Raw genomic sequence first — 72,089 nt, 5'->3', positions numbered from 1 at the left:
TTCATATTACAGTTCAGATTCGATTATCCCAAGCCTCTATTATCCAGTGTTTCAATTATTTGAAGTTCAATTTGTATGAGACTTCGGATATTGTTTTCAATTCTTAATTTTCACATCAAACTTGAGTTCTGTCACCTTAGAATGGTTGACCAGCTATAAATTATCAAATGCATTACCAAAATTATAAGACATTGGCTCTTTGGTCCAGAGTCATGCATGAGACTTACAGTTTCATGCAGCCATTCAAATATTTCTCTGAAACAGGGTTGCAAATGAGTGATAGAAAAGCTATCAATAGATTATCTCTGCAGCAAAAATATCCGAGAGTATAGCGGCCATCACTATTGCTTGTGAGATCTTTTTTTGTTTCTCGTGATTCCCAGCGATGTCATTCTCTCTCTCTCTATCACTCCTGCCCTTTTCCTCGACTATGCGCTCTCACCCGAGAGTCTCTCAATCTCTCCGAAAACTGCAATGAGAGAACGCAAGATGGCGATTAGAAGCCGACCACGCATGACGTCCCGTGGCGGCTTTTATAGTTAAACGCTGTTGGGCGTCATCCATAAAGTATGTCACGCTCTATTGGGGGAGGGGGGGTCTCAGCAAGTGTGACATTGCGTGTTGTAAGTATAGGAAAAGCGTGACAATGGGGGGGAGGGGGGTAAATTTTAGCTGATTTTAGCGTGACGTACTTTATGGATGAAGCCTTGCGGTAGGATGATCATGGAAGCAGGAATGAGAGAGAAAAGGAAAATGTCAATCGCGAGTGGGTAAACACGAAAACGTGTTCGGCTGTGTTCGGCGCTGAGAGTTTCAATGATGAGAGAAGAGCCGTTGTATTTGAGGCATGATTATTCAGGTGGGATAATTGTAGTTGCTGAGAGTTGATATTTTGATATTTGAACAACCCTGCTCTAAACTATTTTCCTTAAAAGCCTATCTAATCACCTTTCATTTGCGTCTAAGGCAGCTTTAATCTGTTGAAACGACGAGAAGTTATGATTTCTTGAAAAGTATGTGTTTTTTTTGTGAAAATCGATTACATTTAGGCTTCTCAAAATATCAAATGACGCGAAAATTAGAACAGATTTAACTACATTAGAGGTATTTTTCAGTCATTTACAAAATAACACTACCTTTAAATGTATACAAAATTCCTCATCGTTTGATATTCATACTGCAAATAAAGGAAATACACAGTTCAACAAAAAATCAAATGTTTCTTGTCTCTGAGACGAGGATATGTGTTCCTAGTAGATTTTTGCCTGCTGAATCCGAATCCGGATCCAGAATTGCTCCAAATGGTCCCAATTTTGAGATACACCCGTTTGAAATGTTAGTTTAGGCCAAAATTAGCTACTTTGTCGACTATTTTACAAAAGAACTATTAAATAAACAACTGAACCAATACATGTATCTTAAAGTTCACGTTTTACCCTTTCTGAAACACCCCTGGTTTTGAAAATTTGATTGTTTCTACCCATATTTATAGCCATTTTAAAATTAGAATTTGACTTGCATGCAAGTTGGAAAAACTTGAATGAGAACCAACTGAAAATATAATTTTAAAATGGCTATAAATATGCGTAGAAGCAATCAAATTTCAAAAACCATTTCAAACGGGTGTATCTCAAAATTGGGACCATTTGGAGCAATTCTGGACCCGGATTCGGATTCAGCAGGCAAAATTCTACTAGGAACACATATACTCGTCTTAGTCATGGTCAAAACATTTGTAACAATTCACCGCATTTGTCCCGATTCACCCCAGACGACGTTACGGAACGTTGCCCAAATTTGAGTATATTACAGTTAAGGGTGCTTAGCAACCAAGGAATTTGTTATCTTTTTATTCCAAAATTGTCAAACTTACGGACCTAATCCGTTAAAATAGTCAAATTTTTGAAAATTACTTTAAAGACAACTTTGAGAGATAAATAGAAAATTATTGCCAAAATTCCCCTAGTTATGAAGATAATTAAATATCTGTAACAAACATCTTGGAGCAATAAGCTTGGGTTGATTCGTTCCTAAAAATACTATTTGTACTATGATGCAAAATTATACAATATATTGCGTAGGTTGAAATTTAAATTGCAAATTAAAGAAAACTCAAATATTTAAAATATTCGATCATTAGCTAAAATTCCCAAATTTTCAACTAAAACCCGAATATAGAATGTATTTTCAATTTTTTAAGATAGAGTTTTCTAAAAACAACGGTATTACCGTAAAAACTCTAATAAAATAAAAATCTTTTCAAAATATCTCGTCATTTAGGGACAATCAAAAAAATCAAATATGGAACTTTTTTTCAAACATTTTAAGCAAAAAGTTTCACAAAATGGTTTCTACATTGTTATTATTATTTCCAAAATATCAATATACACATGAAATTTTAATTATTTTCAAAGCTTACTTCTAATCTGTAGTCCAATAATTTAAAATATTTGAAGGCCATTTCTTTTTTCTTTTAATAAAAACGTAGCATTATTTTTTTCCCTCTGATTTTTGACTTGAACTTGAAACTTGAAGCCCTCTGATTTTTAAGGCAAATTTTGATTGCTGGTTGAAACAACTTGAAGTTAAATTTGCATAAGCCTAACTCATCACAGATAACCTTACTGCATTTCGATAATAATATGGATTGAAGTTATTTAAAAACAAAAAGAAAAATATTACCAGTTGAGCTGAAATGAGTTTTTTTCCAGTCATCAAAATCGAACCCTGGTGACGAAAACGCTTGTAAACGCGGTTTGCTTTTGAACCTTCATTCGTGTTTGACCTTGAACACTGTTATTTTTGAAACAGTCGGGTTTGCCGAACAATTGTTAGAACCCGTGTTTGAACATTTTCCTTAAATAAAAAGTTTTAGCAAAACATGAGACTGGATTTAGCTTTTACAAGTTATTTTATTGAAATTCATGTAATTTTTAAGACAAAACATTCGTTTTTAGTTGAGAGAATCTTGCACACCAAACAATTGTTGTCACCAGAGTTCAAACCTAAGTTTGAAAATCAGCGTGAACTTGGGTTTGTGTTCGAACATCCGCACACAACGGAATCAGAAAAGAATTGCTGTTTGGACGCGGGTGAGAATATTTTGACAGACGGCAAATGACTGTTTTTTTTCTAAGTTGTGTTATTTAGAATACTAAAAATAAAAAATGTATATTTTAAAGTTACCAAAATCTGCATTTACCTCGAATACAGTTTTAATACTTAAATTTGAAGGTGTACGAACAAATAAAAAAAAGTTGTTTTATTATTCATACACTTGAGATCCAGAGTTTTACACAAAAAAAAGTAGTTAAAAAAATAATTTTAGGATTGTTTAATCGGATTGTTCACTTTTTATTTCAAACTCAAAGTGTATTTCACCTCATTTTAACATTGTCAAAAACCTGTTCAAAATCTGCTCCCAGTGTTGATTGATATTTTTTCAAAAGACTAACTAATTGTTTTAGTTCTCGATTTACGAAATTTATGTAGTGGGAGAAGAAATATAATCATTAAATTGAATTAAGCTTTATTCGAATTTGTTTAAAAACTATCAAATAAATGTCTGTCTAAATTTTAAATACATAATAATAATAACAACATTCTCTAATCTGCCCAAAATGTAAAGTTCAGCTTACAAAAAAATTAAAAAACTATTTTAGAAATTTTGTGGCGGGAAGTTTTTCTTTTTTACTATTCATAGAATAATAATGAAAATTAAATAGAGAAACTTGTAATATTTTTTTTTTAAACTGATTTAAATTACCTAATAACAAAAAAAATGTTCACTTTTTTTCGTTTTGTTTGATGAAATATTCAAAAATCTAAATTAAACATTGGTAGCTATATTTATTTGGATTTAGGCTAACTAATGTACGGATTATAAACTGTAACCATGAAGATATATCAAATACATGTAAGTTTTTTATTTGATTGTTTTTTTACATATACACAGCAAAAAATCCGATAGTAAAATCGTATGCAAAAGCATGCAGATCACCTTCGTCAAAAAAGACATTTAATATTACACACTGCATGTACATTTTTTTACACACAAAAAAAAGTTGCAACCGACGGGATTCAAACCCAGCACCAACAGTGAGGATTGGCGCCTAAGCCCGCTCGGCCACCAGACCGAAGATGAAGAATTGAAAAGATAAACGCATATATGAGCTTGACTTTTCGGTCCCATACTGATGGGCTACTTATTTCAGGGTGTAATATTACATAGAATTTCATAAAATAAATTAAAATAAATTTATTTTTCAACCAGGCCTTTTACAGGCAGCTGAATGACTAACCTATTTGTTATGTACCTTTTCTTAAAAATTGAAGTGTATAAGATTTCAGCATTAATTATTTTTATAGAAATTCAGTTCAATTCGAAAAAAATCATAAAATTTTTAGCATTTTTTATGTTTTGTTTTGTAATAGTGGGGGTAATTTGAAAATGTGAAAATATAATGAAAGTTTCCCTAAAATCATAATGACTTAAAATTCACTTTAACAAGAAAATAACTGTTGACCTTAGATGGCAAAATATTAATTTTAAATCCTTTGTTTCAAATAAATTCAGCAAAAAATCTGAATCACGTAAAAAAACATCAAAAATTAACAGCTTGAACCACGACCAGAATCTCGCAACTTCAACCCTGTTTGCTCCACGAACTATTAAACTTTTATGCCTTCTTACAGAATAAAATGTGTGTATACATAACACATTCCATTAATTCGCTGCTTCTAGCACATCCCACTGATGACAACATCGACGATTTACTGTCGTCGTCTTGATGATTCTTGGCTGTTCTAACCAGCAGCAAATTACCACCAATTCCAGCTCCGGTTGGCGTTGTGAATCATAAAAATTTTATGAACTCCCGCCGGCGACAACCCCTTTGGCAATCACTTGTATTAAGGACGAGGGGGGGGGGTAAAGAAGTCCTAATCACTAATCATAGAACATTCAGTCAAAGCCGCGGGGCTAATGACAGAAAACAACAAAATCGCTGGTGTATAGTGTCATTAAAGTTACGCGATTTTTTTTTCTCTCCCTGTAATCCGAAGACTTTTGATGGGGACTCAGCTCTTTATGGGATGTTTTCTCCCTCCCCGCGGAAGTGGGTCATTAATGGGGGTTTGGTGAGTGGTTGGAGTTGGGAAGGGGTTCCTGAATGTTCGGGTATTTTTGACAAAGAACTTTGTCCTAAGGTTTCTATACGGGGTGTCAATCCAAAATTTTCGCGAAGCGAAAACGTTACGTGACGAATTCCCCTCTCGGCAAATTTCCCCTCTTTTTGGTGCACGCTGGTTGGATGAACGAACGTTTCCCAATCAGTCAATTGAGAGACGTGAGATTGATGTATCTAAAATCACCCCCACTCTACCTCATAACTTTCGGATCGTCAACGCGGCAAAAAGCGAATAAGGAGATGTAGGAGAATGGGTGCAAAGAGGCGGGGCATACGTCCCCGATCTAAATTAACAAAACGCGGCTCGGTCGGTCCCGAAAATTCATTCTGTTGCTGGACGTCGACGAGAACACATCAGGAGCAGATGGCCTGGTGGCCAGATTGCAGACGGCCTGGAGGCCGGGGAGCAGATAGCCTGGAGGCATGGACACGCCAAGACATGCCAGCCGGCATGAGCGGGAATTGGAATTGGCCACCACTTGGAGTGGCCGGAGGCCCCGGAGATGTTCCGATGGGGGGACATTTGCCAAACCATAAGAGTTGGGACAATATGGGTATCAAACTTTAGGGTTTTTGATACTGGACATGAAATTTGACATTTCGGCAGTAGTGGCCACCACCTGGAGTGGCCGGAGGCCCCGGGGATGTTCCGATGGGGGGACATTTGCCGAACCATAAGAGTTGGGACAATATGGGTATCAAACTTTAGGGTTTTTGATACTGGATATGAAATTTGACATTTCGGCAGTAGTGGCCACAATCCGGAGTGGCCGGAGGCCCCGGGGATGTTCCGATGGGGGGACATTTGCCAAACCATAAGAATTGGGACAATATGGGTATCAAACTTTAGGGTTTTTGATACTGGACATGAAATTTGACATTTCGGCAGTAGTGGCCACAATCCGGAGTGGCCGAAGGCCCCGCGGATGTTCCGATGGGGGGACATTTGCCGAACCATAAGAGTTGGGGCAATATGGGTATCAAACTTTAGGGTTTTTGATACTGGACATGAAATTTGACATTTCGGCAGTAGTGGCCACCACCTGGAGTGGCCGGAGGCCCCGGGGATGTTCCGATGGGGGGACATTTGCCGAATCATAAGAGTTGGGGCAATATGGGTATCAAACTTTAGGGTTTTTGACATTTCGGCAATAGTGGCCACAATCCGGAGTGGCCGGAGGCCCCACGGATGTTCCGATGGGGGGACATTTGCCGAACCATAAGAGTTGGGGCAATATGGGTATCAAACTGTAGGGTTTTTGATACTGGACATGAAATTTGACATTTCGGCAGTAGTGGCCACCACCTGGAGTGGCCGGAGGCCCCGGGGATGTTCCGATGGGGGGACATTTGCCGAACCATAAGAGTTGGGGAAAAATGACTGTTAAACTTCTGAAATCTGTTTCTGGAAATTTAGAATAACTATTTCGTAATCAATTAGAGCCCTGAATAGGGCAGTTCAGCTCCACTTGCAATTTTCATTCCCTTAGTTCGATAGGACGTTGATATTATGTCTTAAAACTTTACAAATCAAACAGCCTGTTTCAGAGCCACGAAATAGACCACAAAAGAGTTGAGCAATTCTCTACCAAAACCGGAAATGGATTTTATTTGTATTTTTTGATTTGGCTCAAAATTTGTGGGGGCCTTCCCTATGACCAAAGAAGCCATTTTGCATCATTAGTTTGTCCATATAAATTTCCATACAAATTTGGCAGCTGTTCATACAAAAATGGTACGTATATATTCGAAAATCTGTAACTTTTGAAGGAATTTTTTGATCAATTTGGTGTCTTCGGCAAAGTTGTAGGTATTGTTAAGGACTATTTAGAAAAAAAAAGGTACACGGAAAAAAAATTTCCCGGTTTTTTTATTAACTTTTTTTTCACAAAAACTCAAATTCCCAAAATACGTATTTTTTGATTTTCGAGATTTTTTGATATGTTTTAGGGGACAAAAATCCGCAACTTTTGAGCTATAGAGAAACATGGTCAAAAAATCTGCCGCCGAGTTATGATTTTTTGAAAAACTGGTGATTTTTGGAAAAAATCGAAATTTCATACATAAAATTTTTTTGACCTCATTTTTTTATGCAAAATTGAATTTGCAATCGAAAAGTACTTTACAGATTTTTTGATAAAGGGCTCCGTTTTCAAGATATAGCCACCGAAAGTTTGATTTTAGCGAAATATTTGCAGTTTTTCGATTTTTAAAAATAGTGACCATGAGTGACCATTTCTAAAAATATTTTTTTTGAAAAGTTCAGAAAATTTGCTATAAAATTGTCTAAGAGACATTGAAGATTGTACCTCTGGTTGCTGAGATACAGCGGCTTAAAGAAAAAGAAACACGAAAATTGAAGTTTTCTAAGTCTCACCCAAACAGCCCACCATTTTCTAATGACGATATCTCAGCAATTAATCGTCCGATTTTCAATGTTAATACATGAAACATTCGTGAAATTTTCCGATCTTTTCGAAAAAAATATTTTGAAAAAAATTAAATCAAGACTAACATTTTAAAAGGGCCAAACTTTGAATATTATGCCCATTAAAAATGCTAGTTTTGATTTATTTTTTTTCAAAATATTTTTTTCGAAAAGATCGGAAAATTTCACGAATGTTTCATGTATTAACATTGAAAATCGGACCATTAATTGCTGAGATATCGTCATTGGAAGTGGTGGGCTGTTTGGGTGAGACTTAGAAAACTTCAATTTTCGTGTTTCTTTTTCTTTAAGCCGCTGTATCTCAGCAACCAGAGGTCCAATCTTCAATGTCTCTTAGACAATTTTATAGCAAATTTTTTGAACTTTTCAAAAAAAAAACTTTTAGAAATGGTCACTCATGGTCACTATTTTTAAAAATCGAAAAACTGCAAATATTTCGCTAAAATCAAACTTTCGGTGGCTATATCTTGAAAACGGAGCCCTTTATCAAAAAATCTGTAAAGTACTTTTCGATTGCAAATTCAATTTTGCATAAAAAAATGAGGTCAAAAAAAATTTTATGTATGAAATTTCGATTTTTTCCAAAAATCACCAGTTTTTCAAAAAATCATAACTCGGCGGCAGATTTTTTGACCATGTTTCTCTATAGCTCAAAAGTTGCGGATTTTTGTCCCCTAAAACATATCAAAAAATCTCGAAAATCAAAAAATACGTATTTTGGGAATTTGAGTTTTTGTGAAAAAAAAGTTAATAAAAAAATCGGGAATTTTTTTTTTTCCGTGTACCTTTTTTTTCTAAATAGTCCTTAACAATACCTACAACTTTGCCCAAGACACCAAATTGATCAAAAAATTCCTTCAAAAGTTACAGATTTTCGAATATTTACGTACCATTTTTGTATGAACAGCTGCCAAATTTGTATGGAAATTTATATGGACAAACTAATGATGCAAAATGGCTTCTTTGGTCATAGGGAAGGCCCCCACAAAGTTTGAGCCAAATCAAAAAATACAAAAAATAAAAATGGTCGAAATCGGCCGGTATTATAGAGAATTGCTCAGTTGTCTTGTGTAATTATAAGGGAATCATGGGGAAATTTGGATCGGACGTTCTAATCGAAAATTTCAACAATCATCTAGCAAAGTTCTTTGTCATACTGGTCATGTGTAACATAACCACCTGCACCTTTTTTATAGAAGGGACAAACATTAAGTTGAGTTCAATAATCCATATGTTTAATTTGTTTTCAGAAATTAAATCAATTTTAAATATTTCAAGATTAAAACCCATTAAAAATATCAAATCAATCACTTTTTAAAATTGAAGCTATTTAAACTTTTTCCATTTATTATATATTTTTGAAATTAATGACGCTTCTTGCTAAAAACTAAACTACCCATTTGATCACGTATCCCTACGAACAAATAATTACACGTAAAGTTAACCGGAAAACGATTTCCCCAACTTTTCTCGGGAAATGCAACATGAAACGAAACTATTTCTTCAAAAGACCTCAACGCGTTTCTTCACCACAACACAATTTCGCACCGTAAATTTTACATGAAATCGAGCAGGGAACAGCTATTCAATCTCCCATCAACGTCCTCACGTAATTCGTCCTCCACGGGCTTGCCCAGTTCTGGGAACAAAACAAAACAATTTTCCGTGTGAAAGCCCCAGCCTTCTTTGAAGCAACAAATTTCCCCAGAACGTTGCACTCCTCTTTTCAGTGCACTTGTTGGTTCCTTCTGAGAAATCAATCAAAGTGTCCTCGAACACGGCTCGGCCATTTGCAATTGATTTTCCCGCCTCAATTAGCTGGCATTTCTTTTCCCCCCAAGTCTGATCCTCGGTCGGGAAATGCACATCGATTAGGTTAATATTGCATGGACGGTTTCCACGCGAAATCGACCATAAAAATACGATTTTGAACCGGACCATTTCCGATCTTAATAAAACTTGCTGGATCGTTTGTCCTACTCAAATCAACAACTCCTGTGCACTCAGTTTAGTAATTTACAATGGCATTTGAATTTTAGGAATTCTTTTAGTTTTAAATTATTGATAATTACATTTAAATTGAAAAAATCATATCTTTCGAAGCAGATGTTCAAAAAATCGATCGAAAGTGTGTTTTAACGAAAATCGTGCGCTCTTTTCAATGAAAATATTTCCAAAAGCCGAAACTTTCATTTTCGATCAAAAAACAGCCAAAAATCCAATTTTCTTCGAAAATCAGGCTGAATACACCCTTTGATTCAAATTCTGCCATTACCATTCGACAGAGCGGACAATTTCCCACTTTTCTTCCATAGACACCAAGTTGGAGCGAAAGCGTTTTCAAGTGGTTTTTAAATAAAAACCTTTTTTCGTTTTTTTTTATTTTTTTTCCAAAAAACTAAATTACATGTTTTATGGCAAATTTTGTAACAGATCCCATTTTTAAACATAAAATAAAGTTCTGTTTCCGTGTTTTTGAGTTATTCCTTGACGTACCAGTTTCAAATACATATAAAAGGATCGAAATAATGATAATGACTAAAGATAACCAAAAAAGGTGCACCTTAAAGTAACACTTTTATTATGGAAAAATGTTTATCTCACTTGTCAGTGTTGTTAATACCTGCAAAATATTTTTTTTCCTATTTTTTATGGGTCTTAGGGTGATTCCTGTCACGTCAGGGCGGTTCAAAGATGACAATTTAGAGTATTTTTTAATAATCATTGTCAAACGCCGATTAAACTGAACTCATGGTATTTTTCCTTGATAGCCAAATTAGTAACTTTCCATGTACAAACCGGATAACTTAAGTTGGTTTAAACAATGTCAAGTTGTTTTTGGAAATATGTGTTTTTTTTTTTTGCAAAATCGCCATAATTGTCATTTTAAAGCACACCCTGACGTGCTAGGAACCAGACATGCATCGGCACTATGAGCTCTTTTTAACGGCACTCAGCTTGTTATAGATGGCATTTTCGTTTAAAGCAATGTTATGCTTGTCGCTAGGTGAAAATCTCTTGATTTTGGCTTGAATAATGTGTAGAAAACATTGGTTCATTGGAAAACCCGATTTTAGCTATATGTTCATGTAAATGTTCTCTTAAGCTCTCAAGAAGAACTTCTTAAAAGCTCTTTGAGTGCAATTAAGAGTTCTTAACCTATATCTCGGTTGGGTTTTAAAATCATCTCTCAGGGTCTTCGGGAGCCTAAAAGACAAGCGTAATTAGCGTATTCTAATCACTGGCACAACATGCTGGGTATCTTCTACGTGAAATGCCAAACAAGTTCTTCTAAAAGAGGAGTTAGAGCGGATGCATGTCTGCTAGGAACCACCCTAAATACCTAACAAAAATTATTTATAAAACCCGAGAATCCCGAAGATTTGAAGCCGATCCGAGCACCTTAGAGATTGGCCATGCCGTTTGCCTGGAAAATTGTTGTAAGTCACTTAGCAGAATTTTGTAAGATGATCAATAATTAGTCAACGTGTTTTTTTTCCTACAATTAAAATAAAATAAAATCCAACACAGGATTTTTGATTTGTCATCCTGAGAATAATTTAAGTAATAGTAGGATGAAAAGGGAATAAATATCACAGAATTTTACTTTAAGGTGCACCTTTTTTGGTTATCTTTAGTCATTATCATTATTTCGATCCTTTTATATGTATTTACTGGTACGTCAAGGAATAACTCAAAAACACGGAAACAGAACTTTATTTTATGTTTAAAAATGGGATCTGTTACAAAATTTGCCATAAAATATGTAATTTAGTTTTTTTGAAAAAAAATAAAAAAACCGAAAAAAGGTTTTTATTTACAAACCACTCGAAAACGCTTTCGCTCCAACTTGGTGTCTATGGAAGAAAAGTGGGAAATTGTCCGCTCTGTCGAATGGTAATGGCAGAATTTGAATCAAAGGGTGTATTCAGCCTGATTTTCGAAGAAAATTGGATTTTTGGCTGTTTTTTGATCGAAAATGAAAGTTTCGGCTTTTGGAAATATTTTCATTGAAAAGAGCGCACGATTTTCGTTAAAACACACTTTCGATCGATTTTTTGAACATCTGCTTCGAAAGATATGATTTTTTCAATTTAAATGTAATTACCAATAATTTAAAACTAAAAGAATTCCTAAAATTCAAATGCCATTGTAAATTACTAAACTGAGTGCACAGGAGTTGTTGATTTGAATAGGACAAACGATCCAGCAAGTTTTATTAAGATCGGAGATGGTCCGGATTTTGAGTGGTCGATTTCGCGTGGAAACCGTCCATGATGTTTTGTGTTCAACGGCGTGATTTCTTAGCGCTAGGAAATTTTAACACAATCAATAGGTTGTTGCTTTAGCTGAAATTTCAGAAACTTCAAAAAAAAAAAATCAAGCTGCCTCAAATTTCAAAACATTTCAACTAGTAATGAATATTTCATGCTAAACTAGCAAGAGACATTTTCGAAGCTGCACTTCCCCCGTTCCAATTAGCGTACATGTGTGTATGTGTGTTTCGTATTGCAATTGTGTGATTGAAAATGGTTATGGATTTAGTGGGCAGTAACAAGGCAAAATGGCCCCCGGGCACGCTCGCGTGCAAATTCCGTGATTGTGGTGCATTTAAGCGTTAATCGACCGCAGCAGCTCTCACTGCCAGTTGCAGTAATTAATTTCATTGATCCATTAGCAATCAATAATTGCGGCTGGAAATGGGGTCTGGACTTTTTATTTGAATGCCTTCTAGAAAGCGGAAATGGAAATTGATACCGATCGAATGGGGGGAAGAGGGATTGGGAGCTAAGTGAGCAGGCGAAGGTAATTAACGTGGGTTTCAGTTTTTTCCATGCTTTTCTAATGAAACAAATTTGATACAGGTATCTTTAGCAGCTTTTAAAGCTAAACTATATTGCCTCGATAAAATTGGAGAGCAAGATTTCTTTTGGTACCTATCGAGCAGCGATGGAATAATCATCATCAAAAGGAAATCTCTGAACGTTCATCAAGAGAAAAAATCCGAAGGGAGCATGGCTCTCCTCTCTCCCACACGAAAGATCGGTAAAAAGAATCTAAAAAAAATCATCATCATGTAACGTCGAAAAATTACCCGTCACATTTTGTAGATGGGCAATTTGACAATTTGATGGAAATTGACATAAAATCATCAGCAGATTGATTTTCTTGGAGAATTTCGGGAGCGATTTTTCTGCGTGATTTGTCTCCTCTCTCTTTCGCGGGTGAAGAAAGTTCGCAAGCGAATGGAACATATGGGGCATTCTCCTCGAATCTTCTTCGATTTCAGTGAAACATAATGCTGGATGAGTAATTTCGGTCTTTTATAGCGAATCCAAGGACCATGTTTCGATATATCTTGATTTTGCTACACTCAAATTTTTGATTATTTCACGAAAGGAATTCGGTAAAAAGGCTTTATAGTCCAGATACCGTTAAAATAATATGTTCACCCTCTAACGGCCAAGTTAATTGCAGGGCGAAGATGTGAATTTTTGATTATAGTTTTTGACTAAATAAACAAATAAAAACTTCAGGTTTCGTGGGGAATTGCTGTTGAAGTATGATGTACAAGTATCACAACCTTTAACTTACTAAGGAAAGTAGTAAACAATAATAATAAAAATTTAAAAAAAATAATCTTAAACCGCTGCAAATGTTTTTTACATTTACAATTTTACAAAATATCCAAATATTTTCAAATTACCGTAAACTGGGGTGACTTTGATAGCTTGGGGTGACTTTGATAGGTTTTTTAAATGCCCGTCAAATTAATATCTAAACATTTTTGAGAATTTTGAGCATGTAAGCATTAAGGGATAGCTTATTATCGAACATATATGCAAATATGAATGTTACATTGGATGTATCAAAATTAGTGGCCAAATCAAATTTCTATCAATGTCACCCCGGGCTATCAAAGTCACCCCAGTTTACGGTAGCTCAAACTAGGCACTCTTGGGATTTCCAATAAAAAAAAGTTTCCCGTAATTCAAGTGGAAGCATATTTTTTTAATTTTCGACTCCAATTTTTTGAAATGCGTTGGAAAATAAATATGTTTGAACATAAGTTGATCTTGTTAAATCCAATTTTCTGTTCTTAATGAACTTATCAGCTCTTCTGAAAATTTCAAGTCAAGGTTAATTTTAGACAAACTCAATGTTTGGAATAATTCAGAAATCAATATTATCTAAAATAAACCTTACATAAAATAGTGAAAATAAATTGAAAATAAACTGTTACATGCCGTTTTTTTTAACTGTTAAATTTTTAGAAAGCTTTTAAAAAAATTATGTCTATTTCCGAAAAACAGCCAAATCGATTTTTGTTAACGTTGTTTTTGCCACGACCAAATTGGATAAAAATTGAAAATGGAAGAAAAAAGTTCATTTAATCATTAAAGAGATAACATTTTGTAGAAAAAATATAAGAAGCACTTGTGCTATAACAATGCACAGTGCACAGTGGTCCGAAACCAAAATCTAGCGTGACAAAATTGATAGCGGCCACACGTTAAGATTTAGAGCTTTGGTGTCTTCGGGACAAATGGTCAGGGTCAATAGGGGCATCTTTTGGTATGGGTGGTCGAAATTTTAGGGCGGTTAAGATTTTTTTATTTTGGCGGGATGACGAGATAGCGCTTTGGTGTCTTCAGAAAAGTTGTAGGGAACACCATTTTGAGCAACTGTGCTGAAGAGCACAAAGCTCTATCTTCAAACGGGAAGTTTCTTGAGCCATTTTTGTAATTTAGGTTGAGGTGTTTATGAAAAAATGAGTTTTTTGAATTTATCAACTCAGGCTTAAGTCGTAGCGAGTTGTTGTCTTCTAGACATTTGTAGAACTTATCAAAACATACATTTATCTTCCAAGAGAGCGAAAATCGGACCTTTCAAACGAAAGTTATAACCAAAATACGACGAAAAAGACGCCATTTTGAAATGTGAATAACTCGAAAAGGTGGTGGAGTTTGACCTCGCTCTTAGAAGCACCTGAAAGTACACATTCTAGAGTACATTTGCTGAAAATATCTCGGAGGTCTTTTTTGTTTAACTTATTTAATCTCAATTTGAAAATGAGCATTTTTAAACCGTTTTTTGCCCATAACTTTTGATAGAATTGACCAAACTTCGTTTTTCAAGGACAAAAATGTTCATTTTGACAAGCTTTACAATTGTCTAGAAAGGCCCAAAAATGTACAAAATGATCAAGTGGTTGTAAAAGAAGAAACAAGTTTTTACTGAAATATTTCAGGAATCAACAAAATAATTAAATATATTCCTGAAATATTTCAGTAAAAACTTGTTTTGTTCTTTTACAACCACTAGATCATTTTGTTTATTTTTGGGCCTTTCTAGACAATTGTAAAGCTTGTCAAAATAGACATTTTTGTCCTTGAAAAACGAAGTTTGGTCAATTCTATCAAAAGTTATGAGCAAAAAACGATTTCAAATGCTTATTTTCAAATCAAGATTAAATGAGTTACACAAAAACAACCTCCGAGATATTTTCAGCAAATGTACTCTAGAATGTGTACTTTCAGGTGCTTCTAAGAGCGAGGTCAAACTCCACCACCTTTTCGAGTTATTCACATTTCAAAATGGCGTCTTTTTCGTCGTATTTTGGTTATAACTTTCGTTTGAAAGGTCCGATTTTCGCTCTCTTGGAAGATAAATGTATGTTTTGATAAGTTCTACAAATGTCTAGAAGACAACAACTCGCTACGACTTAAGCCTGAGTTGATAAATTCAAAAAACTCATTTTTTCATAAACACCTCAACCTAAATTACAAAAATGGCTCAAGGAAGCTCTAAATCTTAACGTGTGGCCGCTATCAATTTTGTCACGCTAGATTTCGGTTTCGGACCACTGTGCAATGGGCGTTTAAAATCAAATGTGATAAATTTAAGTCTGATATTTATAACTACTTTTTGTCCTATGTAAATACTTTTCAACTTAGTTTTTTATGAAGCTAACAGCCATTTAACATAAACAAAACTGAAAAATAAATGAAACAAAAAAATATATTGAAAGACTACTTCGTAATATAAAAAAAAATGCCCAAAGAACGCAATATGTTTTTTTCAAAAACTCGCTCCAAACATTCGAGCTACAATTTCTTTAATAAAAATGTGTTCCGACTAAAAATGCATCAAAAGTTCAATTTCAAAGGAAAAAGTGAAACACTCACGCTTTTTTCAAGAGCTGAAACCTTTTAGACTTGTGTTTGACGAGTTATTGGTCTCGAAAAAACAAAATTTTTGAATGTTTTTCTTTGATTCCAATTAATAAACATGGACTCTCTACCCACTGTTCAAACACAATAAGAATGTTTTCCCACCAATCAAAAATAGCAACGATCGATATTTTTTTTATTTAGGGTGCAATGAGAAATGTGAGAAAAAAAAATCTTGGCGTTTTTGGTAGCCCTGAAAAATTGGAAACTCTACATAAACATATGTATAAAAAAACAAAATAATTAATAAAATGGCTCATAGATGAGAAGTAAACTCCAATACCAGTCAAAAACATTTTAATAAAAATAAAAAAACAAATCTGTCAGTTTCACAAATTTCAAGCATTAAAAATACGACTTTTTGTACATTTTAATCCAAAATACTCAAACTTTAACAACTTGTAACTTGTCTCGGCGAGATCTTTCGAATAAAGTTTCTGCCGTTCGTGTACATCCTTGGACCAGCTCCCATACAAATTTGCCCATTCTCCTTTATATTTTATCAGACACAGTGCATTTTTGTCCCACCCACTTAAGGTAAATTGCATAAAAAAACAACCTTGAATATAATTCGCACTATCGGTTATAAACTTTTAAGTATACATTAAATAACGATTATTTCTGCATTTTAAATCAAATAGAGCATTTTATACCTTTTACATTTTTATATGTTATGTTTATATGTTATTATTTTTCAAATTTGGGACACAGCTACAACTGTTATGATGTTAAAAGCATTTTGTTAAAAAATATTTTTAAATTTGGGTTTTTTAATAAGGCGGAAGCCATAACCAGCAATCTAGCTGGATTAGTTTTGATCCATAAAAGTTTCAATAAATAAATATTTACGTCAAAGCTTGCTGATATCAAACAGAAAAAACCTGTAATAGAAGTTTGGTATTTGCTTGAAAACTGATTACAAGAAGGAGATAAAAACAAAGCACTGATGAAAGCACACCATAGGTCAAACTTAAGGTTATAAATTAAACCATAACATCTCATACAATTATGCGTTGCCATGTAGCAATAGCCTGTCCCATTTTGAGGTCATGTCGAGGAATTTCAGGTGCTCACTTCTTAAATGATAGATTATGATGTTAGGAACAATGTTTTCTTAGACAAGAAAAAATAATAAAATACTTTCTCGCACCCCCTAGTCAATTTACTGAAAAAAGTCACTTTTTTGAACAAATTTTCTAAAATCGCTTGGAATCAATACAAAAACTGTTTCGATCAGGTGTGTATTATCTTCAAACGATAGGTTTTTGTCCATAGATTAAGATGCACTATCAATATTGGACCAAAATTTAAGTTTTTGGACTCTCCCAGGCGGATTTGTGTCGAAAAAATCGCATTTTTTCGAAACTTTTTTCAGAAATGTTCATTTAATTTAGGGTAGCCTATTTTTCCCAGTGAAACCAATGCATGCAGCTTGTAGGAAATTTCATGGCGAACATTTTTCCTTCTGAGAAAATCCAATTTCGACACTCCAGAGCCGAGATATTTGAGTTTTGGTGAGGAAAAAAGTGCCAATTTTCAAAATTTTCCAGAATTCAGAAGCAAGGCCTACTAATTACACGATGTAGCAAGCATATGTCTCAAAGGTCAGGGTATATTTTTTATATTAATTTTGGCCGTTGAATTCGAATCTGAAATCAAATTTCGTGTAAACAGTGATGTTTTGGAGCTACACCCTTTTGGAATGTTATTTGCGTGTTTAAGAGGCAGTTTTTGTAAATATTGCTCGGTTCGTTCTAGAGGTCGTATCGAGGTGCTCCGATTTGGATGAAACTTTCAGCGTCTATACATGAGATGAACTCATGCCAAATATGAGCCCTCTACGACAAAAATAAGTGGGGTAAAACGGGCATTGAAGTTTGAATTTTCCGAGGATTTCGAATATGACGAAGTGAGACTAAAAAGTGCCGCTATGGTTTCTACAGGACAATAACTAACGTTGTAAAATGTTTGTTATAGAAAAATCGAAAAACTATGAGAAAAACTGCGATTGGCCAAAAAGTTATTACCGTAGGCTTATAGTCCATGAAATTCCCTAACGTTTGAACTAAAAGAGTATGGGTGTTGCTGGCTGTTGCAAAAAGATATTGAGGTTTTAAAAAAACCATTTTTAACAGTAATTTGCAAAAGCTATGAGAAAATGTTAAACCAATGATGGATGTCTATGGCTCATTTTGAAGTGCTTCAAAAGACCTTTCGAATGTATTTAAGAGAGTTGGAATGCATGAAGTTTTACTAAAATGCGAGCAATTTTAAGATTTTTATGTTTTTTGGACCTCAAACTTCAATGCCCATTTACCCCACTTCCCTTTGTCGTAGAAGGCTCATATTTGGCATGAGTTCATCTCATGTATAGACGCTAAAAGTTTCATCCAAATCGGAGCACCTCGATACGACCTCTAGAACGAACCGAGCAATATTTACAAAAACTGCCTCTTAAACACGCAAATAACATTCCAAAAGGGTGTAGCTCCAAAACATCACTGTTTACACGAAATTTGATTTCAGATTCGAATTCAAGGGCCAAAATTAATATAAAAAATATACCCTGACCTTTGAGACATATGCTTGCTACATCGTGTAATTAGTAGGCCTTGCTTCTGAATTCTGAGAAATTTTGAAAATTGGCACTTTTTTCCTCACCAAAACTCAAATATCTCGGCTCTGGAGTGTCGAAATTGGATTTTCTCAGAAGGAAAAATGTTCGCCATGAAATTTCCTACAAGCTGCATGCATTGGTTTCACTGGGAAAAATAGGCTACCCTAAATTAAATGAACATTTCTGAAAAAAGTTTCGAAAAAATGCGATTTTTTCGACACAAATCCGCCTGGGAGAGTCCAAAAACTTAAATTTTGGTCCAATATTGATAGTGCATCTTAATCTATGGACAAAAACCTATCGTTTGAAGATAATACACACCTGATCGAAACAGTTTTTGTATTGATTCCAAGCGATTTTAGAAAATTTGTTCAAAAAAGTGACTTTTTTCAGTAAATTGACTAGGGGGTGCGAGAAAGTATTTTTTTATTTTTTCTTGTCTAAGAAAACATTGTTCCTAACATCATAATCTATCATTTAAGAAGTGAGCACCTGAAATTCCTCGACATGACCTCAAAATGGGACAGGCTAATGTAGCAACCAAAACTAAAGTCTCGAAGCTATGTAATCAACCAATCTCAACTGACGATCATTATCTCTCCCTCTCGCTCTCTCGAAGGGCGTCTCCCCGGGGGCGTCGAAAATGAAAACACATGAACAAAAATGTCGAAGTATCGAAAAGCAATAAAACTTAGCACGTAAGGCAACGAAGGGCGGGGTACTTGCCCCCCCGCCCGGAAATCGCAATCGAATCTAAAAGGCAAATAAAACAACATTAGGAAACGTTAAGGATTTTAGTAGCGCAATTGTTATGAGGAAGCGAAAACAATGACACAAGCAATAGTGCGTGAGTGTGTGTGTGTGTGCGTAAGTGTACACTGAGCAAAAATCCCACGGTTTATCGAAGTGTTCTACACATGATCTGACCCTGCTGTACAGAGCACTCAAATATCAATCGCAAAACACTTGAATTTTGGGCACCAAAATATACTGTCAATTCAATAGCAAAACACTTGAATTTGACGTGTTGCGTCACATGAAATACAATATTATATTTATTGGTTTTAAATAGCTTTTCTTTCTATAATCAATGCATGTTTGCATGTAAAAGAAATGGATTTCGATTTTTTTTTAAATAAAGAAGATGTTGCGCAATTAAATTTTTTGGCTGCTTTTATTTTCTAACTTCAAGAACAACTTGGTGTGTAAAAATTTTGTAATTTTTTTCATCCGGTTGTCCCGACACCACCACTGCTTCCTGGGAGGTTCCTCAGCGTCGGCGAGTGAAGCACCGGTGCCGGCGGAGATGGAGGCCACTGGAGAATCTTCTTGTTGATGCGGAATTCTCTTTGGTGGAACCGCGGTGGTTCCATCGACTCAAACTGTGCCTTGACCATCCGAATGACGCATAGCTTGGCCCCTGCATCCGAATCTTGCTTCTCACTGGAACCGCTTCCTGGTACGGCATCTGCAGCTCTTTTGCATCCTTCCTGTGAATCATACAAAATAAATCCAAAAATCAAAACAAAACCCCACAACAAAAATTCTCTCTCCACTCACCAAATAGTTCGGAAAGGAACTTTATCACAAAAGTTGGCTTCTATCCGGGAATCCGGGAGACCAAGCCCTTCCGCTGGCCATACGGAGCCCGAGCCCGAGGACGCAGTCTTGTGGCGATGCTCATCTTCACGGTCACAATCCGGGCAGGCAATTTACTGGACTGGAACATGGCGGCAGCGAACTCACGCGGTCTGCGAAAAACGAACACACCGGACGGCCAAAACTTTCAAATGAGGAAACAAAGCAAAGTCTCATGAAGCTGTCGCGAACCTGCATTTCAAATCAAAACAAGATCAATTTCAAGTGTTTTCCTCATCACTTTGAATTGTTCAACACAGTGGGGCAAATTCATGAGCAAAACACTTGTAATTTTTGAGCCACCCGAATGAAAATAAGGTGTCAAAAAATACCAAAAAGTCAATCGCCAAAACACTTGAATTTAATAATGGATTGGATTGAAATTGATACACAAACAAATTAGATCTAAGATGCGGCTTAATTGAATCATTCAAGTGTTTGGGCACTTGGAAAAAAAGGGTGGCGTATTTTCAGTGTAGGTAATAAGTAAAGTGAGACAACGAAGATGAGCGCAAATTTGTGGGGGCACTCACGACCCAAACACATTGAGAGGAAGAAGAAAAAGATAAGAAGCTGTAAATAATAATCGAATTGGGTGATATTGTTGCGAGGATTCGTGTGGTTGTGTGCGTGTTAGTTTGATGGAAAGCGCCGTAAATTGGCGATTTTCCACGAGGCGTGGTGGAAAAATTTCCCGATTTCGATTTAGGCCCCACCAAGATTTATAAAGCAAAAATAAGTAGCATTAAGAGTGTGTGTGAGAGAGTAATGAGATTTTTTTATGCGTGAAACTGTCGAAGCCCACAATAGCGTTAAGTGGAAATCAGTACTTTTGGGTGGCACGAGGAAAAAGAAGAAGAGGAAAAATGTGAACGTATGAACCATGAAATGTGAAACGCGATTTTCGTGACGACGAATTATGATTCAACCACCTCAGCAACTGCGACTAGGAGGTGGAGAAAAAAGGAGGAATGATGGAGTGGAGGGGGCAAGAGGAAAGTGCTTACAAAACAGTTTATCCAGTGGTTGATAGAGGGGTGATCAGAAAAAAAAACAAGGTAACGATAACTAGCGAAAATACGTAATTTTTATCGAAACACTTCAGCTGCTCTTGTTTTGTTTAATCATTACATTCATCATTTGATTCTTTTTCAAAATTATAAAAATATTCAACCTTCTGCTGGTCAATCTTTTGTTTTTCTTTTTTTAGACTTTTTCCATATTTTTGCTGGTTTTTACATTTTTTTGGTCGCAAAAAAGTGATGTAACATAACAAAAGTCAAACTATGAACCAATTATTTATTCTTTTATTTATCAAAATATTAAAAAAAACTAACTTAATCCACCTATATGGTTGGAATCTTCCTCACTCATTACCAACAATTGCTGATATGATGGGGTTGTACACAAATTTCATCTATTTTTTAGATCCGGAACAAAAAAGTACATAACTATCACTTAAGTGGCCTTTTATCGAGACAGGGTTGCCAAATCTTCAATGTTATGGACTCATTGGAAAGGCCTCTTGATAACCTAACCAACGATGGATTGGATGGTGGATCCGGACACAGTCTACATACATTTAAGCGAGATCAGGCTTAAAAAAAGTACATAAATATCACTTAAGTGGTGATAACTCGAGACAGGGTTGCCAGATATTCAATGTTGTGAACTCGTTTGAAAAGTCTTTCAATTACCTAACCAAAGATGGGTCGGATGATGGATCCGGACATCGATTACATGCATATAAATGAGATCCGGATATATGTGGAAACACATTTTTAAACATAACTTTTGAACTAGTTATCGAAACTTCAAACAATTCAATAGCAATGTATGGGACCCTAAACCAAGTTGAATGCAATTGGTTTGGTCAAAATCGGTTCAGCCAGTGCTGAGAAAACTCAGTGAGAATTTTGGTCACATACATACATACACACACATACACACACACAGACATTTGTTCAGTTTTCGATTCTGAGTCGATATGTATACATGAAGGAAGATCTTTGAGCTTTTAATAAAAAGTTCATTTTTAGAGCAGAATTATAGCCTTACCTCAGTGAGGAAGGCAAAATGGTTGAGTTATTTCCATCTGCTCGGGAAATGAACTTTAATGAGTGACTCAACCAGCCAAGAAGTTTGAATTGTTTACAGTTTTGTTTCAAACTTTTTTTTTTCATAGAATAAATACATACGGGAATAAATAAAACCCTCTAGATTTTTTGCAGATTTGTTTTCAATAAAGGAGAAAAGCTCGGAACTTAACCTCAAAGGTTAACAACCGAATGAATTTTTTTGGCAGGTGTCAGTTCCGGGACTTAAAATTTAAAATTATAATTTTGTTCCGGTTGTTCCGTTTCGCATGGACACAAACACGGCAAAGAACACGGCATGGACACGGCCACGGGAATGGCCAGGAACAGGCACCTACACGGCCAGGGACACGAAACGGCCAGAAGCACGGGCACGAACACGGGCAGGAGTCCGGAAAAGGACACAGCCTAGAGCACGGCCACTGGAACGACCAGGAACAGGCACCTACGTGGTCAGGTGCACGTATACGAACACGGCCAGAAGCACGGACAAGCACACGGGCACTAATACGGAAAAAAAACTCGGGTTATGACATTTCGCGCAATCGGAAGCAAATTCAAATTCAAAAAAATGCTAAGTCCCGATTTGACACCTGTCAAACCACTCAAATGGCACTCACAAAATGAATACTGAGTTCTTTGAGTTCATTAGCTACGTCACGGTTTTCTTGCCTATAGAGGAGAAAATCGTGACGTCAGAAATGAACTCAAATCACTCAAAGTTCATTTTGTGAGTGACTTTAACATTTTGGCCTAGTTTGACAGCTACCTCGTTCCCAGGTTTTCTGTGGGTGAGAAAAGGAGGCGAATACTTTTTGAAAATCATACCTGTCAAAATTCCTAGCCTCAAAATTTTGTCGCGAGTTGCTTTTCTCCTCTATAGTGGAAAAAATCGTAACGTCAGGAATGAACTCAAATCACTCAAAGTTCATTTCGTGAGTGACTTTAAACAGTTTGGCCTAGTTTGACAGTAACATTGTCCCCAGTTTTCTGTGGGAGAGAAAATGAGGCGAATACTTTATAAAAATCATACCTGTCAAAATTCCTAGCCTCCAAATTTTGTCGTGAGTTGATTTTCTCTTCTATTTCAGAAGAGATGTCACACATTATGAAAATATTTGCAAACAAAAACTCAGTATTTTAAAAGTTGTTCATTTATATACTTATACTATACTTTTTTTATTTATACTCTAAACTAATGAATATCAATATCAATATCAAAAATAAATCCAATGTAAAAGAAAGTTAAATGAACCTTTTTCAAGTCATAGCCATTAAAAGCTAAAGTGCAGGGAAAAATAAGATACCGTAAAACGGGGTGACTTTGATAGCCGGGGTGACTTTGATAGGTTTGCGATTTTTCCGCAAAGTGAAGAGTACAATTAAAATACGTAAGGAATGGTTCAGAAACATACTGACCGTGGTAGAGAAGTGTTTAAAGTACCTCATGAAGAACTTTTCATAAATTTTTGAAAAGTTTATAAAGTTAGTAAACTATAGTTAAGAAAATGTGGATGAAAGTCATTATTTTAAACTTCTCAAAGTGTCATGATTTTCTCAATGAACATGATTTTTAATCGGAAAACGGAATGCATTTTCGGATTCTTTGGACAATTTTCCACTAGGAGAAGGTTAAATAAGTTTGTAAATAATAAATAATATGTGTTTTTGAAACACAATTAAAAAATATCTCCAAATTTATAGGCAAATTCAGTTGAACAAATTTCATGTAAAATGTGAAAACTTGTGATTCGTGCTTCGAATTCAGTTTAAAATGCAATATAAATCGATAATTTTATAAACAAAACTATTTTTAACAAATTTCAGGCAAAATTCCGACTTTTTAACAATTTTACATAAAATTTATATGTAATTTGTTAAAAAGCTTATAAACTTAGTTAACTTAACATAAACATTGATTTTTTTCTTACAAACTATATCAGCTACTTTAGTGATGGTACATTTAACGTACAAATAAAGTTTGAACATCTTAAATATGATTTTAACAAGAAAATCTATGACTATCAAAGTCACCCCGGAATTAAAACCAAGAATTTTTAACGTAACTATTTTTCTAAACACTATTGAAAAAACTTTTTTTTCCAAAATAGTGCATGGACTTTGTGTGGCCTACCCCAGTACATGTTTTAAAAATAATAATCTTGAGAAAAACCTCACCTGTTGGAAAATATTCTAAAAACAAATTGAAATCCTATCAAAGTCACCCCGGTTTACGGTACCGTGGACTCTCTCGTTGTCGATATTGAAGGGACCGTCGAGAGCGGGTGTTATCAAATCTAGATTAATTTTTCAATAGGTCCTATCGGCATAGGAAACTCATGACTCATATCTTGTTTTGAAAATTTACTCAAGAAATTAAAGGACAAAAAATCAAGGCAATCTATTTATAGGGACTGCCATTTTTTGACAGCTAGAGCAGTATTGATATCGAGAAGATCAACAGCCAGAGAATCCACTGTAGTTTCAAATATTTTCAAAGATTATGTCCCTTGACTTTGGCTGAGACGAATATTTAAAAAATTCTTGAACCGACCTTGACGTTCTTCAAACCTTGGAAAATTTATTATAATTACTTTCAGTTAACTGCATCTTTTTTAAATTGTAAAATCAAAAGTTTTCTGATGTATTTATTGACTTGACTGACTGAGGGGGGGCTTTCAAAAAAGTATATTTAATATTTTAACAGTGATATTTTTTTTTCAGATAGCTGAGAAAATTCACTAATGCTTTCATTTTTGGACTAAGAGGTGTTTTCCTACAAGTTTTTTTTTTTATTCGGAATGACGGAATCTGATCAAAAAATATTATTGTCAAAAAATGTTTACTGAAAAAAATGTTGCGAAATTTTCCAATTTGCGAAATTTTCCAATTTGTGAAATTTAACAACATTGAAATAAAATCAAAAATATGCCTAACATTTTAAAAGAGATAAGTACATACATTTTGGCCCTTGAAACCTTAGGTTATATTTCAATTTTTTTTAAATTTTTTTTATACGGAAATTTCACGAAGATTTCCGTGGAATCGTCAGTGGAAAATTTGACAGGAATATTTTCCTTAAAATTTTAAATGGAGACTTATTGCACAAACCAATTTTGCAAAATACTTTCTTTTGTCATATAGACAGCCTTCGAAAAGTTTTAACCAGATAAATAATATGAATATTTAAATTCCATGAAATCAGCCGATTTCGATATTTTTCATTCATGTCCTAGGAATTTAATGTGTCATTTCAGGCAAAAGTTTAAGTTTTGTTTGTTTCCTATTTATTCATTTAATTTGATGAGTTGTAACAGCGCGCATCGGCCCACACAAAAACCAGAACATCCCAATTCCTTGCATGCGATTTTTTTCCTCTCCACCGCGCAATAGCTAATAGAATTATACAAATTTTTGATGATTAGCACTAAATATTAGAAAAGCCATAAAGCAGTGGATTAAATTATTCCGCGCGGCAATCAACGACATTATGGCGTTCTGCGACAGAATCCTCAGGAATTATGACCTTCCCCTCCGCCCAAGAACCCCCTTCGTCTTGATCCCCGAAAGAAAACGACGAATTGGCACGCCAAAACGGCTGGAAAAGCCTAAAATGGGGGTAAAGCTTGAGAGAGAAGGGGGGTTAGTAAAAGGATGCGGTTTCGGCTTTCGCTTCCCTGCCGAATTTAGTCGTTCTGTTTAATTTTATCGTTTTTGCTTGTGCTTGTTGGTGGTGTGTAAGTGCGTACATTGCGAAAATTGTCCCAATATTCGTATTTTTATATGTGTCGCAAAACGAGAGAGAGCGAAAAAAACATCGCTGCCTCTGTCGCATAAAACTCTTCAATCATTGTAATAAGAGCACACCACTCACACACACGCACCGATACAAAAACATTGCCTAAATTAATACATTTAAGGGCGCGTGCGGTGGAAAATCGCGACAATGAACCGCAGACCGCGGGAAAATGAATGATGTCATCTTCTTGCTCTTCTGCTTATCCTGCTGACATTGGTTCTTCTTTTGGTTGGGTTTTGTGTGTGTTGTAATAAACATGTTCATTTCCATAATTTATACCACGGAGACGAAGAAACCAGTACCCAGAAAAGTACTGCCACTCTCAGAGTGGCTGGCGACACGCAGGGAAAAAATGAAGCAAAAAAATGGAAAAAATGACGACACTCAAAGCCGCGAGCGGAAAGCCAAATCGGGAAAGCAGATCTCGAAGGATTGATGCACAGTGGATGAAATGAGATAACATTTTGGTGAGATGTCTGAGCAGATTGAAATGCTCGTGTAGTTTCCATGTTTCCATGATATTTATTTTCTAATTTTGGATGATTGTGTATATCTTCCAGCTGCCTTTACAGCTAAAAAATAAACAAAAAAAATCCGCTTACTATGATGGATTTTGACATAAGGTGTGAAAGGGATACACTCAATGTTTACATTTGTTCATAGGACCTAATCAAACAAATCGATGCCTCTGTGCTCTCTTGTTCTTAGCTTGCTGCTTTTCCTATTTAGTTTTTTTGCAATCCTGAAAATTTTCAAAAATCAAAAGAATTTTAATAAACCCAAACCTGCAAAAAGTGATTCTAAACCCAATTGAATGCATTTTAAGTTGATTTTAGCTGATGGCACTTGTAATTCCATTCAAATTTTGAAGTATTTTTGGGCCCTGATTTTCCGGGCCGATTTTGAATACTTTTGAGGGGAGGGAAGCAATTTGTCTTTGGGTAATTCTCTACCAACTCACACGAAATCGGGAAAAGTTGCCACGATCCCTCTTCGATTTGCGTGAAACTTTGTCCGAAAGGGTAACTTTTGTTGTTGTTTTTTCATCCATTTTAGCCCTTTAAAAAACAAAAGTTACTAAAATCTTCGATTCACACTTATTGAAAATCAAGTTCGTTTCCAAGGATAATAGATGACACCAGAAAAAGCAGCTTCCAAATTTTTTTTAACTTTCATTTTTTAAAGGGTTAAAATGCATGAAAATAAACATTTTATGCATGTTTCTATTGTGAAATTGTCTCAGGAACACGAATATGATAAAATTATCACCAGAAAATGGGATCTAAAGAGTCCCCTGAGCAAAAATATACTACCAAAAAATTCACTGAAAAAACTTTTTCGTTTTGATGATAAAAATGCATGTTTTTATCAGCAAATGTGAACAAATCATTGTTTATGATTCAGTTAACTATTGAACTTAATGATATTCAAAAACTGACATCAAAATAACTATTTTTTTCAATTGATTTGTATATTATTATTTAAATATCAGGAGGCAAACACCAAGCATTGGTCAGGACCGAGAAACATTTTTGTATATGTATTTGGACATCTTTTCAGACATGTTGGAAGAGCAAACAATTTTTGGCCAAGCTTTGATTTGAAAAAATCTGTAATAAAAAAAAATAAAAAAAAATCTAAAAAATAATTTATGCTTTAAATCTAGATTATATTTGCATTAAAAAGTTTACCAGTGAAATTTTGATAAAATGCACAATTTTCAAGTAATAGAAGTTTTAAAATTTATTTTTTGTAAATTAATCACAGTTTTTCAAAAACATTTTCGGAGAGTTGAGAAAATTACCTACACTCAAAGTCAGAAGTATCCCTCAAAAGGGTACTTTCAATCCTCAAAAAGGATACTTTCTATCCTTTTTTAAAGTTCACCCGGCGTCACCATTCCAAAAGGGTATGTCAAATTCAGTACATTTTCGATACCCTTTTAAAGGGTGACGACGGGTGAACTTGAAAAAAGGATACTTTTTACTTTGAGTACATTTTACTTTTTTCCGATGCAAAAATAACAAAAAAAGGAGACATTAGATTTTATCAGTGTTGCCCAATTAGCTGTCGTTTTTTGATCAATGATATCTCGGGAGTTAATTGTCTCGTTTTCAATGTTTTAAAAACAAGTATTTTGTATTTTTTGCTATTTTCATAAAAATTGTTTTTTGAAATTTCAAAATTAGCGCCAACGTATTAAAACCTCAAAAACAATTGATTTTACCAATTCTTAAAGTAAGAATTGATTATAAAATTTGGAAATATTATTTAATTTAAAAAATGCTAGAAATTTCACAAAATGTTCAAAAATGGCTTTCATTTAAAAACGGCGCAATTAAACAAGATTTTGGTCATCTTTTTTTAATTTTACGTATAGATGATTTCTATCACCTATTTTAGTTCATTTTTTATTTATTTATTTATTTATTTTAGATGTTTTTGCTTTTTCTCAAAGTTTCATATAAGGCGACATTTTGTTTTCCCTAAAACATTTATAACAAATAAAATTGAAGTAGGGATTTTTTGAGAAAAAAAGATTTCCAAAATCAGCTCAAAATTTGTTTTAAAATATCCTTTTTTCGGTTTTGTCCTCATTCATACCTACAACATTGCTGACGACACCAAATCGATAATTTTTTTTAAGAAAGATATAGATTATAGTTTAAAGACACAAAAGGGCGGTGTTTTTCTATGTTTCGTCAATTTGACTCATTATTCATACCACTAGATTGGGTAGTCAGATCTTCATATTGAAGGGCATTTATGTGCTTACAACTTTTGATAGGGTTGTCAGATCTTCAACCTGTTGTACGCATTGGAAAGTTGTTTTTAATACCTTTCTAAAAATGTTCAACATATTTTCTTCCAAAACCACCCTTTTTACAATCTTCCGGACTTTGTTAGAATCGTTTTATTGGCATAATTTTTGAAGTAAGTCGCTTATACCTTAAGACGGATCGAATGAGGCCAAAAAGGACAAGATCATTTCAGCCAATGCCATGTCGAGATAATCGAGTGACAATATTATGGTCAACATCCCACGACACACACAGACATTTTCTTGCTTCGATAGGTATTTATGAATGTGGGTCTAGGTGGTCTAATTGAGAAGTTCATTTTTCGAGTGATTTCATATTTTATTCCCTCAGTAAGGTGAGGAAGGCACTAAGTTTCAAAAATGGCTTTCGTTTGAAATCGGCGCAATTGAACAAGATTTTGAACATCTTTTTCATACATTTTTGTTGCAAATTTAATTTAACGTTCAAGCTGATTTTTTCACCTTTTTAAGTTTTTTCTTAATTTCTGCATTTTTTGAAAGATTTATAAAAAAAATAATTGAAGTAGGGTTTTTATTCGGAAATCAATTTTAAGTGAGACAAAATGATTTTAAGAATCATCCAAAAATTTGTTTCAATGTATTAATTTTTTTCGGTGTAGTCCTCATTCATATCTACAACATTGCCGAAGACACCAAATCGATCATTTTTTTGAAGAGAAAGTTTTTATTTAAAAAAACGCTTTCGTATCAAGGAGATGATGCAAGGTAGAAGATTCACAATTTCGCATATTTTATTTCAAGAAGCTTCAACTGAACACTAGGGTGACAAGAAAAATTGAAAATTTCGGAAAATCGCAAGAGATACCCCCTGGATCGATTCTTTAGGCAAACACAAGTAACTGTGCCAATTTTGAGCCAAATCGGTTAAGGCTAAGGGGTCGCTTTTCATCGTTAAAGTTTATATGGGGAAAATCGCAAAAATGTATGCGGAAAAACATCGCTTCAGGATTTTTGCAGCAGGTGGCGCAGGTCTCGCCCAAAATTGTCCAAGTGTGAGATTCTTGTAGGAAATTTAATTATCTACAATTTTGTAGAAGGGTGCAAAACGATCCGAGTTGATCCTGATGAGTTATTAGCAATGCGATGAAAAGAAATCGGCTTATATACTTGAAAGTATACAAGGGGTATATAAGAAGTATCCAAGAAAATATTTTTTTCTAGAAAAATCACCAAAAATCAGGATCAACTCGGATCGTTTTGCACCCTTCGACAAAGTTGTAGGGAATTAAATTTCCTGCAAGAATCTCACACTTGGACAATTTTGGGCGAGACCTTCGCCACCTAGCAGAAAATTACTGAAACGATGTTTTTCCCCATACATTTTCGTGATTTTCCCCATATAAACTTCAACGATGAAAAGCGACCCCTTAGCCTTAACCGATTTGGCTCAAAATTGGCACAGATACTTATTTTTGCATTAGGAATCGAGTCAGAGGGTATCTCTGATGTCGATTTTTTTTCATTATCACCCTAGTGAACACCAATAATTCGGTTAAATTTTGAAGTAAACAAAAAAGCTACGAATCTACTTGTTTTATCTGTTTTCGAAAAGAAGCGGATAAATTGAACACTTATAAGCAATCGATTATTTTTCGTAAAGAGTAGAAATGGATATAAATAAACATTTGAATACATGTTTCTATGATGAAATTGGCTCAGAAACAAAAATTTGATAAAATTATCACAATTAAAAGAGATCTAAGGTGCTTCCGAGCAAACATTTACACCTGAAAAATTAACTTAAAAAAGTATCTAATTTGAATGCTATACTGTCTTACCTAAATTGTTATCTTTAATGGTAGTCCCAGTTGTCCTCTATAAGCTCCATGACGAATCGAACTTGTTCTTAATTTTGTTGCATTTTGAGCCCTTTTAAATGCATTTTGAATTTAAATAGATTTTTTTGTAAGTTACAGACATTTAATGATCTATGAAGTTTTTAACGGTGCACATCAATCGGAGCGCTTAAACCGAGATTTGGGTTATACACATTTTAGTATTTCGAGAACTACGGAAACTTTCTGTACATTTTGGAATTCACCGCCTAAAGTACTTTAAACCAAACTATTCACAATCAAATTTGATTTATTAAACAATCAGATTGCTGCAGCATTGGGTTAGTAAGTTGTTCAATTTTGGAATAAGAAGACAACAACTTCCTTGGTTGGTGTGCACCCTTAGGCCTGTTAATTACAGGGTGATGTTCAAATGACGTCCCAAACAAAAAGGTATATGATATATTAAATTAGGCTAAATTTTAAAATTAATTTACCAAAACAAAATTCCCACTATGCTCACTGAAACCCACGACAAAGCTGACATTATACATCTCCTTGGAAAACCTTGGGTGTGGTGTGGTGGCTTCAAGAAGCGATGGCTTCATACCATTTTGTCATCGAACCACAACCAGTCAGCCAACCAGTGTTGCCGGAGGGCAACAATCAGTTTATGTTGCGTTATCCAGCAGGAATACCAATTGCGGCGACAGTGGTGACACTGGTGGCTGCGGAGATTTTCCTGATTTTCTGAAGAAGCATTGCTGATAGTGGAAAGTTATGCGGGGGAAAGGGGGACATATTGTTGAATATTTTTTTGAGGGGAGGCCAATTTGGATTAAAGAGGCTCTGGCGATAAATTTGGAACATGCGGATTGGCAGTGTGTGTGCTGGGAATGCAAATAGATACAATCATACTTTACTGAGTTTTTTGAATGAATTTGAATTTTGAAGCTGAACTTAATCAATTGTTTTCGAATAAGTAAAATTCAGTGTACATCAAGAAACATAAACCGTAATCTGCTATAAAACTGTAAGCTTCTAAAGCAAATTTAAAGACAGATTCATCTCCACAATTACGAAACTTCCTCCAGCAAGCCTAATTAAGAGACAAAGTAATTTCCATCCGGTCCTTTCACCACGCCACCACTCACTTTTCCCCCCAACCCAGTAAATCCATTAAATTCCAAACAATCCCTTCCGGCGGTCGATGGCACCATCATCCGGATCCGCAAATCCTTCAATCCCTGCCTGGGTTTGCTGTGCTGGACGTTTCGTCGGAAAATCTTCTTCAAAAGTGAAAAGAAGAGAAAAACAGACAAACAGCATTTCATCAATCTTCCCCTCATTTTCGTCATGTTCCGCCACCAAGCAACGAAGTGCAGGAGACAAAGTTGTAAGGAAAAAGCGCCTGCCACTATGCAACAGCTTCTCACTTTCTGTCAAATTAGCGCCTATAATGCTGTGCGTTTCGCTGGCAGGTCGTCCTCTTGATTTTTTCTTCTTTTAAAAAAACCCCACCCATCCACAATTTTCTGGAGTTTTTCGCTTCGTTTTGTGGTGCAGGGCCATCTGGTGGTGGAATTATCCTCGCTGCTGCACAGAAAAAGGACGACGACGATGAGCCTCGAGGTTTGCACAAATGACGCTATTTATCACACTCCTCGCCCAATGAACCGAGGATTCTCTTGTTTGAAAGTAATCTTATTTACACCCCTGCGGTGCGGGTGCGGTGGGTGCTTAACGCGAGAGCCATAGGGAAGGATTTTTCTTGAGAGTGAAGCTAAGAGAGAAAAAAAAGAAACCTGTAAAAGTGGTATTTGAAGAAAAATAAATTTTCCCCCGGAAAAAGTGCAACTTAAGCCGCACTGAAAGCACTTTGCGCTGTAATGTGGTAACGAGAAGTGGATTAGCGAAGGAGGGAGGCCACTTCAGTGTGGTGGTGATGAAGTGTTTTGCTGAGAATTAGATTTCGTTTTAAGATATTTTTTTTCCATTTTGAATTTCAGAACTCTCGAAAATTAAATGTATAATCATAAAAACTTAAAAACCTTTAAAAAAAACCTTCATTTCAAATTTCAAGTTAGAATTTCAAAATTTCGAAAAAAATGGTATCACAGAAGGCTTTATACATCATTGCAGCAGTAATGCAGCTATAATAATGTAGCAAAATATCAATGAATTTATATCGAAAAATTTAAAAATTTCAATTAATAAGGTTATTAACGATAAAATATGATTACTCATTTCTAAAATTTTTCTAAAATTGATTTATTCTATTAATATCTTGTTCAAATTGCAATGTTTTCACAAAAAACATTTTTTCATAATTTAGTATTTCAAAGCAAATATACCTACTCAAAAAAATTCACAGAATACCGTAATTGTTTGAATACACTCAAACTTTCATAATTTTCAATGTGTTTATTAAACGAAGCAAAATTGTGTATGCTTCTCCACTTTCAGTAGCGTTTTCTGTTTTTGTAAAATCCTAAAATTTCCACAAAATTTGAAGGTGGAAGGAGCAGCCATCTTGGCTTCGGTTGTGATCTTTGTCGCCGCGAATATTTTAGACAATTTAGTGTGATTTTCGTGTTTTTTGCGCAGGAAAACTGGTGTATCTTAAGGATTTCGTGATGGGCTTTTGGGAGATAGTGGAGTTTTCATGAAATTATGGGGTTCATCGTTTTTTGGAGTGATTTAGTTTTGTTGGGAAAACAACCGATTTTACAACGCGACCCCAATGTGAAGAGTGTGTGTGAGAAAGAAAGAGATAGAGATGTCGTGGTTGTGTGTGTTGCTTGGAATCGTCTTTGGCCGGAAGATGACCTTGCACGAGCCAAAAAGGAGTTGAGTTAGAGTGGGTCGGTAAAGGGCGCCTAATGTTGGGGAGAGCAAGAATGGCTCACAGTCCTGGCGGCGGAGATTTCAATCGGGTGAGTGCGTTCCTTGATGGAATAAAGCGAGACGGCGAGACGCTCGTCGTGAGAGGTGTCATTTGAGAAACTTCTCTTTCTCCCTGAATTGTGACAGATGTAACGTCTGGCATCTGTCGTCTGACATGGTCTGACAGATTCAAGTCAGTGTTGCTAAAATACCGAGCATAACTAGAAAGTCTGCAAGCTTACAGACTTATGATAGACTTTTTTTTTGTCTTTTAGACAGAATAATGATACTTTGTAAATCCAGCAGTATCGTGTGAACAGCAGTACCGGGTAGATGGATTTTTGTGGTGTTCTTTTTAAGCTCTATTCGCGTTCATGTCGAATTCTGTGGAAGGTGCGAAGCCGCGTGTTTGAATTCTTGTGTCTCTATTGTTTTATTTGTGGTTCCATCTGGAGTGTTAGTTTTCAAATTATTGTTATTTTTTACAGCTTCCTGGAATTATTATAAATTAAATGTCTACATGTACTCACTATATGATTTATTTAAATCTTCATATTATTCCTTATTCTATTCCTTTCCTGTAACATACCATCTCCTCATACCATGTATGATTAAATTGCTTAAATTAACGTAACTTTCTAAAACAGCATGGGAAACATCCGGAGCATTTGTATTTTAAATTACTGTTTTTTTACAGCTTCCTGGAATCATCTAGATTATATCTATTATATTTATCATATTCATTCTATTTACTATATTTATTATATTTATTTTTTATTATTAATACAAAACTATATGTTTATTATATAATACAATACAGACTCACATTTACACTTACAAACATCCAAATCATTTAATACATTACGCATTCAACCATTTTCATCGGCCCGATGAAATTCCCCTAACCCTCATTCCGAACTTCCCAAAAATATTCCGTCCACTTTTAAAAGTCGCATGGGTTCCCTGCACTTTTGCCACTAGTGAACAACAAAAACATCCCCTCCCAAATCCCCACGGGACTGTATGGGCGTAGCCTTGGAGCACAGTGTGGAAATTTACGTTCTTAGATATTTTTGGATGTACCGGGCAGCATTCAAATTGTCTAAGAATATTGAATTGACCATTGTGGCACCCCCTACAGCGTGGTGCAGACCCGTTATGCTATGCTATGCTATGCTATGCTATGCTATGCTAATCCTAAAATTTCCACAAAATTTCGTATTTTTTCGAAAATATCTAAATTTTTATAATTTGCTATGGGTATTAGAAAAAGTTAAATTTGATAGGCATTTTCACTTTAAGTAGTTTTTTAATATTAAAATCCTCACAAAACACCGTACTTTCAAAAAAAACTCAAATTTACTCAAACGAAGCGAAATTTTTATGCTTTTTCGCTAAAACTAGAGTTTATTTTTGTAAAAAACTCAAATTTTCACAAAATACCATATTTTTCGGAACTACTACAAATTTCATTGTTTCAATATGGCTATCAAACGAAACATGCTTTTTTTCTCTTTCATTAAGGATTTTTTGAAAGAAATACTAAAATTTTCACAGAATAACGTACTTTTTGAAAATATTAAAATTTGCAATATGGGTATCAAAAGATTAGAAATTTTTCATGCATGTTATGTTTAGGGATTTTTTTAAATGAAATCATGATTTCAAAAAATATTTTGTGAAATTTTCAAAATTTCACTTATCAAATCGCTTTGAAAAAACCCCATTACAAACTCTCGAAATTTGGGTTTTTTCAAAAAAATACGGATTTTTTTTTAAATTTTAGTACTAGTGAAAAAGCATAAAAAATTTTTTTTCATTTGATTCCCATATTGCTAATTATGATTATTTGAGTATTTAAAAAAAAAAGTTATTTTGTTGATATTTCTATATTTCTTAAAAATCTCAAAAACACTGAAAATGCATGCAAAGTTTCAAATCGTTGATACCCATATTTAAAATTATGGCAATAGAATACCTAAAAAAATTACGGTATTTTGAATGCACGGTGAAAATTTTAGGTGAACTTTATCAAAAAAATGTGAAGCTGTAATTGCAAATTTAATTTAAGGTTAAAAATGGATTTGAATTCTGTTTAGAAATATGTCATTTTATTCCATACATAAAAAAAAAATCAAGTTGAATTTATAACCGTTTTATCATTGGAATGAAAAAAGTGTTATTATTTTATTCAGACCAAAAAAATTTTTTTTTCATTATTTTACAACGGAATTTCATGAAAATCCAAAATATTTTTCTACGATATGCTAAATATGGTTTTAAACGCAGGAAATTTCAGTTGTTGAAGTTTTTTTTCAAAATTTCAAAATTTTACTTTATGGGTGATTCTCCGCCAACTCACACAGCAGTTGCCCCGACCCCTCTTCGATTTGCGTGAAACTTTGTCCTAAGGGGTAACTTTTGTCCCTGATCACGAATCCGAGGTCCATTTTTTGATGTCTGGTGACGGAGGGGCGGTACGACCCCTTCTATTTTTGAACATGCGAAAAAAGAGGTGTTTTTCAATAATTTGCAGCCTGAAACGGTGATGAGATAGAAATTTGGTGTCAAAGGGACTTTTATGTGAAATTAGACGCCCAATTTGATGGCGTACTCAGAATTCCGAATAAACGTATTTTTCATCGAAAAAAACACTAAAAAAGTTTTAAAAATTCTCCCATTTTCCGTTACCCGACTGCAAAAAAATTTGGAACATGTTATTTTATGGGAAATTTAATGTACTTTTCGAATCTACATTGACCCAGAAGGGTCATTTTTTCATTTAGAACAAAAATTTTCATTTTAAAATTTCGTGTTTTTTCTAACTTTGCAGGGTTATTTTTAAGAGTGTAACAATGTTCTACAAAGTTGTAGAGCAGACAATTACAAAAATTTGATATATAGACATAAGGAGTTTGCTTATAAACATCACGAGTTATCGCGATTTTACGAAAAAAAAGTTTTGAAAAAGTTGGTCGTCATCGATCATGGCCGTTCATGGTCACCCGCGACAGACACGGACGACGAAACAAAGAGAAACGCAAAAAGTAACAAAAAGGAGAATTTTTAAAACTTTTTTAGTGTTTTTTTCGATGAAAAATACGTTTTTTTCGGAATTCTTAGTATGCCATCAAATCGGGCGTCTAATTTTACATAAAAGTCCCTTTGACACCAAATTTCTATCTCATCACCGTTTCAGACTGCAAATTATTGAAAAACACATGTTCAAAAATGGAAGGGGTCGTACCGCCCCTCCGTCACGAGATATCATAAAACGGACCTCGGAATCGTGATCAGGGACAAAAGTTATCCCTTAGGACAAAGTTTCTCGCAAATCTAAAAGGGGTCGGGGCAACTTTTCCCGATTTCGTGTGAGTTGGTAGAGAATAACCCTTATAAAAATCTGCCATAAGCAAAAATGCAACAGCGACGGATGGAAGAAAAGTTGAAGATTACAAATTTGTTTAATTTTTTTTCGAATTTGTCAAGTTAATTCAGTGTTGCGATTTTGAGCGCTCATCCGCTCATGAGCGAGCATTTTTCGCTCATTCGTGACGAGGAGCGCTACGCGAGCTGGCTCACATTTGCTCCTGCTCACGTTTGCTCAAAAAATTTATGAGCGAAAATGCTCATTGCTCGCGCTCGCGCTCACGCTCATTTTTGCTCATTGAGCAAAATGAGCGAACTTTTTGTTACTTGGTTTTTTAATTGGGTACTAAAGCCCTATGTAAATTTTTATGTACAACTGTAAAAACACGGTTGAAAACTACTTCTCATCACTCTTTTTAATTTTAATGCAAAAAAATATTGGCAAGACAACATTTTTCCATGGATCAACTATGGTCTCCTTGGAACGAGCTGTCATGCTAGCTATTTTTCATTGATCGGGAATTTAATGAAAACTAGTATTTTTAATTATAAAACTCAAAAAAATACTATTCTGACACCATTAGATGAGTACATGCCCCTTTTTCGTGATGAAATTATCTCAGAAATATGAAATGAGCTTCAAAAGTGGCAATCCAATTGGCCTGTGCGAGATTCTACCTACTTTGCTGATGAGCGCTCATTGAGCGCGAGCGCATGCGATGAGCATGAGCGAGCATGAGCTACCTGATAAGTCCTCATGCTCATGAATGAGCGAGCACGGATTTTAGCTCGCACGCTCATTCGCAACCCTGAGTTAATTCTATTCCTTTCTTTTCTTTTTGATTTGAGTGGCTTACTTTGCACTTTAAAGTACACCGAAAAAAAAGTTGAATTTTGGAATGTTGAAAATTTAGTAGGTTGAATATTACATTTTTTTGTAATATTACATAAAAATGTGTAAAAATGTGAACATGATGGATATTCATCAAAAACTGATGAAAATTTATCATTTTCTGGGGTTAAATTAAACATTTTTGCCACAAAATCTGTCACCATGTCCTGATGAATTTTACCATCATTTTTTTCTGAGTACCGAAGCTTAGCATGCTGATTTAGGTAAAAAAATAATTTAAGATCGATTGAAAGCTCAAAATATGGCAAAATCTGGTGAAATCTAGAGTGGAACATGGGTTATCTCTATTTCTAGCAAGCTTAGTACAAGAGAGCACATAGGTATCGAAATGCTGCAATAAAAAAACTTATTAGATAAAAAAATTCAACTAAACAAAAATCCTAGAAACACAAACAGTCCTTCACTCCAAGTGCCAGTTCAAAAGGTGACATCCATCAGCGCCAATGTAATCCTCACCCAAACTTTCACAATCCTGCCACAAAAAAAGAACCAGTAATAAACATAACCATTCCAGAGCAGAAGTCAAACGATGGCTAATTACGCGTAATGAGCTTGACGTCCTGGTTGACAATAAAAAATAAGTGAACCCCTTTGTGAACTCTTCCCCCCTCAGGAAGTTTATCAGTGCCACCCGAAAAGTCACCCCGCCAAATTAAAGTCGCACGCGCTTCCATTTTAACGGATAAATTGAATACTAATTACTTGTAATCGCACCCAATGACCCCGTTTTGCGTTTTCCTTGGCAAACATTAGAGCGACAATATGGCCCACTCCGCCCCCGCTAATGCTGTTGACTTTTCCGCGGAAAACCCACCACTTCCATTCAGGTGGAAGATTACCACTTCACCGTACTGCGACCATTAACATAATTAATTGGATTAACTATTGAGAGAGAGAAGAGCTGCGGGTTTGTGGCAGCTGCCGCGGTGGTGATTTTTGAAGCCACCAAAACGTTGGCCAGAAAGTAGCTTCATTAAAATCCTTAAGCTCCTCTCTGGTGACGGCTTAGTTTGGGTTGACAGCTCAGTCTTGGCTTCCCAGATGCAATTGGAAGTCATTTTCAACGCTTCAAATATTAAGAAATTTTTCACTGTTGATGAGTTTTGAAGGAAGTGGTTAGGGTGACCAGAGAAGGATTATGCAAAACTAGATTAATCAAAATTTCAAAAGATTACACATTGTGTAGAATTTCTCAAATCGACTTTTCTGTATACATTTTGCTTTTTATTGCATTTCTTAAAAGTAATTTTGCATAAATTGTTTGTTTATACAAGTCTTCATACAATATTGAGGGCTGGTCATACTAAATGTTCTTATGAGAGATTTTCTGATCAATTTGGAGCAAAGTTGTTAGTTAGGATAAGGACTTTTCAGAAAAAAAGATTCTCGTAAAACCTTTTTATTTTTGATTTTACGATTTATCTTTGAACTATTTCCAAAACACAAATTTATTTTAATTAATATTATTTTTGTATGTTTAAAGACTGTAAAAGAAATTATGTGCACTAGAGAAGAGGAAGGTGCAAAATGTGGTACCGGTGGAATAAGTTTTTTTTAATGTATATGTTTTTTAAAGAAAATGCAATAATTTTAAGAAATGGAAACCTCATGATGAAAATTTGAAGAAAAAAAGTTCAATTTTATCCTATTTAAGGTCTTCCATAACATTTTTATGAGAGAAAAGCAACATCGCAGTTCACGCATACCCAGTTGTTTTGAAATCATTAGTTTTCAAAACATCTAAGTTTAGACGATTTTTTTTCAAAAAAAAAGTTAGTTGCAGTGCTGTACAGTGGAATTTCACCACAATTCAAAATATTTTTTATTGATCCAAGACAATCTTTCCAAGATTATATTTGAGCAGTTCTCTACGGAATCGGTCTTTTTTCTTTAATTTTAATTTTTGTATTTTTTAATCCGGCTGAAACTTTTTTGGTGCCTTCGGTATGCCCAAAGAAGCCATTTTGCATCATTAGTTTGTCCATATAATTTTCCATACAAATTTGGCAGCTGTCCATACAAAAATGATATGTGAAAATTCAAAAATCTGTATCTTTTGAACGAATTTTTTGATCGATTTGGTGTCTTTGGCAAAGTTGTAGGTATGGATATGGACTACACTGAAAAAAAATGATACACGATAAAAAAAAATTGGTGATTTTTAATTTAACTTTTTGTCACTAAAACTTGATTTGCAAAAAAACACTATTTTAATTTATTTTTTATTTTTTGATATGTTTTAGAGGACATCAAATGCCAACTTTTCAGAAATTTCCAGAATGGGCAAAAAATCTTTGACCGAGTTATGATTTTTTGAATCAATACAGATTTTTTCAAAAAATTGAAATATTGGTCGCAAAAATTTTTCAAATTCATTTTTCGATGTAAAATCGAATTTGCAATCAAAAAGTACTTTAGTAAATTTTTGATTAAATGCACCGTTTCCAAGTTATAACCATTTTTAGGTAACTTTTTTGAAATCAAGACTAACATTTCAAATGGGCGTAATATTGAATGTTTGGCCCGATTGAAATGTTAGTCTTGATTTTAAATTTTTGAAAATATTTTTTTCGAAAAGATCGGAAAATTTTACGAATGTTTCATATTTTAACATTGAAAATCGGACCTATCGTTGCTGAGATATCGACATTAGAAAATGGTGGGTTGTTTGGATGGGACTTAGAAAACATCAATTTTCCTGTTTTTAAACCTTTGCATGGCTATATCTCAGCAACTAAGCGTCGTATCAACAAGGTCCAAAAAAGCAAAATATAGAGAATTTTCTCAGCTTTTCAAAAATATTTTTTTTTAATGGTGGGCAAACATGGGCACTATTTTTAAAAAATGAAAAACTTATTTTCAAAAAAGTTACCTAAAAATGGTTATAACTTGGAAACGGTGCACTTTATCAAAAATTTACTAGAGTACTTTTTGATTGCAAATTCGATTTTACATCGAAAAATGAAGTTGAAAAATTTTTGCGACCAATATTTCGATTTTTTGAAAAAATCTGTATTGATTAAAAAAATCATAACTCGGTCAAAGATTTTTTGCCCATTCCGGAAATTTCTGAAAAGTTGGCATTTGATGTCCTCAAAAACATATCAAAAAATAAAAAAAAATTTAAAATATTGTTTTTTTACAAATCAAGTTTTAGTGACAAAAAGTTAAATTAAAAATCACCAAAAATTTTTTTACCATGCATCATTTTTTTTCAGTGTAGTCCATATCCATTAGGATGTAACAAAAATTACTTTTTGGCGGGCATTCAAGGGTTTGTTCCGGTGGGCATACTAAGCCCAAATCCAAAATATGAGCTTGATTGGACGTAACAGGAGCTGGCGCTCCGCCCTTCAATTTTAAATGGGATTTAACCCGTAAAAAAAGATTTTTTCAAAAATGTCACTTTTTGAGGCATTTTGGCCACCAATGCGTTTACCAAAAACATCACTGTCGTGTAGGCCAGATCCTTGCGCATCTTTTGGTATATATAACATTGACATTTGGAGCATCCTGGAGCTCGGTACAGGCCTTCAAAGTTTGTCATTTTTTCGAAAAATCGGCCCCGGCAAAATCAAATGGCGTCTAGGGCGTCGCGAGGCGCGACGCATATCTTTTTTGCCAGGACCGATTTTTCGAAAAAATGCCAAACTTTGAAGGCCTGTATCGAGCTCCAGGATGCTCCAAATGTCAATGTTATATATACCAAAAGATGCGCAAGGATCTGGCCTACACGACAGTGATGTTTTTGGTAAACGCATTGATGGCCAAAATGCCTCAAAAAGTGACATTTTTGAAAAAATCTTTTTTTACGGGTTAAATCCCATTTAAAATTGAAGGGCGGAGCGCCAGCTCCTGTTACGTCCAATCAAGCTCATATTTTGGATTTGGGCTTAGTATGCCCACTGGAACAAACCCTTGAATGCCCGCCAAAAAGTCATTTTTGTTACATCCTAATATCCATACCTACAACTTTGCCAAAGACACCAAATCGATCAAATATTCCTATAATTGGTCGCAGTGGTATTAAGGCTCTACAAAAAAAAAAAAAAAATCGATCAAAAAATTCGTTCAAAAGATACAGATTTTTGAATTTTCACATATCATTTTTGTATGGACAGCTGCCAAATTTGTATGGAAAATTATATGGACAAACTAATGATGCAAAATGGCTTCTTTGGGCATACCGAAGGCACCAAAAAAGTTTCAGCCGGATTAAAAAATACAAAAAAAAATCGAATGACCGAAATCTCAGAGAATTGCTCATTTATTTTTTCCACCAAAACTAAAAATGACTGATTTAAAAAATATATAACCATTAAAAGGTCAAGGAAAAATACAGAAAATCAGCACTAAACTTGAAAACAGATGAAGAAAACTTAAAATTTTCACTGTCAGTGGACAAAAGATGATATCTCTCGAGTAAATAGAAAAAAAAAAAATACAATTTCATTGCAATTATCCCGGGCAGACGGTAATATGTAACAAAATTAATAATATTTCATTAACAAATCCTGTTAAAATAACAAAAAATGTCATTATTTTATCCTGAAGTTCAACTTCAAGAATAAAAATAATAACAATTTCTGATTAAAAAAAAACAAAATTTGGTCTTGAAGTGATATTATATTGAAAATGTTTAATAACACGCTAATAAGAGGAAATATTCAACATTTCAAAAACTCTCCTATTAGCAAAATTTGTTATCCGTTCGGTATACTGACTTAGAAATAAAATTACCATAAATCGCACAAATGGTAAAGTTTCTAAGTGTCCATTACACAATCTGTCATTATTTTTTCTTTTGTTAAATATGTTTAGATCTTTGGGATAATTTTGTCTAATTTCATCGGGGCCATTATTTTGGCCATGAAATGGGGTCCTTAAGCTAAAATTATTCTAAAAAGTTGAAATTTTGGAAGTTGATTTTTTTAATTATTTGATATACCCCCTAAGGGACTTTGCTAAAATTGGCTAGAACTATGAGATAATTTTGACCAATTTCGTCGGGATCATTATTTTGGCCATGAAATGGGGTTTCAAGCTGTACGAGTGAGGACCGGTTGGACGGCCGGAAATGAAACACGACGGATTAAAACTAAAAACTCCTTCCTTTATTCGTCCGATCACGTAGCGTGTTTCGAAAAGACTCATTGTTTACACTTTTTTAGCGCGCGCTCAATCACGCGCCAACGAACTGTCAACCTGCCCAGGGGTGTTCATCATCAAAGGGGAGAGTGGGGTCGGTTGACCGGAACATACTCCCCCACCTTGAGGCAGCAATGCCTCAACCGATCTCCTAGGTAGACCCGGTACACCGACCGCATTGCTGTACTGGTGACGCCCGGCCAGCTCCTAGCGAATTCGATAACATCTTTCCCTTTTGCAATGGCGCCTCCGGCCGCGCTTGATTCCCGGAAGTAACCCATCCGAAGATGGTGTTCTGCGCCACTGGAACACCGTCGTTGTCTTTGACTTGCCCTGGTTGGAGAAGGGCAAGAAAGGCGTCTGCTCCCAAAACTAAGTCGATGGCTCCCGGCCGATGGTACGCCGGATCAGCAAGAGAACCCTTTAACTGCTTGTTCAAGAGTTTTGGATGCATCTCACACTGCTGTGTCGGTAGGGCTGTAGTAAGGTTCCCAACAACGTAGGCGCTTGTTTGTAGAACTGCTGCGTCTGAAAACCGGTTTGAAATCACGAGCTTCACCAATCCGTTTGCGGTTCCGGCTGCCCGATCGCCCATGCCAGTGACTTCAATCTTATCGTTCGATCGAGGGAGTCCGAGTTTGTTGTAACAAGTCTCCGAGATCAAGGATGCTTCGGAGCCGGAATCGATCAGGGTCCGCACTGGGAGAAGACTACCGTCGTTTTTGCGAATGCGGATAACTGCAGTAGGCAAAACGAGTGCTTTCCGCGTCGACCGTGGTGGTTGGGAGCTTGAATTCGGGATGGGCGTGATGAATAGCTTCTGCAGTTTTCTCTGTGGACATAACAGCGAATGATGCCGTTGCCCGCAGCCCACGGTGCGGCACACTGACTTTGAACTGCATCCCTTGGCCATGTGGGATGGCCCCAAACAGTTATAGCACAATCTCGCCTGCATCACTAGTTTCCGTTTGCATTTTATGTCCATCTTCTTGAACTCATCACATCGATAGACCGGATGTTCCTTAGAACATTTCGCGCACTTTTCTGCTGCTATCGCCAAGTGTAGCGACTGCACTGTCTTGTTGTTCACTGCTTGCATCTCTGTTTCCGTCTTTGTCACTTGAGGAGTCGCCTTCATCGAAAATACCGCGCACGTCTCTAGGGCATCGCATCTGCTGTTCAAGAACTTCAGAAAGTCGTCCACAGAAGGGTTTTCCACATGAACAATCTGTTGTGCCCACAACAAGCGCGTCTCTTCGTCCAGTTTGTCCAGCAACAGATGGATGAGCCACGGATCCCGTGCGTTGAACTCATCTCCCAGAACGTTGAGTTGACGTAGCACCTCATCGGATGTTGTGACAAGCTTGCGAAGTCCGCCAGTAGATGCTGTGATGACTCCCGGTTGATCTACGAATTCCCGGACAAGGGAGAACACTGTGAACTTTTTCTTGTCGTAGTAGTTCGTGAGCGCAGCCCAAGCCTCCTCGTAGTGGGCATCGGAGATAGGATACGAGTTGACCAGGAGCTTCGCGTACCCGTCGACATATGAAACTAGATATTTCATTTTCAGCGAAGCCTCCAAGTCGGTCCGGTTATGAATTGTCGTCACATAGATGTTCTTGAAGGAAATCCAATTCTTCCGTTCTCCGTTGAACATCGGCACGTTAATCGCCGGAAGTCGCACTTCCGGTACTTGATCCCCTGCTACGTGTGCCAATCGCTGGTTCTCCATCATCGCACGCTGAGTAATCATCAATAATTGCATCGCTTCGCGCAACTCACTGTAGTTTCCGTCAACCACCGTGCGGCCACATGCCGAAGAACCAGTTTCTTCTGGATTGTTGTCCGCGATGTACTTCTCCAAGAGGTTCCTCGCTGGATAATACGCCTGATTAAATTCCTCCCGGTGGTCATGCACTGAGGCAATGCTTTCAGGATTCTCCTGTTCCTGCTCAATGTTGTCCTGTGTCTGCCGGAACTTCCCGGCGAGCGCTTTGAGCTGTTCCAGCCGATCCGTTGCTTCGACGAAGGACGCCTTCCGTTCGCCAAGCACTTCGGCTGCCAGCAGCTCCCGTTTCACCAGCGCAAGTTGCGCGTTTCGGACCCGTTCCAGTTTATCCATGTTCACTGGTTCCAAAACTATCCGGACTAGAAGGACCAAATGTACGAGTGAGGACCGGTTGGACGGCCGGAAATGAAACACGACGGATTAAAACTAAAAACTCCTTCCTTTATTCGTCCGATCACGTAGCGTGTTTCGAAAAGACTCATTGTTTACACTTTTTTAGCGCGCGCTCAAATCACGCGCCAACGAACTGTCAACCTGCCCAGGGGTGTTCATCATCAAAGGGGAGAGTGGGGTCGGTTGACCGGAACACAAGCTAAAATTAATCCGATAAAATTAACTTTTGAGAGTTCATTTTTTTAAAATTTTGTTATATTCTTTAACGGAATTGATTTATTTATTGAGAATTTTTGAAGTGTGAATAACAAAAACTGTTATTATTTTCACAGAGCCAGGAAGTCGGAGCTGACGTTGAAGTTCGGATTCAGCTAATTTTCAGCAACTTTTACTTGGAGTCGGAATATGTGAAGTTTTTGGAGAGCTGAAGTCGTCGTTGACGTCATATCCTGCATCCAGAGTCGGAGTTGTCTTCAAAGTATGGATTCAAAGTCGCTTGGAGGTACCCGACTCTGCAGCCCTGACTAGTACAGAGGAGTTAAGGCAACTGCAGGTTTATTTGCAAATTACAAATAAACCAAAACAATAACTTTTTTTGTTATGGAGACATACAAGTTTAGTAACATTTTTTGTTATTATGCTGCTCCACCTCTCCGCACAAAATAACAAATCTTGTTATTCCTTCATGATTCCTTCTGTGTTATTTTTTGTTATGGCAATAGCAACATAATAACAGTTTAAGTTATACTTCGAACAAATCTTTGTTATTGATTTTTGTTATTTTAACAACTAATCCGATCATCCCAATAATATATTCCGATCTTCTCACAATATCAAAAACTGACCTTTCCTAGTTATTTCCGTCTGCTCGGGATAGGCCATATTGAAAATTTCCTAAATATCAAAGCTTTCATTAAAAAAATCACAAATTTTTGCTTCTCGATTTGTTGTCTTAAAAACATTTTTTGAAATGCATCAAAGTGTGTTTCGGAAAAAAATAAGAAGAGAAGACAAAAATTTAGAACAACATTTTAACTGGCCTAATGTAATTCAAACTTTTAATAATTCGAGGCTTGTAATTACAACAACGGGCTCGAATTACATCGTGCCAGACTGGTCACTTAACTGGAATTACTTGGCCTAGTATTGAACGATATCAAACATGTTATTTTTCTTATGGTGCCATCCACAAATACAAAATTATGAGATTTTTTATATAAAAAGTCTTAGAAAAATGTGACTTGCAAATCCTCGAAAAAAGTTAATTCATTTGTAGATGGCGTAATTTAAATTTTTAGCATCACTTTAAATTACAATCGTAAGAAATAAAAAACATTTAAGGTTCAAATTTATATAAATTCAAAAATAAATAACTTTCCATAAACACAATAAAAAAAGTCAATAACAAAGTTTAAAATTCAAGTTTTTTTAAGTTTCAAATTTATTTTTCAAAGAAACCCTAACCTCAAATATGCACCAACCTTCCGAGTACCCAAGAACCAGAACCCGTTCATGGAAAACACTGAAGTTTCGCCGGACCTGAAGCTGTGTTGAACTCATTGTCGTCTGGCTGTCGCCTGGAAAATCAAGAAGGAATAATTAGAATTTTAATCCCCTTTCTCTCGCTGTTGAATCCTTTGCGCGCTTCGGAGAAAATGGGGGGAAAACAGCAGCTGAGTGGAAAAGGGGGCTAATGGAAGCCATGCCGTGCTGTGTTGGGTGCGATTTAAATCACTTTCAGTGATCGCGGTGTGGCAGTAATGGTACCGAGGCGAGGATGTAATTGTCTTATTTTGCTGAGCTTAATTGCGAAATTGCTTAATAATTCAATGGAAACTGGAGATGAAACCTGCATTTTATATGAGAATAATGTATGTAACAAACTAATTATTATTTAAAATTACAAAAAATCCATCAGACACATGTTAAGGACTTCCTCAACAAAACAAAACTCTAAAAAGTGCAAAAAAAATCAAGAACAAAAACACTTCCCCAAGTTAATCGCACCCAGATAAATCAGCGCACGGCGGGGGCGGCTGCGAGAAGTTAAAGTTGATGCTTAAAAGCTGGCTTCCGTTCCGCCAAAGTGGTCCCAAACAAGCATCACTTCGCCAAAGTCGTCGAAAAAACAGAAAAGAAGAAAAAGTCGGCCAGGAAAGGCCAGCGGGAACGAACGAAAGTAACGAGACTTTTTTTTTGCGCCAGCACCCTCCCCAAGGCTTGAGGGTGCGAGGAGGTTAATTTTAGTTAAGTAAAGTCCGGCAATTAATTTGAATCTAAACAAGCTGCAGGACAGGAAAATGTAGGGAAGAAAAAAAGTTTCCTGATCACATTAATTAGATTTTACTTGGGTGCAGCGCGCTCTGGAACGAACGCGGAAGACCAGGTCCGAAAAACACCCCGGGAAATGGTTTTCCGGTTACTTTTAAATGGAACAAGTGGCTGGACAAAACTTTTGATGCTTTTTTTTTCTTGCCGGAAGCTTAGGATTGGGTTGTTTTAGTATGCTTAGTAGCATGATTATAAGATTTAAGTAAGGTAGATTTTGTTGAATGAAAAAGCAATTTTTGATGTAGTGAGAAAGATAATAGCAATAGAGAAAAGCAATTAAAATTATAATTTAACAAACTGGAAACTGAAAAAGAGTGCTAACATAGAATGGTTTATAGCTTGTAGCAAACAACACACACGTGAAAACGAAACTGTAACAACGATTTTGTACTTTGATATATTTTCCTAATAAATAGCGTAGAAAAGGCAATTTATTTTGAATTTTGCAATATCACATCTCCGCCCAGGATTACACTGTAAATAGGTAAGGTAAGTTTGTCAAACGCCTTCAAATTCAAAAACTAGCGGTTGTGACGATCTGAGTTTTATTTAACTACGTTCATTTATATACAAAATTTCCTTTTCAAACTCGATCAACTTTACTTTGCACTAATTAATACAATCAGTAAGACCAGTGAAAAATTGCATTTCAAGTGTTAAGCTCGTTCCTTTCCTCTAACTATCCCACATCTATTAGCTATAGAGGAGAAAATCGTGACGTCAGAAATGAACTCAAATCACTCAAAGTTCATTTTGTGAGTGACTTTAACATTTTTGCCTAGTTTGACAGCTACCTCGTTCCCAGGTTTTCTGTGGGAGAGAAAAGGAGGCGAATACTTTATGAAAATCATACCTGTCAAAATTCCTAGCCTCAAAATTTTGTCGCGAGTTGCTTTTCTCCTCTATTTCGAAGGTCATTTTTGCAATTTTTTTCCTTCTCTGTCCAATTCGTTCTCCTTAGTAAGAGTAAACTCTCTCCCCATTAAGAACAAATCAGCTGTTGAATGATAGTCCATATCTCAGCTCAGGATAACAACTGCACCAATGTAGGGTATATGACTCTATTTTGGACCTAGTACCTATTTTGGACCTATTTTTATTAATCGAGGTAGTTCAGGTTTTTAAAGTACGAATTCACTGAATCCAACCAACAGAAAGTGTAGGCAGGATCGTTTTGTAGCTTACCTCTTCCAAAAATGTTAACATTTTTTATTATTTCCGCTTTTCAGCCACTTTTTCCAATGCCATTCGTTTTTCCTACCATTTTCCTAGCACATAGATTAGGTCCAAAAATTCCAGCCTCGTTGCTTATCAGATTTGGCTCGCGACACCTTGATGATTTTTTCTGTTTTGCACTGACACCAAGCAATTTCGTCCGGTTTCCGAGCAATGTAACTGTTGTTTATTTAATTCTTTTATGTTTTTCATCACTAAACCATTGAAATAACTATTCTATTATCGAAAAAAACTCAATTCAAAATATTTTTTTCAAATGAGCCGCGTTGGATCAGTTTTTGGACCTACTTTGCCGTCGGTTCAAGGCTATCACCAACACATGTATAACAAGGTTAGTTTATCAATTTATTTCTATATTTCATTGAAATTAATTGATAATATTTAATTTAATATTATGAATTGAATTTCTTAACTGTAATTATTTGAAAGAAATCTTAGTTTTAAAAAGCAAATGATTAACAGAAACAACGAAAATATGTTTTTTAAACGATAAAAATGCAAATTGATGATAGAGATTTAGATGATTGTTAGGACCGATTGCAAAGTATCCCAAAATTTAAACTGATGTTGATTTATTTTTGTCTTAACATCATTATCACCAATTTAGCTGCATATATTTTTAATTTTTGCTTCAAAAAAATGCAAACTGGCTACCCTGTTTGAATTGAAGAAGAAACGATTGAAAAACCTAAAGGGTCTAGTTCATTTAATCGTCAGCTGTCACCGAGACAGGAGCATGAGTTAGTTTTAAAAAGATACTAAGCGCTAGTTATAAACAAACACGCAGAAAAATATTTTGTAGAATCAGCCTGTACGAGGTTTGATTCAACAAAAATTTTTGTTGAATATAATCAACGCCGATTTTGCGTTGAAACAAACCTTGATTTTCTTAATTCCACAAAAATCTTTAGTTTGTTTTGAAAAAGTTGCTTTGACGTTTAGCGTTGATTCAACAAAAATCTTGATTTTCAAATCAACAAAATGTTTTGTTGATTCAAATATGCCTTATTTTTCTGCGTGAATCAATTTTTCGATCAGCTCTCGATCAATTTACGAATTATAAATAGAGCTATCTAAGCTCCATCTCACACACACTAGCTTACCATTTGTTTTTGCTGGCGGGTACAAATTTTAACCTAAAAACCCTTCGTGTACAAACACGCAATACATGCGCACGCAATACATGCGTGTTAAAGCAACCAAATAATGAAATGAAATGAAAAGTGTTAAGCTCTTAACTTTAGTAAATGGCGAGTAAGAAAGTTCTTTTGAACATAATTCAAATTTCAAGATTGATTTACTTAAAATTGGAGCAACACTAAATTTTATACTTATTATTGCATTTACGGTATGATTTAAGTTAATAATTAGAACACAAAAAAAAATACGAAATCGGCTTTTACCAATAACAAGATTCACCAAATATATTATCAACAAATCCTTTTTGTGTAACTTAATTAAACTATTTGAATGGAAATGGAAAACATGGATTAAAGAATGAAGTAAATCAAACCAAAAATTGTAGATTATGTTTCAAGATGCAAAAAAAAAAGATTATTTTCGGCACGAGTTGTACATTTATCCAATGAGGTTTACTAAGATTACTAGTTATTCTCCCTAGAATGAGATTTTTTTTTTGCAAAGATAATTATTTTATATATTAATTGGATAAAACTTTGTTAGTACTTATGACCACAGAAGACATTTTAAGTTATTAGCTCGACCATACAAAAAGGCTATCAAAAATTTCAAAAATCTGTACCTTAAGAACAAATTTTATGACCAATTGATGTCTTCGTAGGACAGGGGTGCTCAAAGTTTTTGGATGCCGGGTCAAATTTGAAGCTCAAATGAACTTGCGGGAATGTACGAAATATTTTATCTCAAAAATGTTTTTGAAAAAGGAAAAAAAATACAACAGTTAAAGTTTTATGAAATTTATATTGAACAAAATTGTCATTTAAAAATATTAGAAAAAAGAAAATGACAGTTTTCAAAAGATCTATAAATCTTTTAATGTTTTAGGCATTTAAAAAGAGTGATATTAAGTTTAATGTTCTAGTGTATTCATTGAAATTCTATTTTTTTTATAAAAATATTTTGAAAAAAGGTGACAGAAAATCTGAAAAATATATGTTAAAGCGTAATTTTCTCTTTGAATTATGTAAAACAAATGAAAAATTGTTACTACATGATTTTCGTACACCCAGACCGATGGAAATATTAAAAAATAATTACAAGCCTGAATTTAAACATTTAATTGTACACCCGTAAGATTTGAAGAATAAAACATTTTAGCAGGTAAACTTTTTGCGGTTATGTACATCGAAAATTCACAAAAAATAAAATTATGTTTTTAATAAGGCTGATACAAATTTTATTTAAAGATTAAGTCTCTTAAGTGGGTCTCGTGGCGCAGGGGTAGCGGCTTCGGCTGCCGATCCCGATGATGCTATGAGACGCGGGTTCGATTCCCGCCTTATCCAATGAGCTTCTATCGGATGGTGAAGTAAAACGTCGGTCCCGGTTTCTCCTGTCTCGTCAGAGGCGCTGGAGCAGAAATCCCACGTTAGAGGAAGGCCATGCCCCGGGGGGCGTAGTGCCAATAGTTTCGTTTTCGTCTCTCCACCCCCCTGCCCTCCTCCCCCCCAACAAAATTAGCCCGAAAAATCAGGGGGCAGAAAAAATATTTTTTTCAAAAAACTTCAATCTATACACAGAAAAAAAAGTCGAATTTATGTTGAAAATTTGGTAGGTTGAATATTACCTCTTTATTTGTGAAATATTACATAAAAAATGTGTCAAAATGTAAACCTGATGAATATTCATCAAAAACTGATGAAAATTCATCATTTTCTGGGGTAAAATTTATCATTTATTTTGCCACAAAATCTGTCACCATTTCCTGATGAATATTACCATCATGTTTTTTCTGTGTATATATATAAAATTTCGATAGATTTGTTCGAACGCGAATCAGTTGAACACGGAACGTCGGATCGAGGCGTTTTTTGTTGCGTTAGGTTCGTTTAAGCCCAAGGAAGGTTTATATGCTAAAAAAATGCCACTTTAGCCACTCTGGGACCGATTCCTTAGCATTTGCAAATTTTATGGAAACACTTACGTAACACAAATTTTGATCACAGGAGGCTGAATAAGCAACAAGCTATATGTCATCAAACGAAAAAAAGGCAGAACGAAGTTTGTCGAGTAAGGCTTGTATTCCAATAAAAATTTAAGTACAATCAGTTTAAATCAATTTAAAATGCATTCTCCTGCGTTTTGAATCAGTTATATAGCATGTTTGGGTTGATTTGAAAACTTTTGAATTGTGGAAAATTTTAGATGTTTATTATCGCAAAATGTTTTTTTTTCGATAAAAGTTTTGTTTTCGTCAAATTTTACATTTTTTGAAAACTAATGATAGCAAAATAACTCAACTACACAGAAAAATTATAATGGTAATATTCGTCAGGAAATGGTGACAGAATTTTTGGCTAAAAAAATGATGAATTTTACCCCAGAAAATTAATATGAAACCCCAGTTTTTGATGAATATTCATCAGGTTCATTTTTACACATTTTTTTATGTAATATTACTCAAAAAAAGAGGTAATATTCAACCTACCAAATTTTCAACATTCCAAAATTCAAAATTCAACTTTTTTTCTGTGTAGCGTACAATGCTTTTTGAACACTTTTTTTCCATGGGGACCATCCATGAACCACATGGACACTTTTTTGAGAATCTGTTACCCACCTCCACCCCCTTGCTTCGTGGACAATTGTACATACAAAAAAACAACTTTTTTGTAAGGCTCGTGGACAATCGGACAACCGACAATCGTGGACTGTTTGAAAGATGATTTTATTCATTTCTTAGAGCTCTTGAATTCTTTTCAACATGAACAGTTCTTTTTTTTTCATCAAAAGAACCAGTTCTTTGAAAATAGATTAATTTTTGAAAAAAGTTGTTTCATTTTCTTTCAAACATATTTCAGGTTCAGAGAATCAATGGTTAACAGACCTCTTTGAGTTTTATTTGAGTTTAAAATGAATGGGTTTTTTCTTTAATTGGGTTTTCTATTTTATTATTTCTCTATTATTTCTCAACAAACAAATATTTGTTGTAGTTTTTATTTTTTGAAAAAAATTATCGGTTCTTTGGACTATTTGAAAGTTGATTTTATACATTAAACATTAAAAAATTGTTTGAACAATTTAAAAGTTTTTTTTTAATAATCTGTTAAAAAAAATCTGTTACTTTTTTTCTAATATCACCAGATCTCTAAAAAATAATTTGTTTTGAAAAAATATGAGTTTAATATTCTTCATAATTGTTCCAGGATAACAAAAAACAATTGTTTAACAAATCTATGAGTTTTCGCAGATTTTTAACATACTCATGTTCTTCTATCTTCTTTGAAAATAAATTGGGTTTTCAAAACTAATTTCTGTATTTATATTCTGTATTTATATTCTTCCGAAAACAAGTTCGTTGAAAACAAATAGACATTCTTATAAACATGAAAATTTCTGTAAATTATTTGATGAGTTGGTTTGTTTTTGCAGTTTTTTTTGCTTGAGTAGTTGCAAAGACAAATCAGTTAAATTTTTTTGAACTTTTTGAGCCTGAACAGTTAATGAAAAGCATTTAGAATCATTATCTATCAGAAAACTATTTTTTTAATGAATTTGGAAAATGCAGTGTCTACATTAACACTTGTAGCACCAACGGGGTCAAAACTTACACGAAGCACCAAGGGGTCAAAAAAGTTGGAAATGCAACTTCAACCGGCTGTATCTTGGCAAAAACTTGCATTCGATCCGGAAGGATGTCGCCAAGAATCACTTACAACAAGTTAGATCCAAAACAGATGCGTCTACCCTAAGTTACAGTGAAAAAGGCATTTTCAACTTTTTTTTCAAGGGTTCCAAGAGCCGGTGAAAATGCATTTCCAACTTTTTTGACCCCGTTGGGGCTACAAGTGTTAATATAATGAATGAATATAGTGATATTTTCATTTATTTCTGTGAGGTTTAATTACAAAAAGACTTGTTTTATCATCATCATCCCGGTACGAGAATCGAACTCACGACCTCTGGATTGGAAACCCAGCACGCCGCTAGTCGAAACCCATCCCCTACCGGTCAGTATTCCCAGTGAGCATATTTACTCTTTTAAGGGATCAAAAAATGATTTTTCTGTTAAATCCTGTTGAAAATAAATTTAATGCCTTCCTTTTGAAGCAGAAAAAAAGTTTTGGCGAAACGTCCATCGGTGTAACGTCCTATTCGGTGAAATGTAAAAGATTTTTTTTCTAGATAAGATAATCGTAAAAAAATATCAACAAACAATATAAACACCCAAGTTGCAAGAGTTGACAACTTTTGTTAAAGAAAACTTAAAAAGAAGTCAATTTGGATGAAATTTTTTTAAACTATTTTTTGGTAAAATCGAGATTGTACAGATTTTTACCCAATTGAAGCACTAAGCTGAAATCTAAATACGAAAAAAAAGAACAGAAAAGTTCACATTTCTCTGCTCTGTACCCATCGCTCGATCCAGCAAACTTTCCGCAATTTGATTAAATTCAATCATCTGTTGCTTTGCTACCGGTTGAAAATGAAACTCCTTCCCTCCTCTTCGTCCCCAAAACTGGGACCAAGTCAGCCGAAGGAACGAGTGTTTGCGTGCTGTCGTATGTGTGTATTTTTGAGATTACCAACCCAAGCAACATGATCTGCTTTGTGTCTGAAAAACCTTCCCTCTACACGGAGAGATACATGAACGTGAACAGAATTTGCTTCTTTTGCGCTTGGAACCGATATTAACACAACCATTTGAAGAAAAAAAGTTCTGTTCAGCTTGGATTTGGTAGACAAGGGGTCCGTCAATGTTTTCTAAATATTTTCAAAAAATATATTTTTTCATTTTTATAAATTGCTAATATTTTGAACATTTCAATCTGAATATAAAAAAAAATCACAAATTGTTGTACCCCTCCAATAACAAATTTCCCTCAGAATACGAAATAATCTCGAGTTTTTGCACAAAACTCTTCCGCATTCACCTCAAATTTCCCCCCAAACAAACCACCAAGTTCACCGTTTCGATATGCAAATTCTTCCACAGTACTGCTTCTGGCGATATGCTCTGCCACAATTCGGAAAAGACAACCTGTTCTCGTCTTTCTTTTTTCCCTCCTCAAAAGATCTCAAAGAAAGAAAAACCCCAGAAACCACAAGAAATAAAGATGTGCGAGGGTGCTAAGTACAAATCTACATATTTTATGAGTTTAATTCGAGACAGTAACCCACCCACCTCTTTTCCATTGCTTTCTTTTGAAGAAAAAAAAAAGCGACTGCCGGTGAGATATTGATTCTGGAAGCAGTTCTTCTGCAAACAAGGCAAGGTGTGAATCCCTAATTCGACAGGTGGGTGAGTGTGGCTTTGAACAGGTGAGCTGGAAGAATGAATATTTCTGCTACTTGTGGGTTTATTTATTGATTTTTATGGGTGATTTTTTTCGGAGATTTGATGTGGTACTAAATTGAGCAAGGGCTGTGTTCGATTTACCTTTGAAGTGTTAGCAACATTCAATTTATATGGAACTTGGTAACAATATCCCGAAAAAAAGCTAAATCTACAGTTTTGTGCGATCAAACAATTTATTTGCATATTTTTCTTAGATATGTTTCTTATGTTTATTAAGATTGATTCAACCCACTTTCTTAGTTATTAGTTTATTTATAAAACTGGGATTTATTCTATTTCCCAGAATGACCTATTCCCCAGAAAAAAAAACATGTGTTGCAAAACGTACTATTTATTCCAATAAGTGATCTTTTTTAAAGCGTTCAGTGTTAAGGTTTTGACTTTTTTGTGATAACTGCTGACAAAAAATGAACAAAAAAACTGATTGCATTTTTTTTCCTAGAGGATTGGCCATGCTGAGGAAAAAGAAAAAATAAAACTGTAAATTCATTTTTCTTTTCGCGAGTCGGAAAATCCTAACTTTCAGTCGCAGGAGTCGAATTCGGCAAATTTAAACAACTTTGTATAATAGGAGTTGATGGCATCGGGTCTTTTTAGAAAACTGGAGTTGGTCTCCACTGTCCCTAAAAAAAAGTCCCTTCTGTTTAAGCTAATGTGTAACGAAGCAAAAGTTGCAATCGTCTTTTTTGGAATACATGTAATGTTATGAATATTAGCAGATTTTTTTCTAATTTGCTATTAAGAAAACAATTATAGCCTTTTAATAAAATAAGTTCCATTTGTAAAATTTTCAGAAAAAATCCTTACACTGAAAAAAAATAAAAGTACCAAATTCCTAAATTCTAGGAATTTTGGCTCCTTTCCTTATTAAGTAATCCAAAAAACCCGATTACTAAATAAGGAAAAGAGGCAAAATTCCTAGAATAAAGGAATTTGGTACTATTTTTTTTATTTCAGTGTAATTTAGTATGGCCCAAATGTAGAATGTTCAGAAAATCTCAAGTATTTAAATCTTTCGATAAGTTTGTATACAAGATATGAATTTCAAAGAATATAACTTAAGGTTGTTAGCAGCCGTGCCAGATATACAGATAAATCTGTATTTTACAGATTTTTCAATTCCAATAATCTGTAAATACAGATTTTTTTGAATTGTTATATTTGAAAGATTCAACAATTTAATTCAATTCAATTCGGTTTTATTTGTGAATAATCAATTTACAATGAGTTCATTTAGGTACACAACAGAGTTTTGGTGTTCCTTTCAGCTGTGATTTACATCGTAATTCAATCGAAAAATTATTACTTATAACTATGGAATAGACAAGAGTTAGAAAAAGTTTTCAAAAAACTTACAGAAGGTGCAATGGGAAAAGGATAGATAGAGAGAAAGCTTAAAACTAGATCACAGACAAAAATAATATCAATTATAGATGTGCTTGATCATCAGCTCCCCGAGGGCCAGAAATTGCTCCGCCTTGTTACGGCAGCTCCGAAACCGCGTCATCATCTCCCCCGCGAGAGCAAAGAACTCCGGCAGGGTAAAGAGATCTTCCCCGGTGACTCCTTGCTGGGCCGCATCGCCGCTACCGGCAGCGACCACGCTGGCAAACGAACGCCCCCATCCAGGAGGGATCGCTGGGTTGTCCGCTGAAACCGTACGCTGCCCAACTGCAGGAACGGCTGCGCTCGTACTTCGCTGAGGAGAGTGGGACGCTGCTGCTTTCTTCTTCCTCTTTTCCTGCTCCTCGAGGTAAGCCTTGCGCGCGACGCATCCGCGGTAGTTACCGGTATGGTTGCCGTCACAGTTCGCGCACTTTACGCGCGGCTTAGTTTGTTCTGCGTTTTCCCCCAAGTCCGCCTTTCGTGGCAGTGCGCGGGGAGCGGCCGTGGCTGACTGGTTACGGTGTTCGCTTTGTAAGCGAATGGTTCTGGGTTCGATGCCCATCTGCTCCCAACGAGAAAGTTAAGAACACATAAATTTGAAATGATGAATATGAACGCAAAATCAAAGTCGCTCGAGGCGGGGTTCGATCCCCCGTCCTTTGGATTGGTAAGCAAAAATGCTTACCACTAGGCCATGACGACTTGGTGTGTGTGGACTGGAATTAGGAATACTGTTACAGAGAGCGAGTTGTGGCGCTATAACCACGGCAAATAGTGTCCAGGGCATTCGTGGAAATACAATGTCCCATCCCAGAGGGTCCCGGAGTACCAAACATTCTTAGCATGGTGCTCCCAACAAATACAACCAAATCTCGGAGCGTATGGTGGTGTGTCCCCACGCTTCTTCCTCCCCTGTCGATTCAGAATTGTGTTGTTGTTCGAACACTCAGTGCTCAAACTCAACCCAATTACGAGTCATCTCTGCGATACGGCTTTACGCAGTAGGCCTGGCCGCTTTAACGCTTGTGATGTTTCAATGCATTCCGATGCAATGGCGCACTACAAATGTTAATAAATGACAAGAAGAGTGCTAGGCGTCATCTAACCTAAGGCACTCTCCAGGATCCCTTCGAAAGATTGGCTGCGCTAGGGTCTGATTAGATTAGATTAGATTAGATTAGTCCGCCTTTCGTGGCAGTGCGCACGCCTCCGAGAGGTGTGACTCACCGCACTTCACGCAGCGGGGCCGGAGGTTGCAGTTCCGCGATCCGTGGCCGAATTTATGGCAACGGTGGCATTGCGCTACGTCTGTTGGGTTCTTGGTGTAAAACCGCCAGTTTACCCAAAAACCGTCCAGTGTCTTAGTCCGCCGCAGATCTTGGATCTTGACGGTGCCGCGGTCGAAGTACAACAGATACAGGGTGTGTGTACCTGTGACTGTTGTCTTTCGCGAGAGCACTTTTATCTCCCGTGGCTCTATTCCGGCGTTCGAGAGGTGTCGCTTCAGGTCGGCGATCGGACGGTCTTGGTAACCCTGCAAGACGACCTCAACAGGGGGCTTCTCTGGGTCGTTTGTGTAGAAGTTGAAGTTGCTACGCTTCAGTTCTTCAAGCACCAGGTCGAAATTTTTTCTGTTCAGTGTGATCACTTGCACTGCCGACTTATCGATATTCAGACAGTATCCGAGGCCTTCCAGCAACTCGTCAACATCGTCCGCTAACGTGTCCAAAACAAAAATTGGAGGTGGTCTACGTTCCACTGGAGAGTTGTTCTTTTTTGACGTCGGCACTTTTTTCCGTGCACGACCATCATCGTCGTCGTCGTCGTCGGTAGTGCTGCTACCGTCAGAGTTGTTATTTTCTTCGTCGTCGCTCAGCATCTGGAACTCGTTCCTGATGGGGATGTTGGCGGATGTTGATGTGCCACTGGTCGTGGCACCGGAAGTACCGGAACGGGTTCGCACTGGTGATCTCGGAACATACCCGGGATGTAGTCACTTTTTGTCGATTCCATCTGCGCTCACGCTCCCCTGCGCGATGGCGGCCGACACGGCGTTGGTTTGTTTACCTTTTTGCACACGGCCGGTAGACGAACTTCGCGGGTTTTTTGAGGCCGCACTCGAACTGCCACGGCCACGGCCGGCCTTTGGCATGCTGCAGGAGCAAACTCGCGGCTAATCACGGTAAACTACGGCGAAAAAAAATCGAAAAAACGATGGAGCACTGAGCACTTGACTGCTGCTTGCGTACACGGAGGCAGGGGTTCAACAATTTAGTAATTAAATTATGCTTTAATGTTATTAAAAAGGTTAAACCTGTTGTTAAATTTTTTAAAATGTCTGGCAACGTTGGTTGTTATTCAACAAAATAATCGTCGATAATATGAGTGTCTACCAAAAGTGAAAGTGGTTATCATTATCGTTATTTCGATAACTCTTCTGTATTTTTTCACAAAGATTTTTTCATAATTTGATAAGTTTCAAAATATAGATAACAAAACATCAAATTTTCATAATTTAGAATATGGTTATCTAACAAGATGAAATTTTGTATGCATTTATTTTTAATACTAAATGTTTTCACAAAATACCTTATTTTTCGAAAATTTTGAAATTTTTACAATTTTTAATTTTCATGATTTTTAATTATTTATATAATCGTCAAACAAACGTAAACTACATTGATCATTGCGTTATTACTAATTACAGGTGAACATTATTTAAGGTATAAACAATCTTCTTTGGTTATAAAACTGTTTTTTGATATCGGATTTAGTCATAGTAAAAAAATTGCAATAAAGGTGTCAAACCTTGGTGTTCTTTTTATAATTAGGGGAACTATACCCTTTTTAAGCCTATTTCTATTATCGGCCTATCAGCACTTTGATCATGAATTACAGCTTTCATAAAGTGTTTTTGACTGTTCCAAAGTAATAAATAGCTCAACTAAAAGTGAGCAAGCAACTCTCCATTGTTGAAACATCTGAAAATGTTGATTTTATAGCGGAAAATGGCAAAAGTGATGAGAATTGGTCGAACGGCTTAGAGTGATTAAAATGGGTATATTTCCCCTATATAGTTTTTTGTATTGTATTTTACATTTTTGCTTCATCAAATATATCAAGTACATATTGCAAATTATGAAAATTTGAGTATTTTTGAAAAAAACGGTACTTTGTTTTAAAAAATATTTCCGAACAAAGTGAAAAAGTTAATCGAAAATTAAGATAATTATGAATAATGAAAAAAAAAGTATTTAAAAAAACTAGATAAGTTAAAATGCATGCAAATTTCACTTTACTTCGATACCCATATTGCAAATCATGAATATTTGAGAAGTTTGGAAAAAAAAACGTATTTTGTTAATTTGTTTTGTCTCTTCTGTCCTTGAAGAAAACTGTGATTCTTCAACTATATCAGCATTTATATGCAAGAATTTAGTTAGATGTTCCAAAACAACTAATATTCTTCGACATCCATGCGAAAAAAGTCTTTAAAAACTTCAAAATTGATCTAAAATATTTAATTTCTAAAAACATGTTTGATTCATTTCAAATAACCATGCGAGGCAATATGTACACAAACTTTGGGGCAAAATGCACCACAACAACGAGGCAAAATGCATCGGGATAAAGCAGTTTTCACTAGTCGCCACTAGATGACACCACTGTTTTTAGAAAGGAGCATTCAGCGGTGCATTTTGCCCCGATCACGGTTTTTGCAGAAAATCTAATTAAAAATACATTTTTTTATGTTTTTGGACTCATCTATCTAATGCATAATGAAGATTATGGCACGAACTATATAAAGCAACACTTACAATATCAATAAATGCTTTTTATATTGTCCAAAAATCATATTGAAAGTTCAATGAAAATTAGATGAAAACACAACATTTGAAAGTTTTGAAAATAACTTTAGCTGTTGTTATACTACGATACTCAAATTTTGCCAGCATAGTTTTGCAATGTTAAGCTTCCAATTTCTATGATTTCTTCCCGGGAAATTCTTCTCAATACCGAGAAAAGCAGAGGGTGCATTTTGCTCCGGGGGTGCATATTACCCCTCTCCCCCCCTACTCTGAAATATACAATATTATCAAAAAAAAATTCTTAGTACAGCTGTGAAAATTTAACATCATATGTTTGAATAATGTCAATTTTAGAAATATGTTAAAATAAGTTATCGTCCGTTATTGTTGATAAGATTATCACCGATAGGATTATTGAAATAAAAAACCATAACGGGACGATAACGAACTTCGATAATTTTTATCGTTAACAACCTTGAAAATTAGCTCAATTTTTTTTAGTGTTACCCATTTTGATTTCATAATTGATACAAACTGCAAGCTCAAATAAATGTAATAAAACAATCCATTTGTAAAGTTTCTTCATCATTCAATAAATCAGAAACACAAAAAAAAAATTGGAAATTTTATGATTTCATGGATCCAAAAAGCATGTTTTGGTTAGAAATCTGTTTTTTTTTAACCAGAAAAAAAACTCCAGGCAAACATTTTTTTTTTGCATTTTTACTAGCCTTAGTTTCAGCCAAGATAAATATAAAAAATACATTTGAAAAGAAAAAAATAATCAGAGTCTGAGCAAAAATCCCAACAGCACGATACGTACCTTTACCCAACGAGGTTCATCGTTCTGGAATAACAGGAAAAAAAATAGTTTTACGACGGAATTGCAAAACCGATTTTTTTCGACACTGCATTGACGCTATTTTAACCGCTATCATCAATTATGTAATTTCAGATCACTTCTCGCTTACTTTTTCATTAGGTCCTATGTACATAGGAAACCCATGGCGCATTGGTGGTTTTGAAAAAGTAATCTAGGCTTTAGAGCATTATTGGGGTCATATTTCAGCTCAATGTCCAAAAATGAGGTAACGAAAACAGATGCAGTTCTATCCGAAATTAATTTAAAAATATTAAAATTTTGTGCAGAAACAAGGCTTAACCGACTGTCTCAATCCAACCCATATAACGATAGTTTAAAACAAAAATGGTTAAATAAATGTTTTTTCATGATTCGATTGTCCTAAGATTCGATTATCCTAAATTATATTTTAAATAATCATTTTTGAGAACTAAGAGAATTTTTGCAGCATACTTTCGGGTATAATTGTAAGTATAAAAGTATAACTTCAGGCGTAAAACACCCTTCTGCCAGTAAAATGTGTGGTTTTACACCACAATATTCCTCTAATTGGTCGCAGTGGTATCAAGGCTCAACAAAAAAAAAATGTGTGGTTAATCGCATCCAATCAGAATTTTTCACCCAAATTAAATTTACAATTGGCTGCAAAATCAAACCCACTGAACCGTCGTCATTACCGAGCTGGCAGAGTTTGAGCAGTAAACAACTCCGCGTTTGTGCAAGGCAGTCTGGGAATTGGGCTCAGCTGGGCAAATATTAGAGTAGGCAAATATGACGGTTGGGAGCCCAGACCAATGTGGGCTTTGGTGGGTGGAGCTCGGTTGTTTATCCGGGGGAAACACGCAACCTACCGCTCCTACCCCTTGTCTAGTCTGGACGAACAGTTAAGTTTGTACAATTGAGTGGCTTGTTCGAAAAAAAACTGTGAGTATTTGATGAAATGTTCGATTAATGAAATGAGCAGTTATGTAGTGCACTAACAGATTGAGTACAAAGCTCGAAATAGGTGTAATTTATAATTTAAATGTATTAAAGCATAAACTTCGTCTTAAAGTTATTTATGTTTTAACTTCTAAATGTAACCGTAAATCTATTACTATGCAAAAAAACATCAATCAAACATTTTTTTTACATTTTTAATATTTTTTTGTATAAAAATAGGTAAGTCCAAGAACCATGAAAGAAAGTTAACGGATTATCCACCTTATAAGGTTATAACATTACATCAAGCCCAAATTCTATTCAAGCGCTAATTTCAATTCAAATTTGATCAACATGCCATCATTGCCGGGTTCATCATCGTGGGTTCACCTTGTTGACCATTTTACACACCAGATGCCAGCATCCTCCCGCTTCACTTTTTGATCCTTTTGAATTACACAGCGATGTACTCTAATTTATACCGCACGTCCTGCGCTAATGGAACCCCCAGCCGCCACCCTCCACCCAATCTCAACGTTTTTGCAAATTACCGAAAAAAAGCAACTCTCCAATTTTGGCCAGCCACCCGGGCCCCACACCGTCCACGTGTGACCCCTCGTCGCCAATCCATCTTTGACACGTGGAGATGACCCAACCAGCGCACGCTGCAGACTGCGCCCCAAAAAAGCCCAGCGAACATTTCAGTCAATTAAAATTAAGTATGTAAATTTATACAAACATCATCTAATTTCGGGCGCAAAATAGCTGTGCGCCGGGCCGGGATTCTCCCCGGGAGGGGAGACGTAGGTTCTGGTTCGGGTCGTGCAGTGATGGTTTTTTGTCCTCGTTTGGAGTTTGCTGTAATTTTGACGGGAATTTTTGATGACCTCTGAACGGGATGAGTGCAGCAACACCGTCTAGATTTGAGAGTGAAATAAACTGTTTCTGGAGCATTTTTTAAGGGAAAAATCTCAATTATTTATTACTTTTTGAATATTTTTGAATTCCTCTAATTCAAGATGGCTTCAAAACATCTAAAAAGCAAAAAAAATTGTTTTTTGAACCTTTTGCAAAACAAAAACTCTAGATTTAATTATAGAACACATTGAATGTTGAAAGATTTTTCTATGATGAATTGAATAAAATATAATGAGGTTGAATAATTTAAAAAAAAGTTTAAAAGATGATATAATTTTTTTTTGCAATTTCAATTTTTTTTTCTTCCCATAACAAATACAAATGGACTGAATCGTTTCCAAAATAAGAGTGATACTTAATTTCAAAATATTTGTTATGGAAATCGAAGCGATATGTGTCATGAAACTTTTCAACAACAAATCTCATAGTAAAAATAAAACAGTCAAAAATCGGTTGAACTGAGCAATCATTGATAAAATTTTTGATATAATCCAATTTTGAACTACACATTGAAAAATCATGGTTATATTACATCTTGGAACACCTACACCTACAATTTCAATTTAAATTTAAATTCCATTTTTTACTGTGTACACAGTTACAAAGTTTGGGAGGTGTAAAATTGAATGGTTTAAAATTACCTGTTTCACAATGTTATATTACCTCAATTTAGACTGAAAAAGTTACTTTACAACGGAATATTGGTAAATTTACTCATTTTCATAGGAAAAAATACGCATTTTTATCTAACATAAAAAATGTACTTATAACCAGATGTAATGTAAACATGATTTTTCACTGAGAATATTGAAGGATTTTATTGACGATTTTTTTTGTTTCTTCTCTACAAGTGTAACCGATATAGATGGTTTGTTTTTTTTTGCGCATTTTTGCAGCAAATTCATTTAAACAATTTCATGAAAGACTGTATTAAAAACAATACTTTTATTATTTGCATTAAACTTTTAAACGACGAGAATTTTTCACAATACTGGGATTTATTGTAAAACACCCCTCATAAATATGACCATTGCAAATAAGCCCTACACAAAATTTTCCAAAAAGTTAGGTGGCACAAAACATATTAATGCCAAAAACAAGATATTTCGGCGATAAAAGTTTTGTAATCGATTGTAAAGTATTAACCCTCTAGACGTGTTTGGATCTAAAAAAATTCCAAAATAATTTTTTTAAACCAATTTTTGATCTTTAAAAAGCATTGCAAAGAAGAACTCTTAAAATTATGGGAAATTTTAGGGGTGGAAGTTTGATTTGTTTTATGTGGCTTTGCCAATGATTTTAAAAATGTAATTTTTTATAGAGAGCCTGGAGCTTATTAAGAGAACGGACATCTCAAACCAAAAGTACCTATCGAAGCACGAGAACTGTCAAACGGAGGTACCAATCGAGCAAAATCCTTTGTCTTATGCTCGATTGGTACCTCCGTTTGACAGTTCTCGTGCTTCGATAGGTACTTTTGGTTTGAGATGTCCGTTATCTAATAAGCTCCAGGCTCTCTAATTTTTTAGGGCTCAACTTTGGCTGTGCTTTTTACTATCATGTCCTGTATTTTAAGTTAAAAGAAGAATGCAGTTATTTTTGTAATGTCTCAGACTATGCATCAACGCGTTTTTTACAATTCAAATGATAATAATGCCCTTCTCTAGCAGAAAATATGAAAAACAAGCATCAGATTGAGAAAGTGACTGTAAAAACATGAACAATTTAGGAAGGCAAAATGTAACGATAGGAGGTGGTAGAATAGGCCATTTTATATCAAAAACAAACTTAAACAAAACAAGATAAATGCAAATTAAATACTAAAAATAAAACAAGAATAACATAAAATAAGAGAAGTAAAATTTTTCGTTGAACAAAAGTTGCACAAAATGGCCTCCTAAACAAGAGCAGTTCTCTCAAATTTCGGTCATTTGATATTTTTTTGTATTTTTTAATCCGACTGAAATCTTTTTGGTACCTTCGGTATGCCCAAAAAAGCCATTTTGCATCATTAGTTTGTCCATATAATTTTCCATACAAATTTGGCAGCTGTCCATACAAAAATGATATGTGAAAATTCAAAAATCTGTATCTTTTGAAGGAATTTTTTGATCGATTTGGTGTCTTGGGAAAAGTTGTAGGTATGAATATGAACTACACTTACAAAATGATACAAAGTAAAAAAAAATGGGTGATTTTTTATTCAACTTTTTGTCACTAAAACTTGATTTGCAAAAAAATACTTTTTTTTTTAATTTTTTGTTTTCAAAGGACATAAAATGCCAACTTTTCAGAAATTTACAGGTTGAGCAAAAAATCTTTTACCGAGTTATGATTTTTTAATCAATACTGATTTTTTCAAAAAATCAAAATATTGGTCGGAAAAATTTTTTAACTTTATTTTTTGATGCGAAATCAAATTTGCAATCAAAAAGTACTTTAAAGAAATTTTGATAAAGTGCACCGTTTTCAAGTTAAGGCCATTTTTAGGTAATTTTTTTGAAAATAGTCGCAGTTTTTCATTTTTTGAAATAAGTGCACATGTTTTCCCACTTAAGGAGCGGCCGTGGCTGACTGGTTACGGTGTTCGCTTTGTAAGCGAATGGTTCTGGGTTCGATTCCCATCTACTCCCAACGAGACAGTATAGGAAATATTAATCTATAAAAAAAACTCTCTGAACATGAACGAAAAATCAAAGTCGCTCGAGTCGGGGTTCGATCCCCCGTCCTTTGGATTGGTAAGCAAAAATGCTAACCACTAGGCCATCACGACTTGGTGAGCTATGATTGGAATTAGGAATACTGTTACTATGAACTATATACGCGCTGGGTCCTTGTCCATTTTGACAAGGGTTCGGAAGTTCTAAATAACGTTTGAATCCGATTGGTGCAAACGTTCTTCAGGGCGGGGCTTGTCGATAAAGCTGAAGTACCTCGCGCTCGGCTAGCCAGGGTCACCGAAGCTCGGCAGAGCTAACACCTTCCAAATGCCTATGCGAGTTATTTGAATGTATAGAATGTAGATCTAAAAATACATGGAAACAACTCAATTTGTAAGAAGCGACCGCGTGGTCCCGTTTGGTTGGTTGCACACACACACACACACACAGTGCACATGTTTGCCCACTTTTGAAAAAAAAATTGAAAAGCTAAGAAAATGTTCTACATTTTGCAATTTTGAACTTTGTTGATACGACCCTCAGTTGCTGAGATATTGCCATGCAAAGGTTTAAAAACATGAAAATTACCGATTTACTATGTTAAAGTATGAAACATTCATGAAATTTTCCGATCTCTTCAAAAACAATATTTTCAATTTTTTGAATCAAGACTAACATTTCAAAAGGGCGTAATATTCAATATTACGCCCTTTTAGAATGTTAGTCTTTGTATTGAAATTATTTTTTTTTTCGAAAAGATCGGAAAATTTCACGAATGTTTCATACTTTAACATTGTAAATTGGACCATTAGTTGCTGAGACGGTGTGTTGTTTGGGTGAAACTTAGAAAACATCAATTTTCCTGTTTTTAAACACTTGCATGGCAATATCTCAGCAACTAAGAGTCGTATCAACAAAGTTCAAAATCGCAAAATATAGAAAATTTTCTCAGTTTATGAAAAACATTTTTTTCAAAAGTGGGCAAGCATGTGCACTAATTTAAAAAAAATGAAAAACTGCGACTATTTTCAAAAAAGTTACAATGGTTTTAACTTGAAAACTGTGTACATTATCAAAATTTCACTGAGGTTCTTTTTGATTGCAAATTTGATTTCACATTGATAAATGAAGTTGAGTATTTTTTGCGATCAATATTTCGATTTTTTTTAAAATCAGTATTGATAAAAAATTCATAACTCGGTCAAAGATTTTTTGCACAACCTGGAATTTTTTTGAAAAGTTGATGTCTCCTAAAACATCTCAGAAAATGGAAAAAATTAAAATCACCAAATTTTTCACCGTGTATCATTTTTTTTCAGTGTAGTCCATATCCATACCTACAACTTTGCCCAAGACACCAAATCGATCAAACAATTCCTTCAAAAGATACAGATTTTTGAATTTTCATACATCATTTTTGTATGGCCAGCTGCCAAATTTGTATGGAAAATTATATGGACAAACTAATGATGCAAAATGGCTTTTTGGGCATACCGAAGGCACCAAAAAAGTTTCAGTCGGATTAAAAAATACAAAAAAAATCGAATGACCGAAATTTGAGAGAACTGCTCAGATGTTTCCAGGGATGGGGAATTAGGAGGTCTAAAAATAAACTAAGAAATTTGAAAAGAAAAATCGGCATTCTCATCGATTTAAACAGGGCTAAAGGACAGAAATTTTGATACAAATTTGTAATAGCGTATACAAACATTAAAATTGAAAAAAACCGTTATTTTGTAAAGTTTACACTTGTAATATCTGGACCAACTATAGGAACCATTTTCTCAACATTAAATTTTTTTTAAACATTTTGAAATCAACCCTTACATTTTGACGGGTGTTTTTATTTTTGCTTAATAACCTAATCTAATCTAATCTAACACAAACGCAGCCAGTCCGATGAAAGCATGTTGGAAAGTCTAGTGATTAGATTACGCCCCAAGCACTTTTCTTGTCAGTATTAATAATTGCAGTACATCCGAGAACACCGGAAAATGTATAACAAAAATTAAAGCGGCAAGCCCTACTGCGTTGTGTTTACCGCAGAGAGGATTCTGAGAACGGATCACATTTCACAGAATTTACAGGGGAGGAAGTATGCGTGAACATACCGTACCAAACGCTCCGATTTATGATTGCAATTATGTGTGTAAGGTGTGTTAAGTGTTGTAATATATTATTATTATTATTTTTCAATTTTTCATGTGTTGTATAAAATAATACCTTCATACCCTGCTGAAAACAAAATTTGATTATAAAAAGAGATGGTTTTTTTTCGGTTTAAGTACAGTAGCAGGATGATGAAGATTGTTTAATTAAAAGATTTATTTGGCGATTGGACTTTAAAGAAGAAAAAACTTTGTAGAAGAATTGAAAAAAGATTTCACAAGATAGAAATTATATAAATTTAAAGAAAGGAGAAGTGAACGGAAATTAAAAGTATTAGAAAAATTATTAAACATTCCGAAAGCAAAATTTCGAAAAGGACCCACTGCACTGCTCAGGATGTCACGGATACGCAAAATTCACTTGTCTTCATTGGTTTAAATCAGCGGATGTTTTTATTTTTGCCTTAGAAAGGTTTGAACTAAAATTTCAAATAAATTTGATTGAATTCAAATCGTAAATGTAAACATATATTTAAATTATAGAAATCAAATTCCACAGAGAATCACTCCATTGCAAAATTACTTTCCAGTCCAATGACGACAATCCTGTTGTCCCAGCACTTTTACCCGCAAATGACGCGCCCGGAAAGTTAGAATTGACTAAAGTGACGCCCACTTGTGGACAATAAAGCACCCCTTTGGCTAGGGCTCTCACTCTTGTTCAACCACTCACTCACAATCACCATGGTTGCGCCGCTGGCTGTGAATGATGTAATTAAGAGCATAATTTTGGTCCACATTCAGCCCCTCAACTCATCCGGCTGCTCCCTCATTAAGGGCAATGCATCAGCAACAGAAAAACGGGGTTTTTCCTTGGCGCTGTTTTTGGGGCTGGCAGATTTACGAGCGGCTGGGCCGGCATCAATTTGGGCTTCACTTGTTGGAAGTTTTTTTTTCTGTCACGCGTGTGTGTGTTTGTGTGTGTGTGAATGGGAACGCTGATCAAGTGAATGGGATAATTTTCCGGTTTTTAGCCTAATGTGTGCCCAGTTTGTGATGGAAGGGAGGTTTGTGGTTGGTCATTGTTGTAATAGGTTCCTCAACTTCAATGTTGAGAATTGTTAGGTTATTTTAGTATTTATTCCAATTTTGCTAAATATAGTTCAATTTTACATAGATTTTTTGTTTAAAAAGCAACATGCTTGCATGCCCCTGCCGAAAACCGCAACTTTTTAACCTGTTATTCGATTCGTGCGTTGTACCTTTTCGCCAAAAGCTCCATAATTTATGGCTAAACATAGTTCTTCCCAAACCACACATTGATTGCTGTTGATAGCGTTGTTTACTATCCGGCCTCACCCTTTCGGGAAACCCCCCTCCAAAATCGCTTGTAGTACGTACTGCTCACCGTTACTTAGCTACAGTACAATACAAGCGGGGGTGTCACAGAATCGAAGCTCACCATAAAACGTTTAAGCATTTGCCAGAACCACCCTCCTCGACCACCCCTCCTATCGAACAGAAGAGGAAAAAGGCTGAGCGCGGTTGGCATTGTGGTGATACAAAATTTATTGTCGACAATTTTCGGAAAACCAGAAACCGGCAAACCATGATTGTAAATTATCAACAAATAATAAAGTACAAACCCCCAAACCAGTTGGCCGTTTGCTGGGCTAGTTTTGGGTGGTGGAGTTAACGGGGGTAGGTGCATTCAACCGAACCGAATGCAAAATGCAGCTGCTGCAACATTATAAGCGATGCCTGGTAGCAAGTGTGTTGAGTTGTTTTTCAGGATGAAAAATTCAATTTCAAAGAATTTTCATCAAAATTTATCCAATTTTGTTAAATTGGTTAAACCTAAAATTCTTAAAATTTCAAAAATTTACAAAACGATGCCCATTCAAGGGTTAACCGCGGTGTACCTCTTGGAAAACATGACCATTTAGGTGGTAGCGAACTGGGAGATTCTGCTCGAGATCAGAATTCAACTAGCAAGCCAGCCAGCCAGCACTACGACTGGTAGTACAAACAATTAACGACGGGGATATCGCCGAAACGGGTATTCAATAAACTAATGTAAATAATCTATTAAGCATGGTTCGTAAATATGGGTGCGTACACGGGTTGTAATGTAGCAGTGGCAGTCGAACAGCAGTGGCGGGATTGGTGCGTGTAGTTGATGTTGTTAGAAATTACCTCAAATGGTGGTCAATTGCAGTTTTGAAAACACCTGCTAAGTAATTTAAATGTGTTTGCTTGTTGTGAAATTAAAGTAAGACATAATTTTAAAGGTTTTTGTATTCTTGATTATTTTGAAAAAAAGAAACGGTTTCATTGTTTATCAAAATTATATATTTTTGTGGAGCGCCAAAACAACTAAATCTTCGATAAAATAACGAACACGGAGCACTATCCCCTGAAGAAGACGACATATTGCGTCGAAACGTCGGAATAAAAATGAAGAAACTACAAAATACAGAGTTCGAAATTTTCTCAAAATGAGCAATTTTCTCAGATTTCGGTCATTCGATTTTTTTTTTAATTTCTATTCCGGCTGAAACTGCCCAAAGAAGCTACTTTGCATCAATAAAATAATATATGAAAATTCAAAAATCTGTAACTCTTGGAGGATTTTTCTAATCGATATGGTGTCTTCGGCAAAATGGTAGGTATGAATAAGGATTACACTGAAAAAAATGATACACGGTAAAAACATTGATGATTTTTAACTTCATTTTTTGTCACTAAAACTTGATTTGCAAAAAAACACTGTTTTTTGCCCCTTAGAGGGGGTGACATTGGGTCAAATGAAACTAAAATGATGCTCAAATACAACGATATGGTAAAAACAAGTCATCCAACAGTTTTTCTTGTTCGAGGGAATCGTACAATGTTTGAAGTTGAGATTTTCGAACATTTGGGTAGTTTTCGAGCAATTCTAACAAAAATATTAGAAAAATGATTTTTCGAGAAGTCATTTTTAGCATAGCATAGGTGCCCACCCGCAGTTGCTACTCCGTTATTGATCAGGACCTCCAGAAGTTACATCCACGAGCCGTGGAAGATAAGTGGGAGCTATCTTTCCTCGCTTCGCAACTTCTCAAAGGCCCCTATCATGCTGATCAATACCGGCGCCGGCCACGACCAGTGGTAGGGTCACGGGGAAGTGGATGGTAATGTTAGTCCGATACTTGAGTGATAGAGACCGCCCAATCGACTGCTTCTCCGACAAAGTATCACATGAGTTTTGAGGGGGTTAGTAGATGGGTATGAGGTCAGGATTCACGAGTGGCAGTGATGTGACCATGAGCATTTTGTTTATCGGTTGAAAATTTTAAATCTTAGGCAGCCGGCTGCGGAAAGATAGATAATTGATTATTTAAAAAAAAAACAAATTTATCGAACGCGTGCCAGCCGAGCAGTAGTGCTATGGGCTGGTCTTATCAGTATATTTTTACTGTTTTTACAATTTAGATAACGCGAGCAAATTTCAAAAATAGTAAATAAATGACGCTTTACTTTTCATAAAATCGATAGTTTGATGAGTGAATACTAAAACTGCCAGTTGGAATAAATTTTTACGATCATTTACGACGAAAATTATCGCGAAAAAACAGGACTGCGCGTCCCCAGAAGCACTGTACTTCGATTTTTCGAGAAGTCATTTTTGGCCAAAAACGTACCTCAACTTTAGACAGCTGCCAAAATAACAGGATTTGTTCTAGGAACGAGATTTTTTCAGCGAAGTCATCTTAAGATGTCCCCTACACAACCCTTTTAACAGAATTCAGTTTCATTGAGAATAACCTGAGAAATGGTATAATCCGTAAAAAATCACTTTGACCCAATCTCACCCCCCAGACCTAATGTCACCCCCACTGAGGGTACATAAATTTTCCTGTTTTTAATCCATTGCATGGCAATATTTCAGCAACTAAGGGTCGTATCTGGGTGCTGAATAGTGGTTCACAAAATGGCCTGAATTTTGAACTGTCAAAGTGGAACCAATTTACTGTTCGCCAAAAGTAGAAATTATTGTGATCGATCATTAAAGTTTGTTTTATTTATTGCATTAATGAAAATTTGAAGCTTTTGAAAATCTGGAGTTGAAGTCAAGAAATCAAAAGAATTTTGAAGGCGATATAATCATTTTTAGAATTATGAATGGAAGTTTTTTAATCCGTTTGAAAACCTACTAGTTTAGTGAAAATAGTCTCTGTTT

This window comes from Culex pipiens, chromosome 3 (assembly GCF_016801865.2).
Source record: "Culex pipiens pallens isolate TS chromosome 3, TS_CPP_V2, whole genome shotgun sequence".
In the NCBI taxonomy this organism is placed as follows: domain Eukaryota; kingdom Metazoa; phylum Arthropoda; class Insecta; order Diptera; family Culicidae; genus Culex; species Culex pipiens.
Note: the sequence above shows the minus strand (reverse complement) of the source record.